General features: G+C 41.7%; 1 protein-coding gene across 3 annotated transcripts; it reads left to right on the top strand.

Annotated features, from left to right (window-relative positions):
• Positions 1-16,493: 16,493 nt before the first annotated feature.
• On the top strand, positions 16,494-59,071 carry lmo1 (LIM domain only 1). 3 transcript variants are annotated; one of them, XM_070898688.1, is made up of 4 exons: positions 16,494-16,565; positions 43,124-43,337; positions 55,090-55,215; positions 58,648-59,071. In XM_070898688.1, the coding sequence occupies exons 2-4, from the start codon at positions 43,132-43,134 to the stop codon at positions 58,751-58,753; spliced, it is 438 nt and encodes a 145-aa protein (XP_070754789.1). In that variant the 5' UTR covers positions 16,494-16,565; positions 43,124-43,131; the 3' UTR covers positions 58,754-59,071. The 3 variants fall into 3 exon arrangements, with proteins under 3 accessions (XP_070754789.1, XP_070754788.1, XP_070754787.1); XM_070898687.1 differs by lacking the exon at positions 16,494-16,565 and adding an exon at positions 17,433-17,504; XM_070898686.1 differs by lacking the exon at positions 16,494-16,565 and adding an exon at positions 17,563-18,164.
• Positions 59,072-72,089: the final 13,018 nt, after the last annotated feature.

Raw genomic sequence — 72,089 nt, 5'->3', positions numbered from 1 at the left:
GATCACACCCAGAACCCACTCATCCCCCACTGCAACCTCCAACCGTCCACTGCTGACCATATCCCAATATTGTGGCAATAAGGACTTGGGGGTCTACAGGGAGAGAGCCATTCCCAAGCACAGACAAGGTGCAAGGGCTTTGGGCACTCAAATCTAGGGCCAGAGCACACAGTGCAAAGGCCAGTGACACAAGACTTGGGGGGGGAGTGATGTTGTGTATGTATAATATAAATACATACCCTGTCCACTCAGTGTACAGTTACGTAAGACCACGGAATGTGTCTTCACACTGTATACACTATACCTGTGCCACCAGAGGGCACTACTGGTGAAGACCTAAGGGTCACCTGTACACCGCAGGTAACCAGGTATAAAAGGGAACTCATCTTACTGTATCCTCATTCAGGAGCTGCAAGAAATGGATTAAAGTCACAACAGTTCAAGTGCAATACCTTGCCTCGTGGAATCATTACTAGAGTGCTTACAGACACAATGGACTCTTTAGAGAATGTAGCCATTAATTGAGAATTGACTGATTGGAGAATATACCTGGAAACTGGGATAGGCTGATTGGAGAATATATCTGGCAATTGAGATAAACTGTTTGATTTGATAATGTAGCTAATAATTGAGGATAAGCTGATTGACTGAAGAATGTATCCAATATTTGAGGATAGGTTGACTGTCTGGAGAATGCATCCAGTAATTGATGATGGACTGATTGGAGAATGTACCCAGTAATTAGGGATAGGTTGATTGAAGCACGTACAGTCATTGAAGATGGGCTGATTGACTAGAGAATTTACCCAGTAATCAGGATAAGCTGATTGACTGAGGAATATAGCAGATAATCAAAATTGGTTGAGCACCTTGAAGAATGTATAATGTAATTGAAGCTGGACTAATTGGAGAATGTATCCAGAATCTGAGGATAGACTCATTGACTGGAGAATGTAGCAAATAAACAAGATTGGTCGATCACCTTGAGAATGGATAAATTAATTGATGACAGACTGATCAGAGCATGTGCCCAATAATTGAGTGATTGACGGGAGAATTTAATCGGTGATTAGCATTTGGCTGATTGACTGCAGAATATAGTCGGTAATTGTGGATGGGCTGATTCAGTGAAGAATATAGCAGATAATCAAGATAGGGAGATCAACTGAAGAATGTATAATGTAACTGAGGGTACCCAGATCAACTAAAGAATGAAGACCATCAGGCCATCCTTTAATCAACCTGCCTACCTTCAATTCCCTGGTAGACTTCATGCAGACATTTGTTATTGCTTCATTCAGCTCTCTGAGGACTGTAGATGCATTGCTGCTGAGATTCCCAATAATAACAGAAGATTAGAACTGTCCATTTTTTTCAGACTAAACTATAACCAGAGATATGTTCTCGTCAGTGTCGGTATCATTCAGTTTTGTTTTGTTCAGGGCATTATTTTGAAAAACAGTATGTGATGGGAAACATACTTACTTCTGGGAAACAATAAACAATATATGCCACTCAGTGAATGCTGAGTTAAAGGAAACATTTCCTCAATTCCTGACAGTCACATTAGAATGTATTTTACATTGTAATAAAAGAAATGCCAGTTTGTAGGGGCAATTTTGACCAGATTATTTTCCTTTTTGGGCCTCATTCTTAGGCATAATTCTCACTACATTTCTGTATAGCAATTGATTATATTGCTGCATTGCAGTGTATTCAGAGAAGAATCAAAAATCTTTCTTAACATCCCAAGATATGAATCATACAATATCATACAATAGTATTTGTTTTTACATGAGAAATGAAGATTAAAGGAAGACTTGACCCAGGTCTTTAAAATACTGAGAGGCACAGATGATGTAAATGTAAGCAGGCTATTTAACTTAGTTTGTGACTACAAAACTAGAGTGCACAGGTGTAAAATTAAGTATCAAATGCGACTATAGAAATTACGATTTGTTTTCTATCCACAGAGTAGTGGATATAAGAAGCTACCTTCCAGTAAAAGTAGTTAAGGTTAAATTAATGACCTCATTCTAAAGGGAGGAGGGTAAGCATCTGACTGCGAATGAAATGGGAGGTTGGAGAGATCAGTAAAGACTGAGATGCTAAAATAATGCACAGGAGATAATACTTCCGGTGCAGCTGGGGTAGGGTGGGGAGAAAACAATCATTGTTTGTGAAAGGCAACAGGCCAGTGAAGGTTTGGAAATGGATCAATAGTTTAGATTTTGTATGTAAATCTTTGGGGATCGGGAAGTATTTATGCATTTCCCCCAGGAGATTAAACGGGTGGGATAGCGTCCATCATTAGGATTGTATATAGCGGAAGGAGCGGGCGGCAAACCAATCCCACCCACCCCTTCCCTCAACGACTATCTGTCCCACCTGTGACAGAGACTGTGGTTCTCGTATTGGACTGTTCAGCCACCTAAGAACTCATGTTAAGAGTGGAAGCAAGTCTTCCTCGATTCCAAGGGACTGCCTGATGATGATGATGATGTATATAGTCCAAGAAGTTTCACTAGGGTGATTCCGGAGATAAGGGGGTTGACTTATGAAGATAGGTTGAGTAGGTTGGCCTATACACATTGGAGTTCAGAAGAATGAGAGGTGATCTTATTGAAACATACAAGATATTGGCCCCAAGTTTCCACATGATTTGCTCCTGATTTTTAGGAGCAACTGGTGTAGAACGGAGTATCTTAGAAATCGGAATTCTCCACATTTAGTTTCCTCCAGTTCTAGTCAGGTAGAACAGTTTCACTTTGGAACTGAATTTTTTTTTCAAAAGGGGGCGTGTCCGGCCACTGACGCCTAATTTCAAAGTTTCCACAGTGAAAACGTACTCCAAACTAACTTAGACTGGAGTAAGTGAAGATTTTTGTATGCTTGAAAAAACCTTGTCTACACTTTAGAAAATCAGGCGCAGGTTACAAATTAGGCGTCGGGAACGAGGTGGGGGGGGAAGGGGGGGATCAGTAAAGACTGAGATGCTAAAATAATGCACAGGAGATAATACTTCCGGTGCAGCTGGGGTAGGGTGGGGAGAAAACAATCATTGTTTGTGAAAGGCAACAGGCCATGTTCCTACCTGTGTGAAAGTGCTTCAGGCAGGCCTTTCAGGCAGCGGTGTGGCGTCAGTGTCTCGTCTCGTCTCGACGGCAGCGGCAGCAAGCAGCCTTCGAGCTGAGCTGCGGTGCTTGAGGCAGGCCTTCATTCCCCGCGAAGATGCAGCACCCGGACGGACTTGAGGCCATTCGGCCATGGGATTGCAGCGGCGTCAGTGGCTGGCCGGGAGCTGAAGAATGAACACAGGACACACGCAGCTGCAGATTTAAAATTCTTTAGGCCGTTCGGCCACGCTTATGGGGCGGTGTCAGTGGCTCGAAGGCAGCCGAAGAATCAGGAGCGGACGTGAGGCCATTCGGCCATGGGATTGCAGCGGCGTCAGTGGCTGGTCGGGAGCAGCAGCAGCCTTCGAGCTGTGAGGGGGACTGACTGAGGCCATTTGGACAGGGAGAGGCAGCCACATCGACATCTTTATATTTAAATTTGCAGAATGGGTGCACCACATATTATGCAATGGTTTGCTTCCTCATGCAAGAAATTCTTTGTTCTTGGTGGAAGTTGATCCATTGCAAAGTTGAATTGGCACTTTTATTTCTCCAAACACACAGTCCTTAATTTGCAGGCACCGGTTCTGCAAGTTTAGCAGTGAAAAGCTGAACTCACTGATTTCAGCAGGTGATTTATTCAGCAGTGCTGCTAAAAGCACTCCCTCACCCACAGAAATATCAAGAAAATTAAAATGCAAGCCTTTGCAGCGGTCCAAGAAACAAATCTTCACTTTTTCTGCAGTACTTTTAAAAATGGCCGAGTGCCAATGTTTACTTCAGACTGCGCGTGCGTGAACGCTCCAACGCACACACGCAGGGTTGCCGGCACCAAGAAGCCTCATTTCAATTGTACCCGCCCCCTCCTACTTACAAAATCGGCGCGAGTGGTAGGCTCCACCCCCTGTGCGCCGTGCCAAGCAGACATCGAGCTCCAGAATACCGCACTTTTTTTCCGGTGCCGTTTTCGGCGCGAAAAACAGGCCCCAGCTCTGAGGGGCGCCTTTTTCACCGTGTGTGGAAACTTGGGGCCAATGAGGGGGCTTGACAAAGTGGATGCAGAGAGGCTATTTCCAGTCATAGGGGAAACTAAAACTAGGGGACATAGTCTCAGAATAAGGGGCTGCCCATTTAAAACTGAGATGAGAAGGAATTTCTTCTCTCAGAGGGTTATAAATCTGTGGAATTCTCTGCCCCAGAGAACTGTGGATGCTGGGTCATTGAATATATTTAAGTTGGAGATAGACAGATTTTTGAGCGATAAGGGAATAAAGGGTTATGGGGAGCGGGCAGGGAAGTGGTGCAGAGTCCGTGATCAGATCAGCCATGATCTTATTAAATGGCGGAGCAGGCTCGAGGGGTCAAATGGCCTATTCCTGCTCCTATTTCTTATGTTCTTATGTGGAAGGATTGGGCTTGATGGCTGAAAAAGCATGTTCTCATTCAATGCTTTCTTATTCTGAGCAAAGATACTATGGCTTTTTGTGATGATTGTTAAATAAGTTTCTTCTAAGCAGATGAAATATAGCTAAAACGATTGATCAAAAAGGTTTTATGTAACCTGTAATACTGTACTTTAAAATAAAACCATTACCAATAATTGTCTTTAAGTAGTATATTTGATAACATCATTAAGGAAAATGACTTGGAGGTGAAACTAAGGGAACTAAATCAACAACTAAAATTATGCAATCGTTCAAACACTGGGTTAATAACTGAAATACCATTGATTCATCGTCTTTGTATCAGTCTCAGAAACTCCTCCCTCTAGCCATTAGATGATGCCATCAGCATCCTTAATTCATTTTTATGCATACAACATAGCAAGAAAGAATTTTAAAGTCTATAATTGTTTTATGTTTGATTTATTTAAGGTACTCTGATGATGACATTCACTCTCCTTCAGAGATTGTCTTTTTGAATTTTCTGATATTTTCCATCTCTTTTCTATGTTGCAGTTGTTACAATTTTCTTTTAAGTGGTCAACTTCTGATCAATGAGTTCTTTGCTGTGTTATATAACAGCTGTGACTGGATAATAAAGGCACAGTTGTGGGCAACTTCTGCAGGATAATCACAGTAGTTGGATAATTAGATTTAAATTTCACAGAAAATTGCACAATTGGATAAAAAATGGTGGAAGACTACTGAACGTAAAAGACATGTTCTATTCTGGTATACTTGGTCATCTAGTTAAAATAACTCTCTGAAGATAGAATGTTGCTTTCTTTGGGGTTTATTTGTTTTTCTAGACTTTGTATTGAAAGCTATGCATATGGACAAGTATATGGTCCTGACTTGAACTGATGTATTTTTTGGGGTAAGCTATTTAAACTTTATTGCAATAATCTGTTAATGCCAATCACATATTTAAATAAGGATGAGATTGATTGCTTTCAATATATAATAAACAAAACTGAGACTGTAAAGTAGAGGGAGCACTGGGACATGGATACTGACACTTACAGTTTATTAAGCCAGTTCTAGTGTTTCAGAGTATGTGTAACTGTGACTTTTAAAAATGGTAACTGGTTCGTTATTCTAGAATCATAGAAGGAGGCCATTCAGCCTATGCTGGATTCATATTTAACATTATCTTCAGTTGATTATGTCCCAGTGTATTGAAACGCCTTGCTTTAAAAACCTAAGTATAAGGGAGTGTCGTGTACATTCGATTTTAAATCCATCTAGTAGCCAAACAAAAGTGTTATCACCTCTTTAACGTAAAATCAGATTAACAAGTCTTTCCGTAATGAAAACCCCATAATGATACTAAGCTTTTGATCAGCTGCCCAGTTCTTTTATAAACAGTAAAAGACCCGACTTATTCTTGGATTGCACACCCTGTTCCTTCTGATGTTCTTTTTAAATAATGTTAACTGCACCAATAATGGACTGCCTGTTCACATCAGAAAATCATTTTACCCACATCATTTTGAATCAGAGCAAGAAATGGTTCTTCACAATGTTAACAAAAGTCTCTGAGCATATCGAGGCCTTTTCTTTAAGTAGAAAGAACAACTTAGATTAGAATTTTGTGCTTCACTGGATATTGAAAGATGAGGCAATAAACTGCTAAACCTGAGTAATCACACGCTCCCGGAGGAGTGTCTAAAATGGGGACAGTCTAAAACCTTGAAATTCTATCCTTCCACACATGCCTGTGCTTTAACATTTCATGAGATTTATTATTGTAGGGGCTGAATACAAGTGTATTCTGATTACAGACCTTCCATTAAAAGTTCCCACCAGTATGCCTTTCCATTCAGAAACGTCAGTGGGATTAAACCCCTCAATTCACCCCCCCTCCCCCAGTCAATTCTCTCACAACAGAATTTCATCAGAGACAGTCAGTGAGGAAATGGCCCAGAAAAGCTTATAGAAATAACTGTTGCAACAGCTGGTGTATAAATTATATAAAGCCTACTTTCTACTAACCAAGCACACCTTAGGCTCAGCTGCATTATTTTTTAATCATCAAAACTTAAAGTAGATGATTTTACATAATTGGTATTGTCCTTTTATTCCACGGAGACTTGGTTTCACAGTTAAAGTAAAGCTTATGCAAACCAATTTACATTTTGAAATTAGCAGTCATATTTTCGATAAACTTTCTCCAAGTGATGCATTTTTATGCTGATGCTTCGTGCCTTTGTCAAAAGAGGCATTTACAGAACCCTATGTGAACATATCTGACCCTGTGTGTTCTTCTGGTTGATTAATGTAGAGTGTTCCAATGTTAGCAGCAAGTTATTCAGAATTGGCTTTTAATGTGTATGAAGAACGTGTGAAAGAGTTTGACAAGTTTGTTTTAGATAGTTAAGCAAAGCTGTGCTCTCATGAAAACAAAAATATATTTACAACTGGTTAATATATCCTGGGAAACATACCAAAGGGAAATGATTTAGTTTTTTTGTACTGACTATGCCATCCGTCCGTTATCCTTTATTATCAAAAGCCTGCTAATTCCTATCCATTTACCCTGTCATGATACTGAATTTAATTTGTTCATCTTTGTATCCTACTGTTATTTTACTCATTCTTTACACCTACTTTCACATCCATTATGTGCCAGTCCTTAGCCAAGCAGGCAGGTAAGTGGCATCACCCCATGTCTCTTCATATACTACTCTTTCAGCCACTCAATAAGATGTGCGCGAGGATACCCTGGAGTGACTTGGCTGCTTCGTGTCCCTCCCACCTGCTGGGGAAGTGCTTTCACCGGGTTCTGGCAGGCCATTGTGCAGCATATGATTAATCCAATGTGCTACAACACTCTCTGTCTAAACGTTTCTTAAGAGTAATGTCAAGATTCTATTTACTTTGCCCAAAGACAATTAGTCCGTGGGAAAAAAAAGTCATTTAATATGTACAGTGATACAGATATACACTGATAGAGAGATAGTTAGATGCCATGCATACTCTCCTACAAGTTCAGAAGTTCGTTGGATATATTCAAGAGAGAGTTAGATGTGACCCTTATGGCTAAAGGGATCAAGGGGTATGGAGGGAAAGCAGGAAAGGGGTACTGAGGGAATGATCAGCCATGATCTTATTGAATGGTGGTGCAGGCTTGAAGGGCCGAATGGCCTACTCCTGCACCTATTTTCTATGTTTCTATATTGTAATTTTTATGACTTCAGAGTACTATCGGCATAGTAGAAGTATAGGTTTTTGAATAGCACAGTAACTCTAACTCATGCTACATCACATATAACATTAGTCCTAAACAGAGAAATGTGAAGCTGGTCTCAAAAGATGTAATAAATTTTAATACTTTGTATCATCTATTCAACTATACACAATATTCATGTGCGGGAATCAAACAATTCTTGAATGGCTGAAATTCATTACTAAATTGGCAAACAGCAGCAGAAAGTTTGCCTGCAATCCTGCTGCTTAGTATGCACTCACTGGTAGTGGTAGTTACAAGGGTAGACTGAACAAGCAACTGTCTGAACAACCCTGCTTCTGCCCTCTCAATTAAAGTTGCATTGTGATTGACAGCAAGGTCTGTGTATTACAACCAATGAATATAATCTGGTAATCATCCCAGGCTATTCCTTGAACTCTAGAAGTTCCCCATTACATGGGTGGGCTAGTTATTGAACTCCGTCCATCTCAAATTTATTTGCACACTTCAGCTGTAGTGTCATACAATACAAATGCAGCCTCAGTTGGCAAGGTTCAGTAATCACATGACCCTTACAGAGCTGAGTTTTCAAGACATTCAATATGAAAAACTTGTGGACTCAAGTTACATAAAACTCAAACAAGTTCCATCTCTATAAACGTCTGATGATGGGGTGGTCCTCAAACTCTCTGATTGCATAGGGTTTATTACAGCCATATCTTCCCACGTCGGTAGATTTTATGTGAGGAATAATATGATGTAGGCGCCTACTGAATGAAAAAAATCTACTTTTAAATTCTCAACTTTACAGAATTACATTAAAATGATGAATTGCTAGTCATCTCTAAGAGTTTTTGATATTGATTTTTTTTTAAATATACCCTCAAAATGTAACATTTTGTCCTGACAATTTTAAAGGAAGTCATAGTTTAATTAAACTAACCTCAAGTAGTTGGAGACAAAATTATCCATTAAACATTTTGGCCAAGGTTGCTGAATCTTTAAAGAGAGAGTCGTTATTTCCTTCAGATAAAACCAGTCTTCCGAGGCTTTCTTAATGGCTTCGTGAGTAAATGCAACATCCAGTAGGGTACTGAGCCATTCACATCAAAAGGGCCCAGGTTTTAATCCCCACTCTGTGCTGAATTAGTAGATCTGAGCCACAGTGCCAGTAGGAGTGCTACAATTGGTCCCAGCATTCCTGGTAAAAGAGAAGAAATGACAGTAAGTCTCCCACTTCTGATCACTATAAAAGTGATCCTTGCTGGAAAATGCTCATGGGTTGAAAATCTTGGTTGAGAACAGGACCAAATTGCGGCAGCAGTAATGCTCACCACAGTTAATAGCCTATTGACACACACTATCTCGGCTCATACATTTAGAATGGATTCTTTGTTGAGATACTGGACTGTTGCTGACACCTGTGGAACTGATCCCCAGCAAGAGTTGACATCTTCAAGCAAAGTAATTTGTTTTTAATGGTGGTAGGGTTGGGCGGGGGGTGGTGAGGGGGGGGTGGGGGGGAAACTTACCTACTAAAAGTTTTCTAGCTGCTAAAAGTATTGGTTGACGCATCAGCATGGCAGTGATATCCTTGGTTTTACAACCTGGTGTTACAGTTTCAAGTTCCAAGACTGCTCACCACTTGATTCCACCAGGCAAACTTGTGGAAATTTAATCAAAACTTGTTGGGTTTCATTTCACAAAACTGTATCATTCTACCCTGGCAGGAGAAAATAATCGATTGCACATTTCCTCTCACAAGTGGTCTTTTTATTGATCGAATCCAGAGTGCCAACAGATATATTCTCTGCTACCTTGTTTATCTGGCTGAAAGAGCCGCTACATAGACAAATACCATGTGAGAAACAAAGTGCGAGTAAAATTGAGGGGGAAGTTTGAAAATTTTGTGGCACAAAATAACATCAATTTTGTATTAAACTGAAATTTAAGATTTTAAGTGCTCTTGATTCAGTAGAGAACACAAAGGGTTAACTGAGGTGGCAGAACATTGGATTCACAATGAAGTGACCCAAATTTGAAACCCAATTTGAACTAGAATTGCATTTGGGCTTCCCCAGGAGTTATGATTTTCAATCTCAGTTGGATTATCTTCTTTACTCAGAGAGTGGTTAGAATGTGGAACATGCTATCACATGGAGTAGAGGAGGCAAACAGCATAGATGCATTTAAGGGGAAGCTAGATAAGTACATGAGGGAGAAAGGAATAGAGGGACATGATGATGAAGGAGGGTGGGAGAAGGCTTGTGTGGAGCATCATCATCATCATAGGCAGTCCCTCGGGATCGAGGATCGAGGAAGACTCGCTTCCACTCTTAGCATGAGTTCTCAGGTGGCTGTACAGTCCAATACGAGAACCACAGACTCTGTCACAGGTGGGACAGATAGTCGTTGAGGGAAAGGGTGGGCAGGGAGCCTGGTTTGCCGCACGCTCCTTCCGCTGCCTGCGCTTGATTTCTGCATGCTCTCGGCGATGGTACTCGAGGAGCTCAGTGCCCTCCCGGATGCACTTCCTCCACTTCGGGCGGTCTATGGTCAGGGACTCCCAGTGTCAGTGGGGATGTCGCACTTTATCAGGGAGGCTTTGAGGGTGTCCTTGTAACGTTTCCTCTGCCCACCTTTGGTTCGTTTGCCGTGGACAAGTTCCAAGTAGAGCGCTTGCTTTGGGAATCTTGTGTCTGGCATGTGAACTATGTGGCCTGCCCAGCGGAGCTGATCAAGTGTGGTCAGTGCTTCAATGCTGGGGATGTTGGCCTGGATGAAGATGCATCTGATCAACACTGTACACAGATGCAATCCTATGTCTCTGAGCTAGAGAAGGGAATTGTGACAAAGAAGAATTTCTTCTCTCTCAAGCACATCTCAGGATGTGTAGACCAAACTGCATTTGTGACCTGGACCATCCGATCCTCCATGATGAGGGGCCAAAATACAACACAAAACAGGAAAGAATTATCAGAACTATAAACTTACCAAAGAAAAATGTTACCTTTGACTTAATGGGGCTGAAATTGCCCACCGCCCGAAACGAGTCGCACCTACCATTTTCAAAGTGTTCCGGTCGCCTTAATGCATGGGGCAGCCAATCCGGAGAAGTTCAGTACTCTGTGCTTTTTTTGGAGTGGGGCAGAAATGGCCTCATCACGGGGCGGAAGTGAGGTCGCATCAGAGTAGCCGCCACCAGCAGGGCGGACATTGGGGCAGGTCAGAGTTAGCTGACGCTCGAAGTCATCAGCGCCGGCGCGTCACAACATCCCTCCACTTCAGTTAAAGGGGAGGGCCACTGCGAGCTCTGCAGCCACTTCAGTGGCAAACACTGGGCCACCAGGGAGGGGTTCGGCTGAATCCAGGGGGCATAATTGTCGACCCGACCTGGCAGTCGGCCGACAAAAATAAATAAGATGGAGTCACCGGCAGTGCCACCTCCCCTTTAAGGGTGGCCGGGCAGCCCAGCCGCAGGAAGGGTAAGCTGTCGGGGGTACTGACCAGTGGTGGTACCACACCCACAGGGCAATTTTCAAAAGGGGCAATTTCCAGCAGGGCAATTTCGGGAAGGGATCGCCGCATGTTGGTAAAGGGTCTGCGCATGCACGCCACAGTGGGGAAACGGGCAGAGAGGTCCCCCTACACCGCTCCAAAACTAAAGAAGGGCAATGTTCAAAATGGCCACCCCTCCATGGTGACTAGGCGGCCAGTTCACACTGACCCATGGCTGCTGCTTTCAGGGGGCCAAGGCCCTTATAGAAGGGCCAATGTGTCTTTCAATTGGAAGCTGAGATATAGAACTTTCCACAGATAAACCATTTTGGCCATGCACAAGGTCAAGTCAAAACCTATTCTGACCTGATTCCTCAGGAAGGCTTAAACTAACAAATGATAGAATAAGGAAACATTTGAGAAAGGGAGTCCAACAGCAAAGTGGTTCTTGTGCTGGTGTGCTGAGAGAAAGAATGGTTTTATTTCAGCTCTACAAACTAAAGGCTTTAAGTTACTGATGCAATGGACCAGTTGAAATACAATTTGCTGTAGTTACTGAAGCAACAAACAGGTTGAAATGTAATTTTCTATAAATATGTTCCTCACCTAACAATTCAAAATCAGAGGTACAATATATTTTTTCTTGCTCTTTTAAGACTTGTAGTGGTAGAAATTGGTATGTATTGCACCCATTTTTCGAGCATAAAATGCACGCAAAGCATATCAATTTAGCAGTGAGACGGCCTGTGTCAATCTGTGCAGGTGTTGGAGTCATTGCTAAATTCATGGGGCTCTTTTTTTAGGCATCCCAGGCAGACACTTGAAACAGGTGATAGGAACCTTATTTATTCATTTAAGGGCCTAACGCCTGTTGAAGGACCCCATCCAGAAGTTGGTTGGCGATGAGCGGGGCAGGAAATCTTCAGTGACACTGACCACTGCCAAACAAAGATAGGTAGTGAATTTTTTTAATTTAAAAGGAACTTTCCTATGGAGCCGGAGGGGCAGGGGTGCTCCCCTGACTCCACAGGAGTACAGCATCGAGTCTGGGCCAAAATCTACCCACCAACTATTAAAATATAATGGTCCGTTGTTGCCAGGGGAGCTGGTTAGCATAGTTGGTCAAAACATGTCCATTCCTCTCTGTGAGGTTCAAATCCAGCCCTGATGGACGCAATGAAAATGTCCTTTCTTTAATAGTGTCCTAAATGAAACGGTTTGGGCCAGTCTCAATCCAGCTCCCCACAAACATGAGTCTGTAACACATAGCTACTCAAACATTGGCACAACTGTCATTAATTCCACAACGTGAGGCAAAAAATGATTCACTGATGTACGTGGAAGGGCTAGCTGCTGTTCTGAGACTGAATTTTAACCATATCATCAGGGTAGTATAAAAACACCCCACTACATCTACCACATGCTTTCTCGTACTTTATCAGTGAAAATACTATTCATCAACACTCTTGAGCCTATCCTTTGAGGAAAATGAAATTGAACCAATTGTATTCTTTAATCCCTACTTTATTTTTCCTATATTTTATAATGTTCCTCAAAATAAAACAACAGTCTATTTCTGAACAAACTCTCTAAATATTTGTATATTCTGCTGTAGAGAGAATTCCAAATTTGCTGAATTCGAATTAACAAGTCTTTGTGCGCCAAAGGGAGACCAAATCCTTAATCATATGATATTTATTTGTAGCTGACACTGGAGGTGTAGTTTTTATTTTCTAAGTTCCCAGGGAATTCAGATAACTGCAAAGATTAAATATACACAACCAACTGTTAGACAGAATCCTAACATACTTTGGCATTCTGGAAAATAAACAAAAGATACATCTGAGGTTCATCGAAACATTCGCCTGATTACTCTACAGTCACTTTGTTACAGTCAATTCCAGATAAACATTTGCTGATCCTAACATGATTCTGATTCAGCTGTAAAATTATATTTCACCAAATCATTTTCCATTCATTTCCTTTATGTAAAATCCCTGACCCACATATAGTTCTTGAGTTTTATTGTGTTCTAATGAAATGTTTCTGATCATTTACTCGAGTGCTAGGAGTTCAAAGTTAATTATGAGATATTTTTCATAATGAATCCAGTCTGAATCCATATTTCTCGGGAAATTGCCATCACATGTGACCTACCAATAGCAAGTGACATTCCACTGGCCACAGGTCTTATTTCCATTAGTACAATGTTACAGCAGTGTCTTTGTGTGTGACTCCAAGACAATGCCTTTTGTTTGCCCCACATGTCTTCAAGCAGCACCGGTGTGGGTGGTGTCATTTCACCAGTCTCCCAACTGTTAAATTGAGGAAATCCTGCAAACCTTGACACTAGCTGAAAAGATGCATAGCAGAGTCACTGCAGGTAACACTGTCAATGAAATTTTTTTTGCAATATTCACAGCCTGCATTCCGCTTCGAAAGTGGACATTGATAAACCAAAGGATTTGCAATGTGAATATGTAGTTTATTCTATGTGTGTAGAAGTAGGAAGAATTCCTTGGTGAATATGTGTTATAAACACCGTTGTCATATGGGGAATAAACGAGGGACTACAATGGCCCACATTGTGTATTCTGTTCATACAGACATAACTGATTTAAATTTTGTTAATTTCATTTTAATATAATAAATTTAGAAAAATTTCATAATTATTTAATCTGCATTGCCTCTTACCATTCTTTTGATATGACTGGCTGCCATATTGGAAATTTACCTAGTCGGGGTCAGGCATACCTTTACTTTTGTCATAAATGAATCATGAAGCTGGTGCAAATATTTAGCACTGTGACTTCATACGAAAATTAAAACATTCAGAAATTCACTGTTGAAAACTATAGAAATTAAATTATATGTAACAAAATATGTCAGTCAGAGATATATTGTTCCAATTTAAAAATTACAGCCTTGAATTTATATAGCATCTGATCATTATATAATAATGGTACTAATGTCATGTCATTCGGAGCAGCTAGGTGGAACCAAAATTGTCTGTTCCGGTCCTATATTGGCAAAAATGACAGTCATTTAGAGCATAGCAAGATCTCAAACAATTAACATAAGAATATAAGAAATATGAGCAGGAGTAGGCCATACGGCTCCTCGAGCCTGCTCCGCCATTTAATACAATCTTAACTGATCCGATCAAGGACTCGGGTCCACTGTCCTGCCCGCTCCCCATAACCCCTTATTCCCTTATCGGTTAAGAAACTGTCTATCACTGTCTTAAATTTATACAATGTCCCAGCTTCCACAGTTCTCTGAGGCAGCGAATTCCACAGATCCACAACCCTCTGAGAAAATAAATGTCTCCTCATCTCAGATAAATTAGATGAATGGTGGGCTAATTTGTATTTGGAAGTGTTAATTGCGGGAGAAATGTTGATCAGGGATACCAGTGAATTCCCCGTTTGTCTTCAAAAAAATAGTGCCATGAACCTTTAACATCCAGCTGAACCACAAGAAAGGGTCTCAGTACCTCCAGCAGTGCAGCAATCACTGGCCTGCATTGGCTCAAGTCTTGGAATCGTTAAGACTGGAACCCACAACCTTCTGACTCAGCAGGGAGACTATTATCATCTAAACCAAACTGGATACCCTCGTGTATAATTCTGCATAGGCCAGTCAGAGGGAGTATAACTCGTTGTCATGTTAACACATGAAGCATAGAAAGTCTTATGAACATAAAAATGCCATTTCGCCCAAAAAGCCTTCCCCATTTTGATTGATATGGTGCAGTAAGTTTCATGTTATACTAAAATGTGGTGGCAATGTTTTAACTAACATATTTCCATAAATTGAGGATAAACAATGGGAACCAATGAGTGAAGAAGGCATAATAACTTTCATGAGTGAGTTCTGAAAAATGTAATAAATTTATCTCCATATCTATTGTATAAACAATTGGATCTCTCCTCCAATTGTTTATACAATAGATATGGCGATACATTTGCTTACAATAATGTTTATTTATATCTCCTTACTATTAATGGGGATTTTTTTCACAAACATAAAAGATACTTTAATATTCAATGTCAATATCAGTTGGCTGCCTCTTTTTTTTCCTCTTTAGATGTGAATAATCGCCATCCTGAAAATCCTCTTTTCAAGGAATGAAGTTGAAATTTACAGAATTATTTCAAGCCCCATCATTACTAATTTCATGAGTGAATTGTGCAGGCATTTTTAGCTCCATGATGAAACACAAAGTGAAATCGTGAATACATTGAACAATCTCCATAATCTGCAATGTGGAAAAAGAATTTTGCTGCTGCAATTCCATATAGCCATTGAGTAGTATTACTGCCACAGAGTACCTGAATTGGAGACTTACATTACTAAGTGGAGAGGGAGAAGTAATACCAGTTATGTTGATGTGATCATTTCTTATCATACTAATTAATAATGTATGATAAAAATCTTAAGATAAAAAATGATTTTAACAAAACACCAGTTGTATAAAGAAAAATTACGACTAGCAAAATGCCAGTTAATTATTAGCGATTTGAAATGCTGAGCCCACCAACATCCTGATTATCTTGGCAAGCTGGTTAGATATTTTACTCGGAATTCAGCTGCAGAAAGTGGATAAAAGTGGCTTTCTCATGAGGAATATCCGACTTGTCAATCAAAAAATCTCCATGTGAAAAAAAATCCATGTAACTACCGTCAAATGGTATCTCTTCAATGGGCAGTGCAATTTGTGGTGTTCACGGAAAATGGACAGGACTGCAAAATGTGACGCTCAAAAGGTTGATTCAAATCTCAGAGTCCCACACAATAAAAAGGATGTTTTACCAATTCAGTCACTGTAAACCATTGGCTTTCCAAAATACTTCCGTGGATTGGGAGAGGGAGATCCCACCTGCAATTCCCATACAGCGAGTCCCATTTCATTGGGGGAAATGGGGTTAATATGGCAGGCAAAAAGGTTCGGAAAATAAGAGCAGAAAGCCAACCTCATACATACCTCGCAAAGACGGGGACATTATTTATTACTTGAAAATAAATCATAAAACACTGTCTCCATCGCTTCAATATTGGTAACCATTGCCCCACTAAATGACGTTGCCCTTCATTTAAACGCTTCTTTCAGTAGTAGCAGCCTCTTAAGGTGGGCAGTCCAAATTCAAAAGTACCCAGTAATATTTTTGTTTTGTCGAGCTCTGCAATACGACAGTGCAATTTGTATCAAAATACATCAGGTCGCCAAAAAATAAATAAACCGTCGCAACACTTGTGAATGTGTGACGACTCTGCCGTCCCCAGGTATGAAGACGAGAGAGAGCCTGTTTAATTAAGGTGATTAGAAGTCACATCGCACCAACGAGAAACGGGGTTGAAAGAGAATATAATGAAGATCGGATTTCTGGCAGCTATTAAATGTAACGTACAAAGAGGGCCCTGTGTCTTTAACTGGGAACTGTCACATTAAGCAGTGAATTGTTGGATCCTCCCCACCTCCCAGAGCGTTTATTTCCCGTGTAAATTGTTGGCGGAATGGCTGGACCCATAAAAATCAGAATGCTTAGGGAACGCAGAGGGTAGCGCAGTTAGAGTAAGAGTTTGGGAATTAAGGTCATTAATTTCCCAGTTTCAAGGCTGCCACACAGACCGAGATAAAGTCAGCATAAATATTCAGCCAGAGTTTCTCTGTTTTCCTTCTCTCCTTTTTTTTCATCGGCTGCCCATTTATCTCCATCCTGTCAATTAGAGGAAAAAGCAAAGAACTAATTAGGAACTGTGCAATTTTAATTAGCTGTTTTGATAATTAAACTAATTGGTTCCCTTGTGTTTCCGCAATGTGCACAGAGCACTTTTTTGATATCTGGGCTGCAGATTTCCCATCCGTTGGTTAATTAGGCACTTTTGCATTAAAAAAGGCTTTCTTAATAGCCTTAATTTGCAGTTGAAAAGAGAATCTGCCGTCAATAATTTGTGTAATTGGTAACCGTTTGATTGTAATTTAGAACTGTAGCTGGACAGCGTTGCATGCCTAATTCCTAATAGTTAGGATTAAAGTTGGATTGAATGTTAAAAAGGGAGAACGGGGGAGGAGGGGGGGTCGATCTTGGATCTGACCGCTGTTCTATCATTTTATTAAAAGATCGCTATGAATCCACAGTTTAATGATCTCTTTCCTCGCCCCCCCCCCCTTTATTTTGCTCCAGTCCCACTTTCATTCAAGGTTTAATAAAGGATTCGAGGATGGCTCGCCATTGTACCTTTGGAAGAAATAAGGTTACCCATTTATAAATTAATAGCAAAACCCTTTCTCTCTCTCTCTCTCTCTCTCTCGATCTCCATTGCTAAATGCACGTGTGTTACAGAATGTTCCCTTTGTGAGCAAGCCACGCACACTCCTTAAATGGGCTTTTGTATTTGTCAGAATTAATGAGAAAAGTTCCCTTGCCCTAGGGGTAATTAGTGTCCTTGGAGTTAAATAAGCTAAAACTTAGACACCTCTGGCACAGGCAATTATGTTTGTGTATTGAATAATTGATTCGGGGTCTGCTAATCAGATATGAGCATAATGAATTGATTTAATTAACCAGGGAACCTGAGGAATACTGGGAAATGTGTGCATTTATTCGCCAGCCAGGGACCCTAAAGGGTACAGAACCACATAAATTGGAGGAAAAAGCTGGCAGTCGCGGTTTGCCGGCTTTTGAGATCGGTTTAGTGCAATTTTTCGGTAGTGATCGTTGAAGGTGTGCGGCTGTTGTAGTTTTTCGCCAACCGGGAAAGGTCGGTTGTCGCGGTTTCTCTCGGTCTTCAAAGGCACGCTAGCTAGTCGGTAGCTCGGCCACCGAGTCTCGCTGGCTGGAGAAGCCCAGGAGGGAGCGCCGTGCCCCGGACTCCGCTGTATCCAGAGGACGATGGTGCTTGACAAGGAGGAAGGTAAGACGCCACGCTCCCAATTTTTTTTTTAAATCAATTTTTTTTCTCTCCGAACGGGGTCTGTCTGCCGTGATGTGACCAGCCAAAAATCTAACCGACATCGGCGACTGAGTGAAGGTAGCAGCGGTTTATGTGATCACTTTCCCGCTGTGTTTATAACCATTCTTCCCCCTATGCACGCTTTCCCCATGCCCCTGTCGTATTTATGTCGGCCGTGTATAAACATTGCGTCTTTTCTTTCCCGATTTGTGGGTTTCCCTTATCGGACCCTCCAACTCTAATCGCTTCAGCAGCTTTCTATTTTCCCGGTCCTTGTGCAAAATAAATAGCTCCCATTTCTTGTCTACGTGCTGTTTGCTGTCCCCTTTCCCCCTCTGCTCCTCTCTCTATTTAATTTCACTTTGTGTGATGGTGGTTTGATGTTTCATTGTGCGCCCCCCCCTCCCCTCCTTGTCCAATGTTTTTCCCCGAGCACGGTGCTGCAAATCCTGTATCTAGAAGTAAAGAAGTGTGGTGGGTTTAAAATGATGTAATTGTGTTGGTTCCGCTAGTTCCCTGTAAAAGTTACAGCAGTGAATTCGCGGGCTGCAGCTGCTTTTAGATTACATATACACACACTTTAAAAAAAAAAATAGCAATCGGATTACTGGAGTATGGAGCTCCTGTTTAATTTCCGATCGTGGTTTAGAAAGAGCGACTGAAGCCAGTTCTGTCCTTGTGTTTTTTCCCCCAGATCAGTTGCTGGCTGGCGCTTGCCCCGTTGCTACGGAGATGAAATTGACACAATTAACACAATTACTTTCCAATCCTCTTGTATTTAAAAAAAACACGTCCCATACTTTTCTCCCTTACCGCTGTCTCCTTCCTTTTACATTTTAGACTAAAAATACAGAGACAAACATGTATTTTTAAAACACTTTTTTTTAGATTAAAATGCTATAATGTATCACCACAAGCTCCGATGCTAAAATGATTGGGTTTAATCCGTGACTTATCTGTTTTCCTGCTATACTCGCGTCGGTACGAGCGAAGTGAACCGACTCTCTTTAACTCTTTCAAGACTGAAGAACTTGATGTGGAAAACCATTCAGTCTTGTCTCTCTTGCTCTCTCCCATCTCTTCCCCCCCCCCCCCCCCCCCCCCCCCCCCCCCGTCTCTTGGCATTAGCTTCAAGGATAACTGGGGACATATAGCCCATATTGAACGTGTTTGCTATTCATTATACACTCAGATTAATGGATGCACTGTGGAAAAGTCACCATATATGAGTGTTGGTAGGGTTAAATCGGTGAGAAAGGGGAGGTTGGACTGCTTTGTGTTTTGCTAAGTTGTAATTCTTGATGAAAACCATAACAAAAAAATGACAGTTTAGTCAGCCCTATTAAATCCTGCTTCTCTAAATGGACGATGTACCGAGTCAACTGTAAATTTCCTGTTTTGGATGTCTGTCTTGCTAAAAGTTTTGTGTATGATTCATGATTTGGATTGCTTTTAACAGATATTGGCTAAGCAATATGGTAAATGTACAAAGGCGATACAAATGGCATTAGTAAAAGAGGATACACAGGGCCATATAATGCAGTCAATACTACATTAACTACTGAAGCCCAATTACAGTACACTGAGAGTGGCTTTTAGTAGCATTAGGACTTCCAGAAGAGCGAGATCACCTGCTGTTTATTGCCTAAAAGCTTCACCCTTTGCTTGCTGGGTTCAACCAGTCATTGTGAGTAATAGCTGAACATTTCTCTCTCCCTGTTTTCTGCTTGTTGAACTTAGTTGTGATAGTAAGGGCTTTATATGCTTGTTTTTTTTTACATTTAAAAAAAAAACAAATGGATTGAAGGGATTATATGCCAATTTATGGCTGCAAGCTTTGTGAAACTGTTACTGAAACAAATCTATCCCGACCCTTCCTCAATTTTAGAGATGATGGTTTAAAGCTGCTTTTGTCCTGCCTTTGACCTGTAATAGGCAGGTACATCTTTTTCATTTTATAGTCTGAGCTAACCAACCAGGGGTATGTTCAGGCTGCCATAAAAATGGAACTCGCTGTGTGAATTACAGCCATGAAAGTGCAACTTTTATCCAGAAATAATCAGTATATAAAATGCCCATTTTACTCCCCTCCTTCCCTACTTCCCATGCCTTACTAATTTGCCAAATTATACCTCCATGAAAGGGTCATATTGGTGAATCAATTATTGTGATAATGGTAACCAGTATAAGAAAGTGTAATGTAGGATTTCACCGGTTAGAAAAAGATGGATTATTTTGGCTGCCTTGGCACATGCATTCTGAAATAGTGGTCTACGAGGTTGAAAAGTAGTTGATCCAAAATTCAAAAGGCTTATAAATTGTTAAACCTGTTATTTTAAATCATTAACTAATCCTGCATTAAGACAGCTGTTTGACTTGCTTCATTAAGAACTCGTGGGCAGAGTTCTTGAAGGAATGTTTGCATTTGTTAATCTGAGAGAAAATATGGCAACTTCTGTTGGGAGGAACATTTCCGGGACTTGCTAAAATATGTTCCCATTGCATAGTTGTGTGTATGTGCATAGAATGCTTTACAATGTTTTTCACTCATTTAGCAAGCTGGTGTGGGCATGGGTACAGTATTAGATCTGGTAATGAGCCCTGTTTTAAGTCCTGTTCTACAGAATGCTTGCATTGCAGCAAATTAATAAATGCTTGGTAGGGTTTTATTTTTAAATGCATGTTCATGTATCTGCAAGGTGCAGAATAACTATTTAATCAAAGTGATCTTTTTTTGATTTTATTGAAACATGAGATTTTTTTGGTCATGTTATTGGTACAGTGCATCTACATGCATTTTTTTTTTTAAAAGTCTGAAAGTAGTGAGTGTGTTGTGGACCCTTTACTCTGAAATGGAAAGCACTTAATATGCAAGATGGTTTGGTGATGGATCGGAATTGGTTTCAAAACTGATGGCAGCATCTCGCTTTGCAGCATGTGCAACTAACGGCACAGCATGTAGTGTCATTTGTTATCCAAATTCATAATCTGCAGCAAATACTGATTCCTGCTAATTGAAAGGACTACAAGTAAACTTGGTCCCTGGACTATGCCAAAATGTTTTATTGACACTTGCATTAACCCTGTTGAGGGCTACTTTGATCTTTTGCGCCTTGGTAGTCCAGATTTCTGATTCCAAAAACAGCTAATTAAGCTTCATACGGGCTTACATTCTGCACAACATTTAGAATTTACCTTGTTTTTATAGATGTTGGCGATTATTTTGAAAGCTGTAAAAGGACCTTCAGTTTGGCTTCAAGTTGGGTATTTTGATTGGAGCAAAACTTGATTCTTTAGCTGCTAATGACTTCAAACGGGTGACTAACATCCGGGAGTTATATATCAGCCCTTCTCTCTCATTTGATCAGGAACTCAATTTGGTGCCCCTGATGTACCACAGCAGTTTAATTGACTAAAGGGCTCCCTTAATCTTAGTTAGTACCTGTAGTTTTGAGCTTCAATTCCTTTCAATATCTTCGCATTGAATAGTACTACCTAGTCACAAACTTTAATATATTGAAATTAGTGCAATGCACCTGACTCCACCCCTGTCAGGAAAGTCAGAACAAAATTATGAGCCCATCATGTTCTCTTGTGAGCTAGTTTTGATCAACAGTTTGCCAATGTGTGTGTTCATAAAGTGCATGATTGAAACCTTTGCAAATGCTAATACACTTTGAGATTGCTGGCAGTTACTGCAATAAAATCTGGGCTTCAGGGTGCTTTTTGTATTTAGAAATTTAAGAATTGCTTTATTTGTTTTGAGTTGCCATGGTGATCCTTTCACATAATAGTATATATCATTAAAAGTGGAGAGTAAGGTGTTTGTGTGTGTGTGTGTATATATGAGTTCCTACAGCTTGACTTCTAATTGAGGTTACTTCAGCCTGAGTAATTTCTCTGAGCCAAATTCCCCTTTTTCCCCATTTGCCACTTTTATTTTCAAATTGCTGCTTTCTCTTCCTTCCACCCCCTCCCACCCCCTCACCCCCTCATAGTTTGAATTATCTGTATTGATCAGAATTTTAAAACTTTTAGAAGCAAGTTTAGATTCTATGCCAATAAATGTCAATCGCTTCACTTAATACTGGTTCAGCTAATTTGTCAGCTTCAAAAGTAATGTCGCAATTCAATTTTGGGGTTTATCTCAATCTTGGGTGTATCGGCTTTTGTAGCCCATGGGTCAAATATCACTTAATATTTTTAAGCGATTGCTCTATTGGGTGTAATTGAATTCAGGTTTGAAAAACTGATGCTATTTTTACATGGCCAATTTCTCAGTTGTTTTTCTGGATTGGCAACATTGGATATTTGCACTAGTAGTGAACATTATCCGATTTGCTTTAGCACAATTTTTTTGTGCTGTCAGTACTTGTCTCTCTAAAATCAAGATTGCTTTGAAAAGGATCATTGTGTGAAGTTGCTATTGTATTAAACTTGTTTTAAATTGGATTTTCAAAATTTGTCTAATGTAGAAACCTTTCTTAAATGAATCAGATCTAACTTGAGTCGTGAAACAAGACAAAGTCAGTTAAATACGTAAATGGATTTGTCAAATAAGCAGAATGTTGAAATCTACATACATCTAATGCTTCAATTCCATACAGATGTTTTATCTGCAAAGGGACAATTTGGTCTTTTCCACACTTGCTGTGTGTGTAATGAGGTTGATGTCTTCACTGCCTCTAACATAACTTCTGAGATGTGCCTTTTTTTAAATTCTTGGAAAATGGCAATAGGCGACCAGGTAAGACATAATAAGCAAACTCCTCCTGAGAATAGTAACATGTCAGCAACACTAAACTTTTGCAATCAAAGATTTTGCAGGGGGAAAGATGGAGATGTTAAGTGTGAACGTGATAGAATCAGATTTTGCACAGTTGCTATTTTTTAAAAATTTGAATCTACTGCCAAAGGATGTTCATTTAAATGTTCAAAAAACTTTTTTTTTTAAAAAGCAAAAAGACTTGCATTTATATAGCGCCTTTCATGACCACTGAACGTCTCCAAGCACTTTACAGCTAATGAAGTACCGTATATACTCGAGTATCCTACGATCTCACGTATCATGCGACCCCTAAATTTTCGTCCCCAAAACATGATTTTATCATATCTCGTGTATCATGCCAGTCACTTTTTTGAGATACCAGATGACACTAGGCTAGGCTTTCAAACAAGTGTAACAAGTACCCAACACGTAACAACGATCGAATCATGAAACGACTCTTCCGCCGTAAACAACCGAATGAGAAACAGCTGTTTTGCTGTTTCTCATTACGATAATAAACAGTTACCGTATTTCGTTCCAAATCTCATCTAAGGTAGTAAACTATGACAAATATATTTTTACATTCTACCCTTAGCCACTATGGAGAAAAGATCTGGGAAGAAATATACTGCCAAATTTAAGCTGCAAGTTGTTGCCGAAGCGGAACAAAGCAACAACGTTAAAGCTGTTTGGTGTCGGAGAAAGCTGTGTCCGAAATTAAGAATCGTTTCTGTTTTCCTTTGGTAGTTAGCCTCTCAACTGATTTGGAAAGCGTAAACATTACGTGTGTATCAGCAAGTAAAACAGCAGTTTTATCAAAATCATCTTTACTTGATATACATATGTACTATTTGACTTACCGTAATGGATACGGTCTGCCTAACAGCCGAATCTTGGCCAGCACTTCACACCCGCAAATTTTGTGTATCGCGTATCATGCTACCCCCCAAATTTAGGTTACAATTTAGGTCTTCAAAAGTCGCATGATACGCGAGTATATACGGTACTTTGTGTAGTCAGTGTGGTAATGTGAGAAATGCGGTAGCCAATTTGCGCACAGCAAGCTCCCACAAACAGCAATGTGATAATGACCAGATAATCTGTTTGTGATGTTGATTTGAGGGATAAATATTGGCCAGGACACTGGGGCTAACTCCCCTGCTCTTCAAAATGGTGGCATGGGACCTTTTACATCCACCTGAGTGCAGACAGTGCTCAGGAATAAAGGACAGATGGCAATAATTGAAAATGAGTCTAGCATGATGTAGACTCTGGAAAGTTGATTTTTGAACTTTACACTAATTGTGCTATTCTCCGAATTGTTTGTAAAAAACCAACAAGGTGGCAGCAAGAAAAATCTATGCAGGATTTGCTTATAAACGGGTACCTTTCCATTCTGGGGGAGGGCTTTCAAACCATATCATTAGTATGATCTTTTGAATGCAGTGTACAAGTAAAGCTTAACATGGTATTTGCTTAATCAAACTATAAATATGCAACATTTTACACTAGATAATGGGAGTACAAGAATGCAACTCTTGTGCTTCGAGTCCAGCCAAAATATTTGACCGCTAAGTATTCTAAACACACAAAGTTGGGCAACAATAATTCAATTCTCTGGGTGCACATGCAGTGTCGTATGAGCTACTGCTAATTGCCTCTCCAAAATTGTCCAATGGGGACAGATGTGGGGAGGGAGGAACAAATGTCACTTGCTGTAGACAACATTGGTTAAATTATAGCATTTTAATGGGGGTGTCCTTATTTTATCCGCGAGAAATAAGGACTATCAAATTCTGGGATTTTAACATGGAACTGTTGAGTATCAGGAAATTCCTGGTTGGGGCAAACATCTCCAAAAAAGTGACCAGCTGTGTGCGATGGTATTTTAATTGACAGATTTGATACGCAGTTATACATTGCTACAGTAACATAACTGTAATGAGAACCTGGGACCTCTTTGAATTTCTCACGTTGCAGTGGGATGTGATCTGAGTAGATATGTTAAAATAAAGTTGAGCATCAAGTGGGGTCACAGAATTAAGGGTTTTATTTTTGGCCTAGCAATGAGCAATGTCGGGCTGTTGCCAAATAGCTCATGTTTTACATAAGGCTGGATTTTCTAGGATGTGGGATGTAAATCCTCAAATTCCCAGTGACCATTGGTGAGCAACATTGCCCATGTTAATATGTGCTGATCAGCATGTTTGTCCACAATTATTGTAGGTACTAATCAAGCAAAGCTTACTACGGAAATTTTAAATGCCTGCTCAGGAAGATGCTGCAACATTCATTTGTATGAATTAATCATGTAGTGTCCCCTTTACTTTCCATGTAAATTCATCGACTAATGTCTAGGTTTAGTGTTTGCAAAGGATTGGGGTGGTGTATTAAATACTTTATGGGATAATTATGCAGCAGATAATTTGGATCAACTTTGTTCAATTCAGAATAGCGGTGCAAACTTTAATGTAAAGAATGACTTGTTTATTAACAAGATTTGCTCTTAACTGGCCCTCCATTCTTGGAATGAACCAGCATTCAGTAGTAGCACCAATTAAAGTGGCTTCTGTAGACCTCCTTACACTTGCTATCTTCAAGAAAAGATAAGACTTTGTCCTGATTGTAATCTACCTGGATATTCTAGTATCTTGTGTCTTCCACTTTATAACTGCTTTGTGTGGGGAGGAGCAATAGGTTGATAAAGATTTTCTAAAAAGATAAATTTGAGGTGCTGTATTTCACTGCAGTTTTCCGTCCCCTTCAGGGATTGCAAAATGTCACTTTATTGAAAGTGGTTTATGCCAATACCCTTCCATTTAGATTTTAAGAAACTAGAGCGTGTGAATGCATCAACAGCAATAATTTGCATAGCACCTTTAATGTTGTAAAACCTCCCAAGACCTTCAGTCCATCTGTCCTACGCAGTAGTACCATTTACCAGTTAGCTGATCCCTGAATCCCATCTGTTTACAAGAAACCTATTTATCTGTCTAGTTCTTTGAAAGCTATTAGGGTGTCTTGCTTCATTACTTGTGCCAGTAATCAGTTCCACATACTTAACCTTTTGTAACACACTTCTCCTGTTTTTCCTATGTTTTGTTCTTTAATTTTAAATGACACCTTATGCTTACATTTTGTACATGGCAAAAGTTTGCTTGGATCCAAATTGTCCAAACTTTTCATGTATAATTCTGATGCATTGCTTTTATATCATTTGTCCATCTTGCATGAGAGAATATAGCACGTTAGTTTTTTGTGTATTTGAACGATCAGTTGTATTTGCGCTCGAAATTAAAATATTTCTTGGGTACATACGTGCCTCCATCTTTGCTCCAATGTCATGGCACTAAATTGATACTCCAATCACTTTGTACTGTGGCTTTAGCACATCTGGCTTCACTCTCTGCTTAATTTTTAAACGAGTCGACTTCATCTGTCAGATTGGGATGGTTATGAGCTCTTTAAGGTGAAAGTGATTGCTAACTTGCTGCATAATTTCAGTTGCCTGCACATTATTTGGGTCTTCAACTCGTAATAATCTTCAGACTACTTCAATTTGAAGCAGGGAACTTTGAAGCTTTAAATTTCTCTCCTCGGAGGCACGGCCCTGTCATAACATTCTGTTGTAACTTCGTTATAATGGGAATGAAAGGAATGGCTGGCTGGATTCCGATGAAGTTTAAGTAGACTTGCCTTAGTGCCTTCGTGGCAGAGATGAGTCTGCAGAAGTGCTTACTAGAAATCTCCTTCTGTATCTACAATTGGCATAACTTAGTAAGTACATTATGGATCGTGAAGGAAAATTAAGTGGTTGCAACATTAAAAGGCTGTTGTCCCTTAAATGTAATTATAGGGGTAAAAGTTGTTTTCTGAAGACTGAAAATGCACTTTAAATGTCTGCTTGTCCAAAGGTTTTATTGAGACAGTAGAGGTGGCGGCAAAGCAAATATCTGGGCAAGTTATGGAGCAGTGCAGCACCTGACTTCCTGCTGATGGCTGGTAAAGTGGAGGAGCTGCTGCTGCACAAGGTGATTACAAGGACCCTTGCCCTGCTCGAATACCATTTTGAGGGCAAGTAGCCAGCTAATCCTCTGTACACCACCAGCAGGGCTGGGGGGGGGGGGGGAAATCACCATCAATGTTATGTAATTCTACAGCAATACCATTTACCAGTTAGTTGGCCCAAGATTGCATATCAACTGGCGGCATATTTATTGATGGTCCAAGACAAGCACTCTCAGCCTTCAATGCTATTAAAAGCCTTGACCTCTTCATAACTTCACACGCAATGATTGTAAAACAACCTTGCTGCATATAGTCACTAGCTGACCCCAATTGTGCTACAGGTTGGACATGTCGACTGCAGTGTGCATTCCTTCAGCTTGTTGACGTCTCTGCTCAGACAGCAAAATAGTATACAGGGAGCTCATGCCACATTTCTGGAGGTCATCCTGGACATTTCCCATTGGAGGAAGTGAAGCTGAAGGCTTTCTCTGTCCTCCTATTACAATCATGCTCTTGTGCCTTATATCCTTTCTCTCTCCTATACTGGCACATGAACCTTACACAGTGTACTGCAACACCAGTTCAATTTGGTGTCTCTTGGCTTGTATTCTAACTTTGGTCATTGTAGGCCTGGACAAGCAACCTGTCTGTATCTGTGTCCCAGAACAAGATCGCAGCCTGAATTCCCCCCCCCCACCCCCTCAAGTTTGAAATCATAAACATATCTCCGAAGATGCTTAAGGTAACTGGTGAAGCACAGTAAAACCAGAGAAGGAACAAGTGGTGACTGAGCAACAATGGGATGTTGTATTTACCATCGATGACCCTCCTGTTCTCTTGACCATCATTGTCCTGCTGCATGCCCAAGTGTCCTGCTTTTGTTCAGTGGGAAAGGAGATGAAAGTACTGACCCAATGTGTCACCCATTGCTGCATCTAGTGCAGCCTATTGATGGTGTACTAGCCTGGAGGGGCAGTGAAGAAATTGAATGGTGGTGTTTCATCTGTGTCACTAATTGGTTGAAAGTGTCTTCAGCAGTTAACAAAGCTTAGCATTAATTTGCCTCTGGAGCAAGTGAAAGCAGTTGCCCTTGATCATTGATGGGTACGTGTGCAAATGACTGCAGACAGTTGACGACTTATGGTTGGTGTGCACACTGAGGGTCTCGTGCCTGCTAAGGTCCTTCTATGCCTTTTCATGGTACAACTGGCTCAGAAATCCTGGTTTCACCTTCCCGCAGGCGTTCGACTGGATACTAGAGAAAAAAAAAGCGTGCCTTGTAAAGGAGCACAAAATATACAAACAGATAGCAAGAGTTTCTAAAGGTATATTAAAAAGGAAAAGAGTGACTAAAGTAAATGTTGGTCCCTTAGAGGATGAGACCAGGAAATCCGTAACGGGGAACATGGAGATGGCAGAAGCTCTGAACAAATATTTTGTATCAGTCTTTCATCATCATAGGCAGTCCCTCGGAATCGAGGAAGACTTGCTCCCACTCCCAAAGTGAGTTCTTTGGTGGCTGAACAGTCCAACACGAGAGCCACAGATCCTGTTACAGGTGGAATAGACATTCGGTGGGGCTGGTTTGCTGCGCGCTCCTTCCGCTGTCTGCGCTTGACCTCTTCACGCTCTTTGCGTTGAGACTCGAGAGCTCAACACCCTCCCGGATGCACTTTCTCCACCTCGGGCGGTCTTCGGTCAGGGTCTCCCAGGTGTCAGTGGTGATGTCGCACTTTACCAGCGAGGCTTTGAGGGTGTCCTTGTAACGCTTCCGCTGCCCACCTTTGGCTCACTTACCATGAAGGAGCTCCGCATAAAGCATTTGCTTAGGGAGTCTCTTATCTGGCATGCGAACTATGTGGCCTGCCCAACGAGGCTGATAGTGTGGTCAGTGCTTCAATACTGGGGATTTTAGCCTGGTCGAGGACACTGATGTTGGTGCGTCTGTCCTCCCAGGGGATTTGCAGGATCTTTCGGAGACATCGTTGGTGATATGTCTCCAGCGACTTGAGGTGCCCTCTATACATCGTCCATGCCTCAGATCCATACAGGAGGGCGGGTATTACTACAGCCCTGTCGACCATGAGCTTGGTGGTAGATTTGAGGGCCTGGTCTTCAAACACTTTTTTTTCCTCAGGTGGCCGAAGGCTGCACTGGAGGCGATGTATCAGTCTTTACAGTAGAAGACACTAACAATATTCCAGCAGTGGATAGTCATGGGGCTATGGGGTGGGGAGAGGAGAGATGTAACCATCATAATCACTAAGGAGGTGGTACTCAGTAAGATAATGGGACTAAAGGCAGATAAATCCTCTGGACCTGATGGCTTGCATCCTCGGAGCTTAAGAGAAGTAGCGGCAGGGATTGTGGATGCATTGGTTGTAATTTACCAAAATTCCCTGGATTCTGGGGAGGTCCCAGCATATTGGAAAATGGTAAAATTGACGGCCCTATTTTTTAAAAAAAGGAGGCAGACAAAAAGCAGGAAACTATAGACTAGTTAGCCTAACATCTGTGGTTGGGAAAATGTTGGAGTCCATTATTAAAGAAGCAGTAGCAGGACATTAGGAAAAGCAAAATTTGGTCAGGGAGAGTCAGCATGGATTTATGAAGGGGAAGTCATGTTGACAAATTTGCTGGAGTTCTTTGAGGATGTAATGAACAGGATGGATAAAGGGGAACCAGTGGATGTGGTGTATTTGGACTTCCAGGAGACATTTGACAAGGTGCCACATAAAAGCTTACTGCACAAGATAAAAGTTCCAAGAGTTTGGGGATAATATATTAGCATGGATAGAGGATTGGCTAACTAACAGAAAACAGAGTCGGGATAAATGATTCATTCTCTGGCTGGCAACCGGTAACTCATGGGATGCCGCAGGGATCAGTGCTGGGACCCCAACTATTTACAGTCTATATTAACGACTTGGAAGAAGGGACCGAGTGTAACGTAGCCAAGTTTGCTGATGCAAAGATGGGAGGAAAAGCAATGTGTGAGGAGGACACACAAAATCTGCAAAAGAACATACAGGCTAAGTGAGTGGGCAAAAATTTGGCAGATGGAGTATAATGTTGGAAAGTGTGAGGTCATGCACTTTGGCAGAAAAAAAATCAAAGAGCAAGTTATTATTTAAATGGAGAAAGATTGCAAAGTGCTGCAATACAGTGGGACCTGGGGGTACTTGTGCATGAAACACAAAAGGATAGTATTGTAGGTACAGCAAGTGATCAGGAAGGCCAATGGAATCTTGGCCTTCATCACAAAGGGGATGGAGTATAAAAGCAGGGAGGTCTTGCTACAGCTATACAGGGTATTGGTGAGGCCACACCTGGAATACTATTTTCCATATTTACAAAAAGAGATGCTTGCATTTCAGGCTGTTCAGAGAAGGTTCACTACATTGATTACAGGGATGAGGGGGCTGACTTGTGAGGAAAGGTTGAGCCTCTACTCATTGGAATTCAGAAGAATGAGAGGTGATCTTATTGAAACGTATAAGATTGAGGGAACTTGACAAGGTTGCAGAGAGGATGTTTCTGCTGATGGAGACTAGTCTCAGAATAAGGGTCCACCCATTTAAAACTGATGAGGAATGTCTTCTCTGGGTTGTAAATCTGTGGAATTCACTGCCTCAGCTGTGGAAGCTGGGACATTGAATAAATTTAAGACAGAAATACAGTTTCTTAAACGATAAGGGGTTATGGGGAGCGGGCGGGGAGGTGGAGCTGACTCCATGATCAGTTGAACCATGATCTTGTTGAATGGCTGTGCAGGCTCGAGGGGCCATATGGCCTACTTTTCCTATTATGTTATGTTCTACCTGAAGCTGCTGCACCCACTTGAGATCCCAGTCCGGAGGCCTCTCCTGACTGGCTGCCCAAAGCCATGTGACACACAATCAGGTATAGTATATTCTCATTCATAGTAATAGGAGTTTCATCAGTCCGAAACTCCTATTACTATGAATGAGAACCGCCCCACCCCCCCAAACACTTAATAAAAAAAAATTTTTTTAAAACACCTCACATAAATACACTATAGAAAATAAAGTTGATAGAGATGTTTTTGAAAAAACAAATTTGATCATTTTTTTTAAATTATGGTTTAAAATAAAATTACCTGAGTGGGCAGGGTTTTTAAACATTAAAATAAAGTTTAAAATACATTTTTTAAACACTTACGACCAGGCGCAAGGGTTCTAAGGACATTCGCAGGGCAAGAGATGGACAAATAGCTCAATCTCTGCCGTGGAAATGTCCTCGCTCCTGAGATGCGGGAGATGTGTCAAGCCAGAAACTTGACAGATCGGAAAAGGTGTTTTTCAGCGCATGCACACCGAAAACCAGCTTTTCCGATGCTTTCCTGGGACAGTAGAAACTCCATACGGACCTGGGGAGACCATGATATTTGGGGCACATCAAAATCAATTCTTTGACTTGACAACTACCATGTGAGTCTACATAATGCCATGCAGCTTCAAGTGCACAAAGTTTTATGTTCCCTATATCGTAAGTCATAAATATTAAACTTAGTTGGCTTTCTGGTGGCAATAATTTACATTTTAGAAGGGACCTATTGTGACAATGCAAATTGCACCAGATAAATGTGGATAAGTATGACACAAAAATCTGTGGACCCCACAAAACAGCATTGTCTTCAAGAGCATTCTTGCACATGGAGCTTTCCTGTGGTGCAATGAAATTGCCTTGTCCATACCACCTAGGTCACACCTAGGCCCAATTGAAATATTTTAATATAATTTTCAGGCCCTCGGTGAGATGCTTATACACTTTCTGTGAGGCCTCTGCACATGCCTGTTTCCGGCTGTAAAAGCAGGGAGTAGGAATCAAAACCGGCTGAAGGCCAACTTGTCTGACGTCCTGGCTAGGGTTGCCAACTCGATGTATTCCTGGTGGTTTTATCTCTTCCCCCATGCCACCACCATTGGTCACTCCACACATTCACCTTCACTGCACCAGACGTCCTACTTAATTGGATAATTCTTGTGCACTTTTTAAAATCCATCCCAATATGTGGGGCACGGGGGTGGGGTAGGAACATGATGAAGCCTGATTTTTCTCCTAGCTTGCTTGCAACAGTATCGTGAGATTGATCTTCAATTCCTGGATGGTTGGCCATGTTTACAGTCCTTGCCTGCAGTCTCCTTGTCCCTGTTTAAACAGTATTAACTTGCACTGCTGGTGTGGAATGTGAGGGAATCTACCCTTGTATTCAAGATGGATATTGCTGACTGAGCAAAAGTAAACTTACTGCATTATCAACTAGTGATGGTTCATAAGTAGCTTGCTACTTTAAAGTTCAAATGACCACTGGTACCCAGTTGGTTCAATACGCTGGGTACAGTGTTCCCTGTCCTCTAGTGATTTCACAATCTGTCTTCAAGGAATGTAGTCTTGGAAGCTATGATGTAATCCTCCTGGTACTTAATATCCCATTGCCCATGTACTATTATTTTTTAAAATCAGTATTAATGAGAAATTTATAGTTGAGACTAGATTGTTCAATTGTGACCAATTCTTGGTTTGAAACTAGTATTGACACTTAAGGTGGGGGCTGATGTAAAATTGAATGTGAAAATGGACTTTGGTGACTTGGTGTAATATTTAAAGGTAGTAAAGCAAACTGGGCCTTGTTTTAATCTAATCTAATTTTCATGGCAGGTAGTGTAAAGTGCCTTGATTTTGAATTGTGCAGTCAGAGCATAATGGAAACGAACTGGACTAATAGTCAGTAGTTCAAATCCTTGATTTGTAAGAATGAAAAAGGTCATTTTAAAATGCCAGCTTCCAAGTGTTGTGGCACATGGTATGTTCTTGTGACATTCCTCTCAACATGCATTTAGCAAGGGAAAAGCTAGTGTTTGAAGAGTACAGTAACCTTCTCCGTATGAGTCATTCAGGTAGTAGTGCATGTTCCCCCAATTTGATCTCATTTGAAGGTCAACCTCACATCACTGATCGTCATTACCCCACAAGTTGGGTTAAATGAGAAACTTCACTTGTGCTGCAGTCTTAATTGTATCTGCAAATTAGAGAATATAATCAAATCGCTCTTTCCTTGTGCTTATAGCTGTTCAGAGTAGAAATAAAATTAATAAACTACCCGAATGTTTTTTGCCCCCGATACCTTTTTACTATCCTACTGGCTTCCATTTGGCTCAGTTGAATATTTTGATCAGTAATTTTGAGGGGTTTGTCCAAGTTGGTTGGCAACTTGATCTGGAGTCCTGCAATAGTAATGGTTTTAAAAGCATCTTAAATATAACTCTTCTGTCCAATGTTCACTAGCTTTCTCTGGCTTGCACTTCAACAAGTAAGGGGACATTTCTTGGTAGATTCATGTTTTTGTTTTAACCCCAGCCACAAACATTTTATAGAAGGCATTTGACAAGGTGCCACAAAAGGTTACTGCACAAGATAAAAGTTCACAGGGTTGGGGGTAATATATTAGCATGGATAGAGGATTAACGAACAGAAAACAGAGTAGGGATAAATGGTTTATTCTCTAGTTGGCAATCGGTAACCAGTAGGGTGCTGCAGGGATCAGTGCTGGGACCCCAACTATTTACAATCTATATTAACGACTTGAAAGAAGGAACAGAGTTTGCTGCCGATACAAAGATGGGAGGAAAAGCAATGTGTGAGGAGAACACACAATCTGCAAAAGGACATAGACAGGTTAAGTGAGTGGGCTAAAATTTGGCAGATGGAGTATAATGTTGGAAAGTGTGAGGTCATGCATTTTGGCAGAAAAAAATCAAAGAGCAAGTTGTTATTTAAATGGCCTTTATTACAAAGGGCTTGGAGTATAAAAGCAGGGAAGTCTTGCTACAATCTACAGGGTATTGGTGAGGCCACACCTGGAATACTGCGTGCAATTTTGGTTTCCATATTTACGGATAAATTTAAGACAGTTTCTTAAACGATAAGGGGTTATGGAGAGGGGGCATGGAAGTAGACCTGAGTCGATGATCGGATCAGCCATGATCGTATTAAATGGCGGAGCAGGCTCGAGGGGCCGTATGACCTCCTCCAGCTCCTATTTGTTACGTTATGTAAACATCAAGTATACAATTTTAGAGATTTGGTTAAAATCTAACTGTTATGCTTTAATATGCCAGCTAGTCTGTGGCTTGAATAGTAGCCGGATGCTTCTGGTGCTTCAGTGTTATGTGCAACTTTGTGTATTAGTCAGTGAACATATTTTAAAGTTTCGAACGAGGCATAGAGAATTCAAATAAAGCTATTGCACTTGCTCCCACAAGATACTTGGCTCAATCTCCAGTCTCCCCCGCTAAAGCTATGTGTCCACTTATTGAATAAATGATTTGACCTAAAATTGTAGTTATATTGTTACTGATGCAGCACAATTTACAATTCAGCTTCATGCAATTTGCTGGAAATGTGGTTGTGCTGGAATGATTAGTTTAAACTAAAATAGGCTTTTGTAAGGCAGCTACCTTGAGTTATCTTCGCTCTCACTCTCCTTTTTTTACTTACTTACTTACTTACACCCCCACTTCATGGCACTATATTGGTGCCCTAATGTACCATCTCCATTTTAGATGAGAGAATTGCTACAGAAGGTGCAGTTTTAACACCTTGACTTCAAAATTCATTGTCATTTCTTAACTACAAAAAGTCACTCCACTCATTCATGAATACAGCTATATATATATATATATATATATATATATATATATATAATATTGAAGCAGTAACATTTTAAACTGCTAATGCATTTAAAGTTACTGTACTCTTGTTGAAGTAGAAAAGATTAGTCAGCAGATCCAGCATATGCATATTTGAGGATGGGGCAGAGGATGTGAAAGGACCAATTTAAATATGTATGCTGCCACAATTGGAGGTACAAAATTGACCTTTTCTGTAACTTAAAGTCAACTTTAGTAGAATTTCTAATGAGCCACATTCTCTTGCAAATTGGAGATTGGGTTAATCATCTGGTGGTTGGTTTTTAAATATCCAAGCTTCTGTTCTCATTACGCCAGTTCTGCCCTTTACTTATGACTTCACCTGTAGAGAGCAGCTCCTAATGAGCATTAGTTGCTGCCAAAGAACACAATTGCTTGTATTGGAAGATTCCTAGGTAATGAAGGATGTCCAATACTGTACATAAATGGCAGGAATTCTGCAGTTTTGATCCAATGAATGAAGAGCCAAGTGGTTTTTACACCAATGTCAGGATCTGAACTTGAAGCACCTACAATAGACTGCATTCAACAGTAACTCTTGTGCATTTAATTTCTAGTCCTGATTCCATTCACTAATTTTGAATCTTGTACATTGCATCATACATGGCCAGTACTTAAATGTAGGGTCCCACATTGCAAGTATTCTAGAAGCAATTTTGTTCAGCTCACTCCCAGCATGCAAGCTCTTTCATAGATTCAGATAGAAATGGGCTGCTGTACCTCAATCTGGACAAGAACATCATCAATTTCGAGAATCAACTGCAGCTTTTATGTTACTATTTGGTTACTTCCTGAAAATAGTCAGAACTTGACATTTGCCTGAATCCAGTTGCTTGAATTCCTTCTTGATCAGAATGTTCCTTTTTAACTAGAGATTGAGGTAGCTAGCATCGATGTAGTCTGCCTGCTCCTTGAAATAGCCACCAGTATTGTGGACTGGTGCAAATTGAAGGCACCTGGGGTGTTGCACCTGCATTTTGTTCCTTGGTCTGGCACCACTTGCAATGAAAGCCTTTCCTATTCGTGTGTGTCACGAGGCTGTTGGGAGCCTGAATGACTGGCATCAAGAGGCCCTGCTCTTCAGGGAAACTGGCCTCTTGTGCTGTTGCTTCCCTTTCCATGGGGAAATGGATGATAGATTTACCCCTATGGGCCACAGATGAGGAAGCAGGAGGGTTGAGGCTCGGGTCTGTTTAGTAGAATTTCCCAGTACCAGAAATGGACTTGCTGTGCTCAATTGATGAATTTAAGGAAGTTAATTACACTTCTGGTATTCATTCTGCAAGGTGAATAAAAGGTTCTCTGTTATAAAATGTTCAGATCCTCTGCTTATGAAGTATAACCTTCGGAAATGTACTCGTGCAATGAATATAAGATGCTGAACTAGATTTTTTTGAAGATTGCCAGTTACAGTATCCTAATGTGCAAGGATCTTGAGAAATATTAATCTACAGCATCCCTTTAACTTATTTGGAAATCAACCATCTAATAATCTTTCATTAATGGAGAGCAGCTTCACTGTCATTGTGACATTTGAGGAAAATTACAATGAAAAAGGTTATGATGTATATATGTTGCACTGCCATAGATGTCTAGAAGAGTGGCCATTAACCCATTATATCTATCCTGTTTTATTCCCTTGAAATTTCAAAACATTTTAAAATGAGCTGCCACTAATACTCTCCACGCTGCCCCCCCCACCCCAAAATAAAACATCCTGGATTTTAAAGCCACCTGTCACTTGGAACAAATATAGAAAATGTTGGTCATCATTGTGGAAAAAGTCAACCTCCCAAATAGGATTAAGAATATTATGTTAAGCTTGAATATATTTTTGCAAATGAAGGACAACTGGACAAAGTAGTTAATGGTGAATGGAAGTATTTTTCCTTTTTCTCCAAGATGAGGCAAGCGGTTCATAACTTGTTAATCAGCTGGGGAAAAATGTCACAAGAATTAGGAACAGGAGTAGGCCATCTAGCCCCTCGAGCCTGCTCCGCCATTCAACAAGATCATGGCTGATCTGGCCGTGGACTCAGCTCCACTTACCCGCCCGCTCCCCGTAATCCTTAATTCCCTTATTGGTTAAAAATCTATCTATCTGTGACTTGAATACATTCAATGAGCTAGCCTCAACTGCTTCCTTGGGCAGAGAATTCCACAGATTCACAACCCACTGGGAGAAGAAATTCCTTCTCAACTCGGTTTTAAATTGGCTCCCCCATATTTTGAGGCTGTGCCCCCTAGTTCTAGTCTCCCTGACCAGTGGAAACAACCTCTCTGCCTCTATCTTGTCTATCCCTTTCATTATTTTAAATGTTTCTATAAGATCACCCCTCATCCTTCTGAACTCCAACGAGTAAAGACCCAGTCTACTCAATCTATCATAAGGTAACCCCCTCATCTCCGGAATCAGCCTAGTGAATCGTCTCTGTACCCCCTCCAAAGCCAGTATATCCTTCCTTAAGTAAGGTGACCAAAACTGCACGCAGTACTCCAGGTGCGGCCTTACCAATACCCTATACAGTTGCAGCAGGACCTCCCTGCTTTTGTACTCCATCCCTCTCGCAATGAAGGCCAACGTTCCATTCGCCTTCCTGATTACCTGCTGCACCTGCAAACTAACTTTTTGGGATTCTTGCACAAGGACCCCCAGGTCCCGCTGCACCTCAGCATGTTGTAATTTCTCCCCATTCAAATAATATTCCCTTTTACTGTTTTTTTTTTTTCCCAAGGTGGATGACCTCACACTTTCCGACATTGTATTCCATCTGCCAAACCTTCGCCCATTCGCTTAACCTATCCAAATCTCTCTGCAGCCTCTCTGTGTCCTCTACACAACCCGCTTTCCCAGTAATCTTTGTGTCATCTGCAAATTTTGTTACACTACACTCTGTCCCCTCTTCCAGGTCATCTATGTATATTGTAAACAGTTGTGGTCCCAGCACCGATCCCTGTGGCACACCACTAACCACCGATTTCCAACCCGAAAAGGACCCATTTATCCCAACTCTCTGCTTTCTGTTAGCCAGCCAATTCTCTATCCATGCTAATACATTTCCTCTGACTCCGCGTACCTCTATCTTCTGCAGTAACCTTTTGTGTGGCACCTTATCGAATGCCTTTTGGAAATCTAAATGCACCACATCCATCGGTACACCTCTATCCACCATGCTCGTTATATCAAAGAATTCCAGTAAATTAATTAAACATGATTTCCCCTTCATGAATCCATGCTGCGTCTGCTTGATTGCACTATTCCAATCTAGATGTCCCGCTATTTCTTCCTTAATGATAGTTTCAAGCATTTTCCCCACTACAGATGTTAAACTAACCGGCCTATAGTTACCTGCCTTTTGTCTGCCCTCTTTTTTTAAACCGAGGTGTTACATTAGCTGCTTTCCAATCCGTTGGTACCTCCCCACTTTTTGCTATGTTGGAAAATCCATTTGATCTTTAAGAGTTGAGCTGTGAGGAAGCTGCTGAGGCAGAGGTTTTGGAACATTAAGCCTATGAAGGCAGTCAGGTTTGTCGGGAGGGGGAGAAAAGAGAGCTACTTTGAGGACGAATCAGTGTGCTGGAGAATAGCAAGTAAGACAACCCATTGGTGTGGGGAAGCATGACCTGTTTGTTTTGTATCTCGATGAAGATAAATTGTATCAATTGAACTAAGTGAATTTGATAGCTTGCTCTGTTCACTTGCTGCAAGTTAAAGCAGCTTAACAATTTGTAAGTCTTGCCTCTCTGTTTTTTGCAGTTTACCTTGAATGAAGAAATGTGAAAGGCACTAATATCCAGTTCAGATCACACATGGATGCTTCAGTTGCATCCCTGGATTTTATTTCACAAGTATCTATATGACCGTTACAACTCTCCCGATGTAAGGCACTCTGACTACTTACAGGAACGAATGGACCATTGAACCTGAAAAGGGACCCACAGCAGACCTAAAATTTAACAGCTGGAAATGCACAAGTCCACAACTGAAAGTCAGATCTTGTCTCTCAGATTTCTAGTGTTCATAGTCTCTTTGATTTGCCAAGTCAAATATATGAATTCCCATTTAAAAAAATTTTACATTTGACTCTTTACCCACCATTGAAAGATTGAGAATTTTAGACTTGAATGTTGACATGAAAGAGTTGACCATTTTGTGTACAGAAAATGCTAGATAGCTGTACAGGCATTTACTAAGTGTTTAACTTGAGTTAAATAATTTTGATCTTGAGCTAACTAGAACCAAGTTCAAAATAATTGGCTTACAGTACCTTTCAGCCATTGTTCTGCCTTTCGATCAGATCATGACTGATCTGTACCTCAACTCCATTTACCTGCCTTTGATCCATAGCCATTGACTCCCTTGCCTAACACACCTATTAATCTGAAGTCCTAAACATTTTAATTGACCCAGTATGCACAACCTATTTCCTGCTCGAAGTTTTTTCTAGTACCCAATTCATGACTCACAGGTGCTCTATATGCTGATGTGTAGTGTCTTGGTAGATGGTAATCTATTAATGGATTTGGATACTTGGCTAGCTGGAATGTTTCCATTAAAATACACAAAACCTGAAGAAAGTAAGTAGGACTGTGACATTATAGTCCTAGAAAAATATGTTGTAGCTGACTTGCCTCATCTGCTAAATAAAATTCTGATAGTCCAATTTCCTTCGGCATTAAGACTTGAGACTTTTATGCAGGCTGTGCTGAGTAAAAGGTAGGACTGTTTCAAGTTCTGGGTTGAACTTGGCTACAAATAGATCCTTGGAACTTTAACCAGTTTTCTACATGTAGCAGATAGTAATTTCTCGTGCTTTTATCTGGAACCAATTGCTACTACTGGAATCATCGTAGGCAGTCCCTCAATCGAGGAAGACTTGCTTCCACTCTTAGCATGAGTTCTCAGGTGATTATAGTCCAATATGAGAATTAGAGTCAAGTGGGACAGACAGTGGTTGAAGGAAAGGGTAGTCTGGTTTTCTGCAAGCTCCTTCCGCCGTCTGTGTTTGGTTTCTGCGTGCTCTGTGGCGAGACTCGAGGTGCCCAGCGCCCTCCCGGATGCTCTTCCTTTACTTAGGGCCAGGGTTTCCCAGGTGCTGGTGGGAATGTTGCACTTTAGAAAATCCACTGGGAGGACAGACGCACCAACGTCTGTGTTCTTGATCAGGCCAGCATCGAAGCACTGACCAGCTCTGTTGGACAGCCCACATCATCCACATGCCTGACACGAGACTCCCAAAGCAAGCGCTCTACTCTGAACTCTGACAGGGCAAGCGAGCCCCAAGTGGGCAGAGGAAACTGGAATAACTAGACATTGTCATAGACATGAGTGTAGTAATGCTAAAGGTAGTAATCATAGAAATTTACAGCATGGGAGGAGGCCATTCAGCCCATCTTATCTGCGCTAGCTGACAAAAGAGCTATCCAGCCTAATCCCACTTTCCAGCTCTTGGTCCATAGCCCTGTAGGTTACGGCACTTCAAGTGCACATCACATTTAAAAAGTACTTGGGTGAGGGTTTCTGCCTCGATCACACTTTCAGGCCGTGAATTCCGGACCCCATCACCCTCTGGATGAAAGAAATTCCCCTCAAATCCCCTCTAAACCTCCTACCAATTGCTTTAAATCTATCATTCTGGGCTTTATAAATAGAGGAATAAAGTACAAAAGTGTGAAAATTATGATGAACCTGTATAAAACATTGGTTTAGCCTCAACTGGAGTATTGTGTCCCATTCTGGGCACTGTACTTTAGGAAGGATGTGAAGGCCTTGGAGAAGGTGCAGAAAATATTTACGAGAATGATTGCAGGAATGAGGTACTTCCGTTACTTTAAGAAGCTGGGGTTCTTCCTGGAGCAGTGAAGATGAGGAGATTTGATAGAGGTGTTCAAAATCATGAGGGGTCTGGACAGAATAGATATAAAAATAGACATAGAAAATAGGTGCAGGAGTAGGCCATTTGGCCCTTTGAGCCTGCACCGCCATTCAATATGATCATGGCTGATCATGCAACTTCAGTACCCCATTCCTGCTTTCTCTCCATATCCCTTTAGCTGTAAGGGCCACATCTAACTCCCTTTTGAATATATCTAACAAACTGGCCTTGACAACTTTCTGTGGTAGAGAATTCCACAGGTTCACAATTCTCAGTGAAGAAGTTTCTCCTCATCTCGGTCCTAAATAGCTTACCACTTATCCTTAGACTGTGACCCCCTGGTTCTGGACTTCCCCAATATCGGGAACATTTTTCCTGTATCTAACCTATCCAATCCTGTCAGAATTTTGTGTTTCTATGAGGGCTCCTCTCATCTAAATTCCAATGAATATAAGCCTAGTCGATGCAGTCTGTCTTATGTCAGTCCTGCCATCCCGGGAATCAGTCTGGTGAACCTTCGCTGCACTCCCTCAATAGCAAGAATGTCCTCCCTCAGATTAGGAGACCAAAACTGAACACTATATATTCAAAGGTGTGGCCTCACCAAGGCCCTGTACAACTGCAGTAAGACCTCCCTGCTCCTATGCTCATCCTCTCACTATGAAGGCCAACATGCCATTTGCTGCCTTCGCCTGCTGTACCTGTATGCCAACTTTCAATTGACTAATGCAAGTCGGTATCAGTTGTCAGTTAACTCCTTGATGCTTAACTAATAAATGGATCCTGAAATGGTAAATTGATGTCTCGGCATTTGATTTTAGGTTGCATCATATAGGCCCACTCAATTGACTTGTGCTCCATTTCTACTATCTTGTGGCGTTTCCATTTTGGCTTAAGTTCCTTCTGGACTTTGCAGAGAACAAGAAGTATGTTTTTTTTTTCTTGGACAGCCTATATGACAAAGGAGAAATCTATCCCGTTGGCAGTAATTGAAAACCAGAAAATCATTGATCTAGTGCTGTGGAAACATGCTGTTGTTTCTTAAATGTAGTTTGATGCACGTTTGTCGTGGAAGTAGATCTGGTGTACAGTTCCTTTCCAAATTAAACATTAAAACTAGAAATTGCTTTCAAACCTTGCAAGAAAACATAGATTTGTTTCTAATATGGATATATTATGGTGTGCAACTTTATTAGATGGTTGGTAGAAATGGCAAATTGGATTCAATTCTACAGTCAGCAATGTGTAATTTGGCATGCAAAGCTGACTGCTGCCTATAGCTCCTGGGACAGCCGAGCCCTAAACTAATGAGCCGTTGAGAGCTTCTTGCCTCTTGAGAAATGCAACTTTTCCAAAAGTTAACTTTCAAAAAAACATTCAATTGGAGAATTCTCATTATTTATTTGCCAACAGTCTACCTCCCTCAGCTACCTTTTGGGTTTCATTTGACCCTTTGGGCTTGCGTGGAAATTGGTAACTTCACTGTACAAAAGATGACCAACTTGTAACTGCATGTCCCGTTCATCAGAATATGAACATTGGATTTTGGCTTTTCTTTACAGTTGCATGCTTAGGTAACACACTAGGATCCCTGCAATGGTACCTGAAATCAGACTCTGTTGGAAAAATTGCCTCTGGCATTTTTAAAGTTGATTTTGTTGGGAAATGTTGAATCAACATTCCTGTCTGGGCCCTTCTCCTCCCCCCACCCCCCCGGCCCCCAGGTCAGGTATTTGGCTCAGACACCTGCTTGCATTGCTGCAATTGAGGAGTTCCCAGTCTTGTAGTATTGTCAACTGTGGCTTGGCGTAGCTTTCTCTGAGTCACAAGATTGTGGTTTCAAGTCCTACTCCAGGAGTACTTTACTGTCTCTAGGTTCGGTCTTTTGGACAAGACATTAAACCAAGGCGCACCCTCTGTCCCTCGGATGGATGATCCCATGGCACTATTCCGAAGAAGAGCAAGGGAGTCCTCCCTGGGATTCCAGCCAATATTTGTTGACCAACACCACTAAAACAGATGATCTGGTCATTATAACATTGCTATTTCTGGGACCTTGCTGTGTGCAAATTGGCAGCGGTGTTTCCTACATTGACAGTGATTTACAGGTGTTAAGTGCTTTAGTATATCCTGTGGCCATGAAAGGTGTTATATAAAAGTATTTTTCTAAAGTAGACTGGAGCATTTTAGTGTGGGAGATAATATAATCAACAATTATGGGGGCATAAAAATGACAGGTGCTCATTCATGTCTTACAATCACAAATCCCAAGGTCATGAGAGGCGCTATATAAATGAGTCTAAAGTTGGCTGTTTTGGTAGCTCTTCTGTAAGTTGATTTTAAATGTTCAGTGAACATTTCAGGGCTGTCTCTCGGTAACCAATACTGATTCCAGTCTAGACTTGGTCACTATACAGAGTTTATATCTACTCTGGTAAACATCCTCATGATCTTGTAGTCTGAAAGCTTGGGGAAAGGGGGGAAAATTATTTAAAATTTAAATCTTTCTGACTAAAGATTCTTCTTGAATTGTAGGTGTACCAATGCTTTCTGTACAGCCGAAAGGAAAGCAGAAAGGCTGTGCTGGCTGCAACCGCAAGATCAAGGATCGTTACCTGCTGAAGGCATTGGACAAATACTGGCATGAAGACTGTCTAAAATGTGCCTGTTGCGACTGCCGCCTTGGAGAAGTTGGATCCACTCTCTACACAAAAGCAAATCTAATTCTCTGTCGTAGAGACTATTTAAGGTAAATATAATTCGGAAAAATAAATCGCTAATAAAAATCTGTAGCTGGTTAACACCCAAAAATGGAAATATCCTTTCTAACTAACTAAGCATGTTCATGCAGATTTGTAGAAGCCTCTTGTTGCAAGATTTCAGTACTGCAAATTATTGATTGCTTCTAAGATGGTAATTTAATGTGTTCAAGAAATACTTGCTCTACACACATACTATTTCTGGTCTGCTACTGGGATCCCCATGCAAAGCTTGTAAAAGAAAGCCGATATTTGGGGGGTGAGGGTTGCTCATACAAAATGGATTGATATCCCGACCTTATTTACACTGCGGGCCATTTTTCCCATCTTGCATCCAGAAAGACCTGGATCAATTTATCAATCCCGTTCACACATCTGCAAAAGCTTCAGTAAGGCCATCTTTTTCCTGCAATGCAAATTGAACAAAGCCCACCTTTTACTCAGCAGAGCTCCTTCATTCCTATTGTACAGAAATTAGGACTGCATGCCATATGCACCATCACACTCCAAATAGCATAACCGGTTATCCAACAACCTCCTGAAGTGTGTGGTAATCCATTTTGGATCCAAGAAAGATGAAACGAAATATATTCTAAATGGTGATAAACTAGAAACTCCAGAGGAGCAAAGGCTGTCCAGGTACATGTCAGTAAAGGCAGTGCACAGGTACAAAAAGAAACTAACAAATGGAATGTTGGAATACAAAGTTATATTTCTGTTGTGTATAAAGCCTTGGTCAGACCCTATCTGGAGTATTGCGTGTAATTCCGGGCACTGCACCTCGAAGGATATATTGGCCTTGGAGGGGCTACAGTACAGATTGACTGATCATACCAGGGCTTAAAGGGTTAAACTGAGGACAAGTTGCATAAACTTGGGTCATAATCCCTTGTTTAGATTGAGGGATGATCTGATTGAAGTATTTAAAATGCTAAAGAATTTGATAGTTACATAAGCGATTTCCTCTGGTGGAGGAATCCAGAACTCCACCTCCAACATTTTCAAAAACTGCCATTGGTCAATGATAACGCTGCATACCAACTCTCCCTAAAGCTTTCTCCTTGTACACCAGCTTAAATGCAAGGTTAACCATTGCTGTACTGGAGTTGCTTGGGTTCAGGAGTTCTATTGCTTGTTACCCCATTGCAAGTTTGATTTTTACAGCAACCATTGTCATCTCTGCTTTATGTTCCACATAGTGGCAAAGGTCTATGATCTTTCCGTTTGATCAGGGAACATTTCCTGAAAAGGGTGGGAAATAATGAATTATATGTTGTCTTTTGATTCCAGACTTACTTATAACTAGCAGAGGTTATTCTATTCCAGTTATCAGAGTATGAAACACTTCAAGCTACAATTGAATTGGAGGTTTGCTGGTTAGTGTTGGGGAAATAGTGTGTACTGAAGAGCACATTATGAAAGTGGTGCATACATCTCTGGAAGAAGTCATTTAAGGAAAATTTACTTTGCCCACCTGCATATTGGGATAGTGGTGTAAAATTCCTTGGCTGGCTTATAACAATTGGCATAATCTTTTATTCACTGGTTCTTCCTGTATTTCAATCTTGGGCAATGAGATACAATATGATTGCAAAATGCAAGAAACAAAAATTTCACTTAGTCTTTTTTTAAATTAACCGCATGTAACTTAAGACCTCGATTTCCGATATATAGCTTCATTATATTTAGTCACTTACGGAAGTGGCATAGAAGTCATCTTTGGCACTATCTTGGGTCGAGTTCTTAATTTATACTGCATACAACATAGAGCACTATAATGAGCCAATGTTCAATGGATGTCCAAATGCAATCAATATTTGCCACAATTGCAATGTGTTTTTTTTTAAAAAAGCAAGTTAGAGTAAAAGATTCCTTTTATAAAGTTGTGGCCTGTCACCACTTTTTTTTTTTAGTAATGCATTCTTCAAGCTTGCTTGGGAGATCTGCAAACATTTCTGGAAACTCCAGTCTTATGAGACAGCTACCCAAAGTGTGTTCGCTACGAAAACATTTAGCAGGTCGTAACAAAACATTTAAGGCCCAGAAAGTGCTGGAAACTTGTGCCATTGTGCCGCACTTGTATCGTGGGACCCATCTTACAGTGGGCAAGTCCCAGCAAATTGTGGCTCAAGTTACTGATGCCATTACTTGTGCATGCTATAATTTCTTGGGACTTGAGCCGCTCTGTGACCCTCACAGTTAAACTAGCTTTGTTGGTTTCACCCCAAAGTCAACAAATGTGATAACTGAAACCTGCCCTCACAGCCCCTCTAGAGTCTGCGACCCACAGCTTGAAAGCATATCCTTTCACAATATCTTTCACATCCTCAAGATTACCCATTGTGCTTCATGATTGATTACATTTTTGTTAAATGTAGAAAGCGGGTGATAAATTTGTGCACAGCAAATGGCACATCTATGTTTTGGTGAGGAATATTTGCCGGGATGCTTAAATTTCCCACTGTTCAGTAAGTTGCTCAGGAAGCAACTGGTTTTGGTAAGAGAATGTTGCACTCCCTCACTGCTGCACTGAAATGTCTCCCTATATTCTGTACTCAAATCCTGCAGTGCGCTTGAGGTGCGTGTGCTACTTACTGAGCCAAATGCAACGTATTCCTTAAAAATTGTGTCAGTGGCATTAAGGATTCACTTTTTTATTTGCCGGACATGAAAAATTGTGTACAACTGAATGATCAGAATTGTCTACTTGTACACCAGTAGCTATAGTTACATAGAAACATAGAAAATAGTTGTTGCTGAGTTTTGAAAGTAGAGTTAAAATAGTTGAGAATTACTTTTTTCTGTAGTTTTTATGCTGCTGTGCAACAAATTGAGCAAATGAAGCAGCTGGTTTGAGTTGTAAAGCTTTCTGTAGCCATTGTGAAGTAATGCGGAGTACAGCTCCTGCTAGAGGCCTCGACATAAGGGGCTAGAAATTTGTTTTTTGGTGAAAGCGGTATTTTGTCGCCAAAAATGCTGCTTTCGCTCCTCTACCGCTACGAGGCCTAAAATTCAAGCTTTAATTTGCACAGCAGTAAAAAATCGGCGTGGCATGAGGATTCGTGGCACAAACCGCAAATTTTCTGCAACTTTACTCAGAGGCCGAGTAAGTACTGCTGCAAGAGAGGCCTTGGGAGGGGCGGAAATCACAACATTTATGACACTTAACTATTGAATCGCTGAAAGAGAATTAAATAAAAACTTGCCTTTTTTTGCAGGTCTTCATACTTGCCACTGCTCTAAGGGCTGCAATGCAGCTTTTTCCTTGGTGTTTTTTTTGCCCTAAATAAAAGTGTGAAATGAGCCAATTTTTTATTTCGAGTCTTGCATGGCGGCTGTCCACTCCCCAGCGGTACTTAAAAACCGCTGCCGCAAGATGTCTCTGAATTTCCCGCCGACCGATTTTTTTTTTTTCCGCGTAAAAGGCAAAATGTTGCTCAAAAACTGGTCGCCAGGTCGGTGAAGTTTTAGACCCTTGGGCGTTTAATCCCACAGGTTGGTTTGGGCCAACAGGTTTGATGCTACTCTGGAGCTGCAGACTTTTCCATGGCAGTGCTGGATATGTTCCTAGATTGGTTTTGAGATAGTGACTGATGCTGTGGTTTGTTCAATGAGGCATCCACTTTCAGGCTTCTTTTCTAAAAATGCATTTGGAATCGAAGTTTAGAGCATACGGAGGTCATTTTAGCCCATAATCTACACTGACTTTGCAACAGCTATCCAAATATAAATCCACAAACGTTTCTCTCTCCCATTCCACTGCGCCCCCCTCCCACAGCTGTGTATCTCCTTTGCTTCAACTCTTTATCCAGTTTTTCCATTGATCTATTTATTGGAAGAGACAAAGTATTGTGCAGTTCCCACATTGAGTCATGTTAGCTTCTGAATTTCCACAGAGATTTATCTATACATTTTAACGCTTGCTACATGGTGTAACAGTGGCTTTTATTCTTTGGCTAGTGAACTAATTGCATAGGACTAATTTCAGACTGCTCTTCCATCCATTAGAATAACATCCCCCTTGTAAATGCAAACCATCAGCTAGTTTTCAGTATCCAGAATAACTTTAATTTGTTCAAATTGGCAATCTCCAATCTCCGTTTGATCTGTTGAAAGGCATCAGTCAGGCACAATTGGAGGTCGTCCGATTAGGGCAGAACTCAATGCTGTCGCAACCAATCTTTTTCTTTTCCGCTGGTTATACACAAACTTGAGGCAGAAATGTTTGCGGTAAAGAATAGATGAGCTCTACAATTAAGCTGTTAAAATGTAGCTTTTTAACAACTTTATGTACCTTACGATCTTTTGGGTATACCCTGCTTTGCCTAATGTGAAGGTTTACTTTTACATAAAAAAAATAGGTGCAGGAGTAGGCCATTCGGCCCTTCGAGCCTGCACCGCCATTCAATAAGATCATGGCTGATCATTCCCTCAGTACCCCTTTCCCGCTTTCTCACCATACCTCTTTAGCCGTAAGGGCCATATCTAATTCCCTCTTGAATATATCCAATGAACTGGCATCAACAACTCTCTGCGGCAGGGAATTCCACAGGTTAACAACTGTGAATGAAGAATTTTTTCCTCATCTCAGTCCTAAATGGCCTACCCCTTATACGAAGACTGTCCCCTGGTTCTGGACTTCCCCAACATCGGGAACATTCTTCCCGCATCTAACTTGTCCAGTCCTGTCAATCTTATACGTTTGAGATCTCCCCTCATCCTTCTAAACTCCAGTGTATAAAGGCCCAGTTGATCCAGTCTCTCCTCATGTCAGTCCAGCCATCCCGGGAATCAGTCTGGTGAACCTACGCTGCACTCCCTCAATAGCAAAAATGTCCTTCCTCAGATTAGGAGACCAAAACTGAAAACAATTTTCCAGGTGAGGCCTCACCAAGGCCCTGTACAACTGCAGTAAGACCTCCCGGCTCCTATACTCCAATCCCCCAGCTATGAAGGCCAACATACCATTTGCCACCTTCATCGCCTGCTGTACCTGCATGCCAACTTTCAATGACACCCAGGTCTCGTTGCACCTCCCCACTTCCTAATCTGCCGCCATTCAGATAATATTCTGCCTTCGTGTTTTTGCCCTCAAAGTGGATAACCCCTCATTTATCCACATTATACTGCATTTGCCCACTCACCTATCCTGTCCAAGTCACCCTGCAGCCTCTTAGCGTCCCCCTCACAGCTCACACCGCCACCCAATTTAGTGTCATCTGCAAATTTGGAGATATTACTCAATTCCTTCATCTAAATCATTAATGTATATTGTAAAGAGCTGGGGTCCCAGCACTGAGCCCTGCAGCACTCCACTAGTCACTGCCTGCCATTCTGAAAAGGACCCGTTTATCCCGACTCTCTGCTTCCTGTCTGCCAACCAGTTCTCTATCCACGTCAGTACATTATCCCCAATACCATGTGCTTTGATTTTGCACATCAATCTCTTGTGGAACCTTGTCAAAAGCCTTTTGAAAGTCCAAATACACCACATTCACTGGTTCTCCCTTGTCCACTCTGCTAGTTACATCCTCAAAAAAAAAACTCAAGATTCGTCAAGCATGATTTCCCTTTCACAAATCCATGCTGACTTGGACTGATCCTGTCACTGCTTTCCAAATGTGTTGCTATTTCATCCTTAATGATTGATTCCAACGTTTTCCCCACTACTGATGTCAGGCTAACCGGTCTATAATTACCCGCTTACTCTTTTTTTTTAAAAGTGGTGTTACATTAGCTACCCTCCAGTCCATAGGAACTGATCCAGAGTCAATAGACTGTTGGAAAATGATCACCAATGCATCCACTATTTCTAGGGCCACTTCCTTAAGTACTCTGGGATGTAGACTATCAGGCCCTGGGGATTTATCAGCCTTCAATCCCATCAATTTCCCTAACACAATTTCCCACCTAATGAGGATATCCTTCCAGTTCCGCCTTCTCACTTGACCCTCGGTACCCTAGTACATCCAGAAGGTTATTTGTGTCTTCCTTCATGAAGACGGAACCAAAGTATTTGTTCAATTGAAGATTAGTTGCAAGCACTTTAGGGATAAAGAGGATGTTCCTTGATTTGAATGCAGTAAAATGGCTAAGTATTCCTGTCCTGACACTGGGATGGCCAGGATTTGGAAAACAGGGTTCTGCAACAAACTGCTGACTGACATAGACTATTGGTTTATTTCAGTGTGCAATTATGTTCTGTAATTTGACTGTTTACAATTTGTTTTGACATTTGGTTGATGTCCTTTTTCACTACTGTGGAATAACTGGGTGGAGAGCTCGTGCCACTTATTGGTGACCAACAGATATGAGGAAACATGGAGCGGCGATTCAGTATAATTGCAAACCTCAATGAAGGTAGTCTGCTGGCTGAAACTGAGCGCAAATCCAATTCCCATGCATTTGTTTGCATTTTTTTAATTCAGTTTATAATTGTATATCATGTAATGAATTTCTTGTAGAAAGAAACTTTTTTGACAGGACAACATAGGCTAACATTATTGACCACATTACCAGACGAATGCTTAATATATTCCAACACGTGGATGATGACCCATTTAGCTAAAGTCTGTACAACGGCATTGATATTAAAATATATCTAACCCTGAAGCAATTTTATTTTGCAAGCTATGGCCTTCGTGATGCCACTCCTTGTGTCGTAGACTCATTGAGCACAACTTTTTTCCTGCCGCTGTCTGATTTTGCTAGTTTTCTAGATTGGTGTGTGTGTTCCCTTCTTGAAACTGAACAGATCAGTTTGACAACCAGTTTTTAACAACATTTCTGAAAGGGGAGAAATGTAGATTTTGGGTAACCTTGAAAAGCTGACTACATTTCTTGTAGGCTTTGTACATGGAAGTGTTTTTCAGGATTAGCTGTATACTGCTTTCTTTTCTGTTCTCTTCCCACTTCTCCCCCCCACCCCCGTTTATAAAAAAAAAAAAACCCTCCTTTTTATTGAGTGGTGTATAAAGGTTTAAGATCTTTCTTTTTGACTTGGCTCATTCAAAAGTAGACAAATGACCGGCAATCATTCAAGCTGTCTGCAGACAGATTTTTTTGGTGGGAGGACAGGAAAATGGGTGTAGTCAAAGTGTCCGAGGAGAAGAGAAGGGTTGACCTACCTTACAGGAGCAGGTACTGTTGGGTTTCTGATATAGAACAGTATATGTTCTAATGTTTGTATCTTTCGTATGTTCCTTTTACACAGGATCTGAGGACCATGTAGGAAGTAGGAGAGATGAGTACATTAAACGGAATTGTAAAATCAGCAGTTGTATAGTTTTAAATTCCCTTCCTAATGTTCCAGTTTAGTTGTTAGCTGTGCCTGTAAATCATGCCTCTTGCTTGCTTGACACACTGGTTTCTAATTTCCAAAATCATATTTGTCCTAGATTTCAAATCTGAAGCAATCCTTAATTTCTTTAAAAATAATTCTCAAAACCTGTTACTATCTACAACTATGGTTGTTGTTCAGCAGGTCTCTGGATTTTAAGCAAGCAAATTGGACATGCTAAATTAACTTTGTTGTGACATTTCTGAACTAAAATAACCCACTCTGCTACAAGAGCTTATAGCCAAATTGCTACTTGATAAAACAGGGGCTTTCTAAATTGGCTGAACTGTATGTGTAACTAATGGTAGCAAAAACCAACTTAATATATGAAGTAGGGCAAAAGCATCAAGTGTAAAGGACACTAAATCCATTAAGCATCTTTGTGCATTAAATAGAAATTTCAAATTTGCTTTTCAAAATGGCTTGTTAAATATGCTTCCTAAACCTAACCAGTTCAATTCAATACAGAGTAGCCACTACAACAACTTGTTTTTATATAGCAGTTTTAACTTGATCAGACAGCCTAAGGCGCTTGACAGGAGCGTTTGGACAAAATGGGAGGGAAAAAGGAAACCGGGGATGCAGAGTTCTCTGGTTGGAAGAGGTTACATTTTTATATCTCAAAAATGGACTTGCTGAAAATTGACACTGGGCATCATTGCCAATTTTAAATAGAAAGGAAGCCAAAACTCCAAAGGCAACTGGCAGTGAGGGCTTCTGTAAGCACATGGCTGACTGTGGGAGATGTAAAGGGGTCTTTTTAATTGAAGAAATGCTTGTGATACTTGTATCTAGCATCACTTTTTACCAAGAAAGGTAAAAGCAAGACTTGATGCCTGTGGAAGAGCCATTTTTTAAAAAAAGTTAGTCGAAAAATAGTGGTGATGTGCATCCCAGAATAAGTTTGGGAAGATACCAGAAGGACTCATTTTTGGAAATTGGGCTAAAGGACTGGTGATGGCAAACATTGCACCCTGTTCAAAAAAAAAAAAGGAAAAGCCAAGACTGTATCGACCAGTCAGTCTTGCCAGTATTCTGGGTAAAGAGTCCCTAATGAGATGGTCTAATCTGGGCAATCAGTGTGGATTGACTGGTTAGATCATGCATGACTAAACTTGACTGTTTAAAGGAAATCCATGTTTATGTATATGGTTTTTCAAAATCTGTTTTAAAGTGCCATATGAAAATTAAAGCAAAGAATTCAGCTGCATTAAGAGATATCTTGGAAAGGAGCAGTGAATGGTTGTTTTGGATTGATGAAACATGAGTAGTGTTCCCCAGAAATTTGTCCTGAAACTAGCTTTCTTTTCAAATTGATTTGGATTGATTCACAAAATGATGTAAATGAATTTTGCTGACGCCAAATTTGGCTTTGCAAACTGAAGAAAGCAAGCAATAGGATGACTGGCTAGAGTAGGCAGATAGTGGCAGAAACAGTTCAATGGATTGTGTGAAGTCGTAAAATGAGTTCTCGAAGTACTGACCTAGAATTGGAAATGCCTAGACATGTAAAAATGAGTACAGTTAGAAAAGGGCATAAAAGCAAATGGCGTTCCGGACATTACAGAAGTAAGGAAGTGATCTTTAATTTTATAATAAAAACAGAAAATGCTGGAAATCTGAGAGTCAGGCAGCATCTGTGGAGAGAGAGTTAACATTTCAAGTCGATGACCCTTCGTCAGAACTGGAGTGTTTGAAAAGAGAAGATCTTGAGCACAGAGGGGAGGAGAAGAAACAACAAAAGGGAAGGTCTGTGATAGGGTGGAAGACAGGCGAGATTAGAGAGACACAATCGATGGGCTGAATATAAATGGTAATTGGAAAAGTTAGAAAAAGGTTAGTCTAGATAGGTTGTGAAAGGCAGAATAATGACCAGCTGCCATTAGAGACAAAAAAAAACATAAGGGGGGAGGGAAAGGGAGCCAAAACTGGGCAGAGGTTCTGGTCTGAAATTGTTGAACTTGAGTCCAGAAGGCTATAAAGTGCCTAAATGGAAGATGAGGTGCTGTCCCTCCAATTTTGTAAGACTGGTTAGGTAGCAGTTGGAATATTTTGTGTACTTCTAGACGCTCCATTATAGAAAGCCATTGAAGCTGTTGGAAAAATCATAGCTAAGGTTCACTAGAATCCAAGGTTCTAGTTAATGAAATAGCTGCCAAAATTCCCCCACGTGCCCCAAGGGGTTCTAATGGATCGTTTCTATTGTGAAAAGGTGTTCAGTTTTTTAAAAACAAGACTCTTCCCACTATTTGCAGAATTGGTAATGAGCAGAAATTGATAATAGCCAGAAGAATAAAGGAACTTAGAAATTAAAACAGAAAATTCTGGAAATGCTCAGATGCTGCCTGACCTGAATATTTCCCACATTTTCTGCGTTTATTTCAGATTCCAGTATCTGCAATATTTTGCTATTGTAAAGGAAGTTAGAATCTTTTTTACGTGTTTTTAGAATAAAACACTTGCCACAAGCGGTTATTGAGGCACATACTATAACATTTGGGGAAAACTATTTATAAAGAACCTTAAAAGGTATGGAACAAGTCGATGGCTCCAGATAAATAGCTATCCTCAGTACAATAGTGATTGGACAAACTGCAACCTCCTGTGCTGTAACACCTCGTTCAATCAATAATTAGCTGACCAGTTACCCTCAAGATTTGGCCATTGGGGGGGCATCACTTTATTAACCAATCCAAATGCATCTTGGAGTGGGCTGCCTTCTACATTGATTTGTTGTGTGGTAAATATTGCAGTGGTTTACAGATGTGCTGAGTTAATAGTCTGTTATGTTTTATATATAAAGTGGGTGTGGCTTGTATGGATTCTTAAAATAGTTAAGGTACAACCAGAAACTTGTGGTTCATGGAATTCAGAGGAATGTGGCTACTTTATGAAATGGTTAGCAGGCAGAAAATAAAAGGCAGCGGTAGTAAGAGGAAGCAGGCAAAAAGAAAAGGGTAGTATTGAGAGGAAGTTTCTCTGGGGGGAGGAGTGTTCACAGATAACTTATATTCTGTCCATAAATGATCTGGAGTTGGAAATGTGCTCAATCCTGATGACACTGAATCTGGGGGTAAGGGGAAAAGATTGTGACTACAGGATGGATAGAGAGGTGGCAAATGCCAACCGATGTCGGTGAAGCAAGAGATTTAACTTGAGCATTTTGGAAATGAGTTGGGAAGAAAGTACATGTTTCTGAATTTAACTTTTTCAACAGATTTTGGAAAATTCCTTTAATGTTGGTAGTTTTAAAAGAAATGTGCAGTTTAAGAGTCACCTGAACACTAGGTCATTAACATGCTCATCGAAAGTTGTTTGAGACCAAATGAGGAGCAGTGTGTTTCAGGAAGACATGCCTTCATTTGTGTTGAGGACAATCCTTGGTTAGTCCACCTGATGAGCTTTGTGGCGAACTGGATACTCCACATCGTCATAGGCAGTCCCTTGTATCGAGAATGACTTGTTTCCACGCCAAAAAGGGATGAGTTCACAGGTGTTTCAATGAAGGACCTAATAATCCAGATCTCGAAGTACATCGTGCAGATGCCTGTTGTATTATTGAACCAAACCACAAATCTATTGCACCTAGCAGTGGAATAAAGCAACATGTGATTTAAACCAAACTTTGCCTCATTTAATATTCACTGTCCACTTTCAATGACATGTGTAAAATGCACTAGTATCTGTTCCTAGTTACAGGGGGATAGTATTGCATCCCTGGGTTATGCAATTGTACAAGAGGACATGTGCATGAGTCAGTTTACACAACATTCAGATGGAAGAAAGAAATGCCTGCCACTGACCCTGAAGATTTATGACAAACCTGCACTTGAAATGCACTTTTTAAAAATGTAATAGAGTAGAGGGACATTGCACAGGAATGTCATTAGATATGGTGGTGTAAGTAGACCAGACCATTTTAAAGCAAAAAAAACCTTAAATTTATAGTCTCTTCCCCCAAAGTGCTTCACAACCAATTAATTACCTATAAAGTGTAGTAATGGGATCTTTATGTCCACCTGAACAGACATATGGGGTCTTAAGTGGTGCCATCTTTTGGATGTAACATTAGTTCTGTATTCCCTGTTTTGCACTGAACTGTTGGCTTATATTGTGTGCAAGTCCTGAGTAGGACTTGTACCTGTAAACTTCTCCTTCACGGAAAACATTACCATTCCCTCAAATTTACCATTCCCTCAACTTGACCAAAGAATATTTAGTTTTCTATCTAGAACTCTAGAATACAAAAGTTGTCATCTTCTGTCCTGTTGTCTCTTGTAAGCAAATTGGAATGCAATCTTTTAGGCTTTTACGAGATCCATTTGCCTTGGAGGTGGTGGCGCTTTATTCAAATGGTATGTATTGAGCTTGCTATCAAATCATGTTTTTTTTTTATTGACCAGACTCTTTGGTACCACGGGGAATTGTGCAGCATGCAGTAAACTGATCCCTGCCTTTGAGATGGTGATGAGAGCCCGTGATAACGTTTACCACTTGGATTGCTTTGCCTGCCAGCTCTGTAATCAGAGGTAAGGCTGGGGCGGGGGAGATGTAAATGCATTGCATACAGCAATGGCTATTAAGTTTTAAATACTGTACAAATTAAATTTCCTGAGCTTGTTTTTAAAATCCAAATAATGAGTCTTGAGGCAGTGGTTGGTTGTCTGAAAAATGTTCAACTTTCCTCAATTTTATTCGTATTAAATGCACCCACCTGGTATGGTGTTTCCTACATGGTTCTAATTTAACATGGCAGAAAAGAACATTTTTAAAGCATCATTATTGAGTTTTTTAAAAAAGCTTTGCTCTTGTAAATGTGGATCCCATTTATTACATGCTAATTAGAGCTCACTTTCCTATTACACAAGTTCGTGCCAAACTGTACTTGGTATTATTAATGGCACCCTCAGAGGGTGCTGGTGCCTTGATTTTTCAGGATGGGAAGAGAATTTTATTCTGTAGGAGAAATATTTACAGGAGTATCGTAGCATAGAAAATAAATTATATCCTGTATAGCAGGCGTGATGCATTCTCAAACTAGTCAGCACTAAATGTGGGAAGGGAGTTCTCCTCTGACTGCCATTCCAGACTGCCCTTGGTTGGACAAGAAGCCAAAAATTCGACCTCTGGTCTTCTCCAGCTCTGGGAATTGACCAGTTAGGTTGCCAGGTAATGTGGGATTCTGGCAGCTAACTCCTACTAAGATTGCATTAGTGAAGCAATTTGTGTGTATGTTTACGAGAATGACTGACTGGAAGCAATTTCTATTGTCTCCAGTTGATACAGTACTATTTAGACATGTGCTTTTCTGAATCTAGCCTGTATTCCTGGAAGCTGTTGATTTAACTTGAGCTAATTTAACTTGATCATCCTAATATGAATTGACCCCAAATCACTTCTAGCCAATATGCTCAAATCCTAAAATGTCAGTTTGCCATGCAGTACTTCCTGCTGAAAATGCATACTTTTATTTGAAGCCTTACCACAATGAGGGATGCAGTGGGGGAAAATAGAACTGTTGTTTATGCTCTAACACTCCAAAATGTATTAAAGCGATTTAGAACATAAGAACATAAGAATTAGGAACAGGAGTAGGCCATCTAGCCCCTCGAGCCTGCTCCGCCATTCAATAAGGTCATGGCTGATCTGGTCGTGGACTCAGCTCCACTTACCCGCCCTCTCCCCGTAACCCTTAATTCCCTTATTGATTAAAAAATCTATCGATCTTTGACTTGAAAACATTCAATGAGCTAGCCTCAACTGCTTCCTTGGGCAGAGAATTCCACAGATTCACAACCCTCTGGGAGAAGAAATTCCTTCTCAACTCGGTTTTAAATTGGCTCCCCCGTATTTTGAGGCTGTGCCCCCTAGTTCTAGTCTCCCCCACCAATGGAAACAACCTCTCTGCCTCTATCTTGTCTATCCCTTTCATGATTTTAAATGTTTCAATAAGATCACCCCTCATCCTTCTGAACTCCAATGAGTAAAGACCCAGTCTACTCAATCTATCATAAGGTAACCCCCTCATTTCTGGAATCAGCCTAGTGAATCGTCTCTGTACCCCTTCCAAAGCCAGTATATCCTTCCTTAAGTAAGGTGACCAAAACTGCACGCAGTACTCCAGATGCAGCCTTACCAATACCCTGTACAGTTGCAGCAACACCTCCCTGCTTTTGTACTCCATCCCTCTCGCAATGAAGGCCAACATTCCATTCGCCTTCCTGATTACCTGCTGCACCTGCAAACTAACCTTTTGGGATTCATGCACAAGGACCCCCAGGTCCCTCTGCACCACAGCATGTTGTAATTTCTCCCCATTCAAATAATATTCCCTTTTACTGTTTTTTTTTTTCCCAAGGTGGATGACCTCACACTTTCCGACATTGTATTCCATCTGCCAAACCTTCGCCCATTCGCTTAACCTATCCAAATCTCCTTGTAGCCTCTGAGTCCTCTACACAACCCGCTTTCCCACTAATCTTAGTGTCATCTGCAAATTTTGTTGCACTACACTCTGTCCCCTCCTTTAGGTCATCTATGTATATTGTAAACAGTTGTGGTCCCAGCACTGATCCCTGTGGCACACCACTAACCACTGATTTCCAACCGGAAAAGGACCCATTTATCCCGACTCTTTGCTTTCTGTTAGCCAGCCAATTCTCTATCCATGCTAATACATTTTCTCTGACTCCGCGTACCTTTATCTTCTGCAGTAACCTTTTGTGTGGCACCTTATCGAATGCCTTTTGGAAATCTAAATACACCACATACATTGGTACACCTCTATCCACCATGCTCGTTATATCAAAGAATTCCAGTAAGTTAGTTAAACATGATTTCCCTTTCATGAATCCATGCTGCGTCTGCTTGATTGCACTATTCCTATCCAGATGTCCTGCTATTTCTTCCTTAATAGTGTCAAGCATTTTCCCCACTACAGATATTAAACTAACTGGCCTATAGTTACCTGCCTTTTGTCTGCCCCCTTTTTTAAACAGCGGCGTTACATTAGCTGCTCTCCAATCCGCTGGTACCTCCCCAGAATCCAGAGAATTTTGGTAGATTATAACGAATGCATCTGCTATAACTTCCGCCATCTCTTTTAATACCCTGGGATGCATTTCATCAGGACCAGGGGACTTGTCTACCTTGAGTCCCATTAGCCTGTCCAGCACTACCTCCCTAGTGATAGTGATCATCTCAAGGTCCTCTCTTCCCACATTCCTATGACCAGCAATTTTTGGCATGGTTTTTGTGTCTTCCACTGTGAAGACGGAAGCAAAATAATTGTTTAAGGTCTCAGCCATTTCCACATTTCCCATTATTAAATCCCCCTTCTCATCTTCTAAGGGACCAACATTTACTTTAGTCACTCTTTTCCATTTTATATATCTGTAAAAGCTTTTACTATTAGTTTTTATGTTTTGCGCAAGTTTACCTTCGTAATCTATCTTCCCTTCTTTATTGCTTTTTTAGTCATTCTTTGCTGTTGCTTACAACCAATTCATTACTTATGAGTGCATTCATTTATGTAGACACGTGGCAGCAGATTTACTCAACAAGATCTCATCCATAAATGAATGGATAGTCCTGCAGTTTTTTGCTGGCTGAGAAGGAATGTTGGACCAAACACCCTACACTCCTGCCTGCTTGTGTGTGTGTGTGTAGAAGATCGTGGCTCTATTTGAAGAGGAAATCTCTGCCAGCTGTATGGTTGGGTCAGCACGATTTGTAAAAATGACATGTGGCCATTCTGATCTTGCACCATGAAAATCCTGCAAAACTTTCATCGTGTGATGTTTTTAAAGTGTGGGGCCTGAGTATCGGACTCCGCTGATGGCATTTGTGTGCAGTTAGCTGACTCCTTGTGACCCTGATGACTCTACTGTCACTGGATACCCATCACATGGACGGTAGCAAACTCTCCAGTATACGTGTAACTTTTTCATTTCTCTCTCTAGGTTTTGTGTGGGAGACAAATTTTTTCTGAAGAATAACATGATCCTCTGTCAAATGGACTATGAGGAAGGGGCAATGAATGGAAGTTTTTCATCACAAGTTCAGTGACTTGCCCATGGCCTTCTAAAGCACTGTGGGATGTTCTGCAACACGTAAACGAAAATGGAGAGCATCTGTCGGCTTGCTTGCAACACTTCAATTAGTCCAGGATGGATGAAAGTAACTTTCTCCAACACTGAGCAGTTCATATTTTAGATGCACAGCTGTGCCTGTTAGCTGGGCAGTGCTTTGCCTGTACGTTTTGTGATGTTGGGTCTGGGAGGGTATGTACAGTCTGTTTCTGTATATATAAACTGGAACATTTATTTTACATAAATGTAATGCAATTTTATTATTACTGGTGTGCATTAAAGAAAATTAAATGTTCCTGCTTGTGAACATTGTGACTTTTTTTTAAACTTGAGCCTACGAACATAATTAGGGAATGAACAGCTGCTTCAGAAAGATGACCAATTGATAGCTAACCCTGAAAACTACTGCACTTCAAATGGCTTATGTGAAGTTACAGGATTTCTCACTGAGACCTGCTGGTTTTTTTGTCATTACAGATCATGCTCTACTGCCTTCATTTTGGTGCATAATTAGACCAGTGCAGTCCCACTATTGCATGTGTCAACATCAGTGATGCTTTTGCACTTTCACCAAGTGTGCATTTGGTAAATATCAGTTTTTACTTCCGTTTCCTTTAGTTAAGTATTCGGGTACCTAGAGTTCAGAGGAATCAATTGATCCTGTAGGAGGTTTATGGGAGTTCACTTGCTACTTTATATCTATTTACATGCTGGCATCACTCTGGGTGTAACAGTACTTGTGGCCTGAACTGGATATTCCTGTTTTCCATGCATGCATGCATTAATTCAAACTCTGCACACAGAATGAACAAACGTCTGGTGAGATGAGGCCAGATACACCTCCAGCTGCTTGGTTCCACCAGGTGAACATGCAGACAGCCATTATGATCACTCACCCCACTCGATCTGTGGACCTTTGCATGATGCAAGAGAGCACGCCACTCGCCCACAAGATGGCTTCTAACTATCCACCAACCCTTTTTCCTCAGCAAATGCCTTTGCAGCTTTCTACTGAACAAACCTGACTCCCCTGCCAATTAAGTTTTTCTTTGTCTTTCTGCCAGCCTATGTTCCAGGCGCGCGCTCAATTAAAATCATGGACTTTCTATTGCAATGGGTGTGAGGGATGAATACTGCTCGCTCATTCTGGTATCTTTACCTAGCCTTCCACTCGTAACTTGTCTAAATACACTATGCTTTCTAAAAACTCTCTTTATGCAGAAAAATGGTGACAAAATTCAAAAACATTATGGCAATACACGATCATGGAATAATAGAGTAGGAATATCACTGGCTAGTATTGACTGATCTCGTGCAGTATGGTGGTAGTGGTGCTACAATTTGATGCCTCTGGTAATGCTGAGTCTGATTTCCTGCGATGGTGTTTGCATGGTAATCAATTGGGTGAGGATCTCCTCTGGCTCTGATGTCATGCCTTCTGTGGTTGAGTATACACTTGTGTAAAATATTTGCTGTCCAGTGCAGAGCTATTCATACCTGTGGAACCAGATCTCCCCATGAATCTGATTCTCAAAAGGTAACTTTAGGATTCTGTGGTTGGATTTAGTATTGGACAATTAACGTTTCCCCCTCAGTAATGAATTATCTGCTGCTGGGGAGAAGTTACAGTTTTAGCTGAGAAATTGAGCCACTTACTGCCACCCATTTGCACCGCTGTGTGGTGAAAAATGGCAGCTGCTGTTCTAGCACCCTTCGCTTGCATGGAACTTGGCGGCTGCCATTTTGGTGAGAGCCTTAGTGCAGCCAATACCGGCCCTGGACATGTAAATGAAGAGAGCATGATGTCATCACCGATTTGGTGTCACCTCAGCAAACTTCGACCTTGGTGCTGAGTTCAGCGCTGGGTCCTAAGCGCACTCTAAAAGAAAAAATGAGCGTAAAACAGGTTGATGGGCAGTGGAACATGCAGCGCTCGGGTAAGTTTGCATTTAAGCTTTTGCACTGGATTGTTATTTTATAGAAGTAAGGCTTGGTGCAATACATTTTAAACTTAAGTGTGCAGGGAGTGCTGCTGGATGCTTGCAAGGCCTCTGAGAAGGTAACATTCTGGAAATACTCAGGTCAGCTAGCATCCTTGGGCCGAGATAGTTAATGCCTCGGGTTGAGATGCTGCCTGACCAGAGTATTTCCAGCATTTAATGCTGTCATTTCAGATTTACAGCATCTGCTCACAGAGGGAAGTCAACCCCTTTCTGGCCAGGATATCCAGGATGGAATCATCTGCCTGCGGTACCAGTGACCACCATCCCAATTCCCCTTTCCACATTTGTCCCACCCCTTGTGTTCCCTCTGTTACTGACCATCACACAATCCTCTTGGCTATGATGCTAAAATAAAAGCCACCATAAAGCAAACTTTGCAATCCAACTTCATACATCTATCCATCCAATATGAAGTCAAGAAATCAACTCATCACTCTTATACAGTTCCTTAGTTGGCTGCCTTGTGTGTGCCTTTGCCTATCCTACAGATATCACGCAGTGCTGCAGCATACATGGTGGAAGGCTACTGAGTTTGTGTGGGGTGGGGGGGGAGAAACTGCAAATGGCCTTGCAGGTCAACCTTGAGCTGGTGACTAGGTGTATCAACTCAAGTGATGGTGTTTCTTCTTCACTCTCCTCCATCTTCTTGGTCAACCACTGGCACTGGGCAGGCTGGATTTCTTGGGTGTGTGAAATGTGGAAGAAAAGGAGTTGTGGAGGGAATGCGGAAAAGCAAGAAGTTTGTGCGAGAACGAGAATAACGCATGACGATACCAGTATCTTGCTTCATTTCCGCCTGCTGCTTCCCAAGGGCTAAGCCAGGCCGCTGCCAAGAATGGCCAGTACCATCCAAGGGGGTGAGATAATGCTAGCAATGGGAGGTGTACCTTGGGATTGTTAGGGCAGTGATTTTGGGGTGGGGGTACTGTGCATAGAGTAGTGTGTGAGGCTAGTGGTGCAGTTGGTCAGAGATGGGTTTTGAAGTTGCATTCACTGACCTTGACTGCTGGTCTGAGGTCATGAAGCTTCTTTGGGCACTGGAGCCAGGTGGTGGTGGCGACATTGCTGGCAGAGACAGTCGCAGTGATCTGGTCCCACATTGTTTCTGGGGGGCCTCCTGGCCCCTGGGGCTAGAGGACCTAGCTTGCAGTGTTGACCCCCTGCACAAAGCTGATGTGCTGCTTGCGAGTCCGCGGGTGTCCCTTCCCTGGCTTGCTGAGCCATTGGTTAGTGCTGAGGTACTATTACCATTTTTATTTAAGTGTGGAAGGGAATTCAGCTTTGAGCTAAAGATTCCCATTTGGGAATTATTTTTTTCAGAAGGCAGTTCCCCTTTAACAGATTGACGCTGCCTTCTGAAATGACGGCCTCGCTTTCAACGCAGGCTGTTCTTGCTGCAATGACGCTATGACCACACTACATTTGAGCCTCCTGCCGGGACAAACACCACCAGGAATGCATTGCACAGTGAGTGTAGTATTGGGCTAATGTTAATTAGACTGCAGCACTAATTTTTACGTCCTGTTGGCACCACCATTTCCTGTGGCTGTTAATGCCTGCCTACGGTGGCACCGGTAGCTTTTCTGGCGTTCAAATTTCTAGGTCTTTGTGCTCGGAAGTGCTTTTCAGTATGCAACAGTTTTGTGTGAATCAGCCACTGGCATTACAGAAATCGGCATCTTTCACACAAGTAAATACTCAACTTCTATGCAGGGGGTGGCGGAAATCGAAGAAGTAATAAAGTTGAGAACTCCGGTGATCAGTGTAATGTATGGAGGAAGAGTCAGACTGAACACAGCTCAAAGTAATGTGTGACCTTAGTCTTTTATTGCAGGTCTCCAGAGTGCCCCTCCAACCTGTGAAGCACATTTTTTTAAATACCTGTGCTACCAAGGGATTGAGATCCCTTGGGACCTCAGGGAATGAGCCCTCTGGTGGTTGTAGAGTATATACAAGTCCAGATACATAACATTCCCCCCTAAAATCAATAGTGTAACTATTTACAATGTGAGTTAATCTGGGGCCCTTCTTGCCCTGGTTGATCGTCTCGGTGTGAAAGCTGGTGTTGTTGAATCATTTGTTGGGCCCTCGCTGGGCTGCTGTATAGCTGGCCTTGCTGGGCTGCCTGGTGTGTTGGGCCCTGCTGGGCTGCTGTGGATGATGGGTTCTGCTTCGTGGTCAACCGCAGTGTCGGTTGCCACTGGTGTGTGTGTGTTGGATCAAAAAAGGTAGGGTCTAAGGTGGGTTGCTCAGGGTAGTCTGTGAATCTGAGTTTGATTCTAAATGTTTTCAGTGAATGAGTCCATTTGAAAGTTTGACCCGAAACACCCTGCTCCCCTCTTTGGCCACGACAGTGCTGGGAAGCCACTTGGGACCTTGTCCATAATTTAATACAAATACAGGATCATTGACTTCAATCTCAGCTCAAATGTGTCACGTATCATGGGATGCACCTTGTAGCCACCTGCTCTCTACCTGTTCATGTAGATCAGGGTGAACTAACGAGAGTCTCATCTTAAGTGCTCTTTTCATGAGCAGTTCAGCAGGTGGGATCCCAGTGAGTGAGTGTGGTCTTGTGCGGTGACTAAATAGGACTCTGGATAGGCGAGTCTGCAGTGAGCCTTCAGTTACCCTCCAAGTCTTGCTTGATGGTTTGCACTGCTCTCTCTACCTGACCATTGGACGCTGATTTAAACGGGGCAGATGTGACCTGTTTGATCTCGTTACGGGTCATAAATTCTTTGAACTCAGCACTGGTAAAACATGGCCCGTTGTCGCTCAGCAGGACATCGGGTAAGCCATGTGTGGCAAACATGGCCCGCAGGCTTTCAGTGGTGGCAGCGAACATGCTAGCTGACATTATCTCACATTCAATCCACTTAGAGTACACGTCTACAACCACAAGGAACATTTTACCCAAGAACAGGCCTGCATAGTTGACATGTACCCTAGACCACGGTTTGGAGGGCCAAGACCATAAACTTAGCAGCGCCTCCCTGGATACTGCTTAACTGCGAGCATGTATTACATCTGTGAACGCAGGACTCTAAGACCGCATCGATACCAGGCCACCACATGTGGGATCTGGCTATCGCTTTCATCATTACCATGCCTGGGTGGGTACTGTGGAGGTCATTGATGAAGGTGTCTCTACCCTTCTTGGGAACCACTACTCGATTGCCCCACAGAAGGCAGTCTGCCTGTATAGACATTTCATCTTTGCGCTGCTGGAACGGCTTTATCTCTTCCTGCATTTCCACTGGGACACTGGACCAGCTCCCGTGAAGCACACAGCTTTTGACTAGAGATAATAAGGGGTCTTGGCTTGTCCAGGTTTTGATCTGCCAGGCAGTGATGGGTGATTGCTCACTCTCAAATGCTTCCATAACCATGGCTAGATCTGTGGGCTGCGCCATTTCCACCCCCGTAATGGGCAATGGCAGCTTACTGAGAGCATCGGCGCAGTTTTCTGTGGCAGATGGCATCATTGTGGGCGGACGTGCGCGCCCATCTCTAGATGCGGGTCGATGAGTTGGTATTTATCCCTTTTCTCTTGGAAAACAGGGATTAAGTGGTTTATGGTCAGTTTCCAATTCGAATTTTAGCCCAAACAGGTATTGATGCATTTTCTTTACCCCATAGACACACGCTAACGCTTCTTTTTCAATCGTGCTGTCGGCTCTCTTAGACAGACTCCTGGATGCATAAGCAACCGGTTGCAGTTTCCCGAAATCATTGGCTTGTTGCAATACACACCCGACGCCATATCACATGCTAGTACCAAACACATACATGGATCATACAACACAAGCAATTTGTTTGAGCATAACAATTTTCTCGCTTTTATAAAGACATTTTCTTGGCTTTTACCCCAAACCCATTCGCCCCCTTTTTTGTAGTAAGACTTGTACTGGTTCTAGCAGGGTGCTGAGACCTGGTAAGAAGTTACCAAAGTAGTTCAAGAGTCCCAGAAACGACCGCAGCTCCATCACGTTCTGTGGCCTCGGTGCGTTCTCGATTGCCTCCATCTTCGCGTTGGTGGACCTGATGCCATCCGCCGCAATCCCCCTTCCCAGGAACTCCACTTCAGGCACCAGGAAAATGCACTTCGAGCGTTTTAACCTGAGCCCCATATGGTTGAGTCGATTAAGAACCTCCACCAGGTTCTGCAAATGCTCGACTGTATTCCGACCTGTGACCAAGATGTTGTCCTGGAAGACCACGGTGTGCGGGACCGACTTTAGTAAACTTTCCATGTTTCTCTGGAATATCGCCGCCGTGCATCTATTATAAACAAAAAGATCTTTGTGCGTGTTGATGCAGGTGAGGGCCTTCGATGATTCCTCTAGTTCCTGCGTCATGTAGGCTGAAGTCAGATCCAGCTTCGTGAATGTCTTTCCTCCCGCCAGCGTTGCAAAGAGGTCATCGGCTTTTGGTAGTGGGTATTGGTCCTGCAGGGAGAAATGATAGATAGTTACTTTTGTAATTGCCACAGATTCTGATGGGGCCGTGTCCCTTGAGGACTGGGACAATAGGACTGGCCCACTCGCTGAACTCAATCGGTGAGATGATGCCCTCTCTTTGTAGCCGGTCGAGCTCGATTTCTATCATTTCTCTCATCATGTACGGTACTGCTCTCGCCTTGTGCTGGATGGGTCACGCTCCCAGAATTAGGTGGATCTGCACTTTTGCTCCTTGGAATTTCCCGATGCCTGGTTTGAACAGTGAAGGAAATTTGTTTAAGACCTGTGCGCGTGAAGTGCTGTCATGTCGTCCCAGTTCCAGCGTATCTTTCCCAGCCAGCTCCTGCCGAGCAGCGTGGGACCATCGCCCGATACCACCCAGAGTGGTAGCTTGTGCACCGCTCCATCGTAGGAGACCTTTACAGTAGCACTGCCGTTTACAGGAATCAGTTCTTTCGTGTAAGTTCTTAATTTTGTGCGAATTGGAGTTAAGACTGGCCTTGAGGCCTTGTTGCACCACAACCTTTCAAAAGTCTTTTTGCCCATGCTGGACTGACTCGCGCCCGTGTCCAGCTCCATTGACACCGGGAGTCAATTTAGTTCACCTTTCAGCATTAGCGAGGGACAATTCATGGTTAATGTGTGCACCTTATGTACCTCTGTCCTCCTCTGCCACGTGGTGGTTTTCAGGTTTAACAGGCCCAGCAGCTCGCCTGCACGCTCGTTGGAGGTGTCCCAGTGTTCCACAGCCCTTGCAAATGTATCCTTTGAATCGGCATGAATGGAGATGATGATCAACCCGCAGCACCAACAAGGTGTTAATGGCCTTGCATTCATCACCCTTGATGGTGGACTCTGAGACATCTGCGGACGTGTAGCTGCAGGTATGTGTGACCTGCCCTGTCTGTTACAATTCAAAAACATCACTTTGTTCACAGTACTTGTAGCAGCACTTGTGTGCTGAGAGATTTGCTTCGTATTGTCACTGGTGGCAATGAACGCCTGGGCTATCGCTATGGCCTTACTCAAGGCTGGGGTCTCTACAGTCAAAAGCTTGCGAAGTATGGTTTTGTGGCCAATGCCAAGTACGAAAAAGTCTCTGAGCATGTGCTCCAAATGTCCTTCAACTTCACAATGTCCTGCAAGGCGTCTCAGCTCGACGACATAACTCGCCACTTCCTGGCCTTCAGATCTTTTGTAGGTGTAGAACCGGTACCTCGCCATCAGAACGCCTTCCTTCGGGTTCAAATGCTCTCGGACCAGTGTGCACAAATCGTCGTACGATTTCTCCGTGGGTTTCGTTGGATGCCCCACAGATGGTGAGGAGGATCATTCTACGTTTGGCAGTACTCTTTTCCCCCTAGTTCATTGGCCACGAAGTATTGGTCGACTCGCTCCACAAAAGTTTCCCAATCATCTCCCTTTGAGAATTTCTCCAGGATGCCCACTGTTCTCTGCATCTTTAGGTTCGCTGTCATAGAAACATGGAAAATAGGTGCAGGAGTAGGCCATTCGGCCCTTCTAGCCTGCACCACCATTCAATGGCTGAACATGCAACTTCAGTATCTCATTCCTGCTTTCTCCCCATACCCCTTGATCCCCCTAGTAGTAAGGACTACATCTAAATCCTTTTTGAATTTATTTAGTGAATTGGCCTCAACAACTTTCTGTGGTAGAGAATTCCACAGGTTCACCACTCTCTGGGTGAAGAAGTTTCTCCTCATCTCGGTCCTAAATGGCTTACCCCTTATCCTTAGACTGTGACCCCTGGTTCTGTGTCTTGTCGTCCGTTGTAGTTTATGGAGAAAGAGTCAGACTGAACACTGAGCTCAAAGTAATGTGTGACCTTAGTCTTTTATTGCAGGTATCCAGAGTGCCCCTCCAACCTGTGAAGCCTTCTTAAATACTGTGCTCCCAAGGGATTATGAGATCCCTTGGGACTCTGGGGAATGAGCCCTCTGGTGGTTGTACAGAGTATAAACAAGTCCAGATATATAACAATCAGATTTTTAACTTGTGGTATTGACCATTCTATAATACATGACAGGGACTCGGTTATAAATCACCTCGGCATAAAGAATGATTCTGGGGATACTTCAGTATGGTGACTTGCTTTCCTAATCAAGCACTGAACATCTTGATTTGATCTGCCCTTTGAGGAAAGGCCACTGAAATGGACAATGCAAATGGGTTTTAAGTGGTCACATTTTAGGGAAATGGTGAAACGGCAAGTAGGTAGAGTGGGAGATTTATCAAACTGAATAAAATTGAAATGTTCCTTTTCTAACTGAGAATGCAATGTCCCATGTTTATTGTGAAATCCGAATGCACTAAATCATCATTTCTGGTTGGAGGAAAAGCTGGAAGGGCTGACGAGAAAATAAATGGTGCCATTAACAATTATGCACTCTTGACCTACATGCACTTCCCCCCCCCCCCCCCCATTCAATACAAGTGAAGGAGCATTGTGTATATCTACAGCTTCTGCTTGGAGGGGAATGGGGTAAAGACAGGTAGTTGGAGTTGAGATTTGTGAGAGTTAATGGCCCTTTCCTGTTCAAAGCAAGTACACCTTGAATCTTTTTCAAACCTTCCTCTTTCCATTTCTCCTTTCCAACATAAAATCCCACCCCAGCAGGTTCTCGTTCTTTAAAAAAAAATAATTGAACTTTGCAGAAGTGCAGCAACTGCCATTTTACTTTTTGATCGTACGTGTAACGCACAGCTTGGAAAACTGCTATTCTTGATCGACTGTTCACTCACGACATGCAGTTATGATGATAAGCTGTGCATTTAATATATGGCACATTTCTTTTGGAGTATTTTTTATACTTAACGGTATATCTTTCCCATTTTGCTTCTGTCTTGTGATGTGGAGGCATTCTTTATATTGGTTTTCAAAGAATGTTCATAAAAGAAGCAATAATCCCATTGCACCACCCCCTCACCTGTCTAGTTTTTTGTTGAGTTGGAATGTGAGCTTTTCAGCCGGGAACTTGTGGATAGAAAACCCAGATGACCACAGTGTGCACTGCATTGAGGCTTTACCACACCCTATGCCAGATTGGTTCCTCATAAATGACCTTCCTCATTCACTCTAATCATAGATTTTAATTTTGATGTCTTGGAATTTTTTTCAAGTGGTTGGGGGTGAAGTGGGTTTCTGTAACAAATAAACCTGTTTTATTCCTAAACTAGCCAGTGCAATGACCTTCAATGCTGAAGGATTTCAAAACCAGACTCTCTAATGTTGTTGGTCTGTATTTACTTAACTTCACTTGCAGCCATTGACTGATTCAGTTTGACAATTTTATGACCATTTTTGTCTTTGGGTCTAAGACAGTTCTAAATGGCTTAGAAGTGATGCAAAGAGCACTTGATTCTCTGCTCCAAGTTCATTTGGATAATTGCAGCAGCAGGTGCAGTCTCTGCTGAGCCGAAATGTCCATAAAACCTGAGTGGTGGGGAAGGGAAATTGTAAGTGAAATTTAAAGGAATGAGGTTAATGGAGTCTGTCACAATGGGAGGGAACACCAAAACCACTAAGGCTGAAGGAGTAGTCGCTTTATCAGGCAAAAATTGAAAGGTAAAGGAGTCCTAGTGCAGGCATAAGTGTGTAGATGAGTGCTAGAGCAGCCCACATCAGACGCCCTGTTTGGCTGCTGTAAGAGACGCTTACTTGGGGGTATGGTGGAGTGGGATATGGGGGGGGGGGGGGGGTGGTGGAGACAGAGAAGAGGCCCTGTGCCATTTCACAGCCTCAGTAGGTCAGTATATCCTCCAGGAGGTGGGGCCACACTGGACTGTTGTTGCTTCTACATATCTCAGCCCTCTGCTGCAGGTGTCCTTACAGCATCAGCTTTTCTTTATACCCAGACTGATCAGTTATTGGCAGGTTGATGTGCAGAAATGATTACCAATGTCTTGTAGGCTGTAGCAAATGAGACAGTCCTGGCTCTTGGTGTCAGCTGTGGCTCAGGGATAACCTGCTCACCTGAGCTCAAAGGTTCTGGGTTCAAGACCTGGGCTTCCTTCCTGCCTCCCAGAGGCTTGTGCATGAAATCCAGGCTGACACTCCAGTGCAATACTGAGGGAGTGCTGCACTGTCGGAGGTGCCATTATTCTGAAGAGATGTTAAACTGAGGCCCTGTCTGCCCCCTCGGGTGGATATAAAAGATTCCATGGTACGATTTCAAAGAGTAGGGTATCCTGGCCAATACTTAGCCCTCAATCAACATCACTAAAATGAAGCAGAGTATCTGGTCATTATCGCAATGCTGCTGTGGGATCTTGCCATGCACCAGTTAGCTGCTGTGTTTTCTACATTACAGCAATGACACGGTTCAAAAGTATCTCATTGGCTTTAAAGCACACTTGGACGTGCTGTGGTTGAGAAAGTCTCTATATAAGTCCAAGTCTTGATCATCCAGGTATGCCTCTTTTTAAGCTGTACTACATAAGCACTAAATCACAGCACATTCTGCTTTATGATAAATTGTGCAGTTCGTCAAGCAATCAAATGCAAGAACAGAGGCCAGGGGATGCTTGTGCACAAATCTTGTGCACAGGACAGGTTAACAAAGTTAATAAAGAATGTGGGATCCTGGGCCTTTATAAATAGAGGTATAGAGTACAAAAGCCAGAAATTATGCTCAACCTATAATAACATACTAGTTCGGCCCCAGCTGGAGTATTGTGTCCAATTCTGGGCACCACACTTTAGGAAGGATGTGAAGGCTTTGGAGAGAGTACAGAAGAGATTTACTCGAATGGTTCCAGGGATGAGGGAATGCAGTTGGGTGGATAGAGCTGAGAAGTTGGGATTGTTCTCCTTGGAGCAGAGAAGGCTAAGAGTAGATTTGATGGAGGTCTTTAAAATCAGGAAGGGTTTAAATAGAGTAAATAAAGAGAAACTGTTCCCAATGGCTGAAGGGTCGATAACGAGAGGGCTCAGGTTTAAGGTGATTGGCCAAGGAACCAGAGGCGATGTGAGAAAAAACGTTTTTAACGCAGCGAGTGGTTAGGATTTGGAATGCACTGCCTGATGTGGTGGTTACTGATTTAATATTAGCCTTCAAAAGGGAATTGGATAAATACTTCAAGGAGAAAAATTTTGCAGGCATATGGGGAAAGGGTGGGGGAATGGGAGTAACTGGATTGTTCTTTGAAAGAGCTGGTGTGGACTGGATCGCCTTGTGTGTTGTACTAGTCTGATTCTATGATTGGGAGTCTGCAGGCACAGTTTCCTTTGGGAAGAGCACCTACCAGCAGGACTACATCTGATAAAGCAGAGGTCACTTTAGCTCTGTAGAGGTAGGGGTGTGTGGACTGACGGGAGAGCACAGCACCTGCTGGATGGGTCGAGCATCTCTTGGGTCCTTGTCATTTTCCAAACCGGTGGTCTTAGAGGATTAAATACAAAGAAGGAAAAAGAGACAAAATAAAATGAACTGGCACAGGTTTAGAGAAATTTGAGTCTCAGCGAGAAATAAAGGTGAGGAGTGGGAATGGAGGCCTGCAATAGCCTTAAAAACAGACCTGAAGCATTACACTCGCTCTGCCCCCGGAGCAGTCCATCGCAAGGCTCCCTTCTCACCAGGTTTGATGGGCATACTGAGTGCTTGGTATGCAGCATGTCCAGGGGCTTCAAAATGAATCCATACCCTTCCCTTGGCACACAGTGATTTTAATGGAGTATCGATGGCACCATGATCTTTGCAATAACTGCTACTTGTACATTTCACCTGCATAAACCTCAAACATGCTGTAATGTTATTGCCTGTTTATTCTGCCGCGCGGAGGCCTGTGATGGTAACATTGACGGAATCCTTTTTGCTGTGTTGCAATCGGCAACAGCTTTGAACTGTCGGGTAACCTATCTGGCAACCCAACAAGAAACCAACATTTATACCAACGTTTCTATTTCATTTTCACATGATTTATGCACTACTGTATCCAAATATTTATTAATATAATGACTCCAGCAAGTCACGGCTTTGGAAGAGGAAGGACAAGAATATTTATCAAAGTTAACTGGACGATCGGCCAACGTGAAACTTTAAAATATCTCCAGTAATTCACTTCCTCCTCTCTGGCTCATTGTTGCTTTTAAAATTACCTCCATTAACTGACAAGGGGGAAAAAAACCATTAAATAGTATTTTTATACTGCAGTCTTGAGTCTCATTCCACATAAAATGTGTACTGGTGTACTATTTATGAGGCCAGCTGAAAGAGTGGTTTTACACTGGTGAGCGTATGTTGTATAAAAGCAACTGATGCAAAATCTCACCCGAAATGGTAAGTTTTTAAAGGCGGCCAGCTGAACTACTTACATCTTAATGCCTGCTCTTTTCAATCATTAAAATATTAACGGAGATGTGAGGCCCATTGAGCAGCACTAAGTAAATGTTCGCAGAATTCAGACATCTCCAACTTTACATCAGTGCTGCCAGGAGAGAAAACATTCATTTGCACTGGTGTGATGATAACCTGACACTGCATGCTGTGCAGTGTGAAAGTGCTGTTACACGGCTGGTTATCTGAGTGCCAGTTGATGGAGTTGTAGACAGTAATTTGGCTTGTATTAAGATGATCTTCGGTCCAATATCGTTGAATTCCAATTGCCATTCAAACGACAAACTGATTTTAAAATTGATTCCAACTCAGTTGCTCATTGTTGGGATTGGATAAATAAAACTCAAATCATGTTTAATTCCGATAATGGCCGGATTTTACAGGGCCTATGTCAGCGTATGCACAGCGTAAGTGCCCCGCAAGATCCGGGTTTCCGCGTGCAATGTGCATACACAAAAACCCGGGACTTGCGATCTGTCAAGATTTGCCTT

This window comes from Pristiophorus japonicus, chromosome 14 (assembly GCF_044704955.1).
Source record: "Pristiophorus japonicus isolate sPriJap1 chromosome 14, sPriJap1.hap1, whole genome shotgun sequence".
NCBI classification, from domain to species: domain Eukaryota; kingdom Metazoa; phylum Chordata; class Chondrichthyes; family Pristiophoridae; genus Pristiophorus; species Pristiophorus japonicus.
Note: the sequence above shows the minus strand (reverse complement) of the source record. Positions and strands in the feature narration are given on the sequence as shown.

Bases quoted from the DNA above. Each gene is read 5' to 3' on its own strand.
- lmo1 (XM_070898686.1), top strand. From the start codon at position 18,143: ATGGTGCTTGACAAGGAGGAAG. The intron at 43,338-55,089 runs GTAAATATAATT...TTTATTGACCAG, and splicing joins TGTCGTAGAGACTATTTAAG to ACTCTTTGGTACCACGGGGA. The intron at 55,216-58,647 runs GTAAGGCTGGGG...TTCTCTCTCTAG, and splicing joins TGCCAGCTCTGTAATCAGAG to GTTTTGTGTGGGAGACAAAT.